This window comes from Squalius cephalus (genome assembly GCF_949319135.1).
Source record: "Squalius cephalus genome assembly, chromosome: 20".
NCBI classification, from domain to species: Eukaryota; Metazoa; Chordata; class Actinopteri; order Cypriniformes; family Leuciscidae; genus Squalius; species Squalius cephalus.
In genome coordinates this window covers 16,180,198-16,249,282 of record NC_137141.1, presented here as the reverse complement: position 1 = coordinate 16,249,282, position 69,085 = coordinate 16,180,198, and the positions used below count along the sequence as shown (strand labels likewise).

Here is a 69,085-nt window from a genome sequence, read left to right as displayed (position 1 = left end):
CAGGCGAGTGGGCTCTCGCCCCGTGGGTTACAATAGTACCTAGACTTGTAGCATAACCTAGACAGTACAAACGAAAAGTATTTGTGTTGTGTACACAGAGTTTACTACTGTTACACTTAAAGTATACTTAAAAGTATACTTTTAAACACTAAAAAGTGGGCCAATGTATCTCTAAATAAAGGTTCCAAAAGGGTGTTTTCTCAGTGATGCCATAGAAGAACCATTTTGGGTTCCATAAAGAACCTTTCAGCAATCGGTTCTTAAAACAACAATTTCTTATAGTGTGAAGAACAAATTAATAAAGAAAAAAAAGTGAAGAACTTTGCACAACACTTGCACATAGTTTTTCAGGTAGCTTTGCAAGCAGGTTTCTTCAATTATTATTATTATAATAAATGAATAAAAGATTTTCTAAGTTCTGTAAAAGAACGCTTTTAGGTACAAGTTTTTCAGTTCCAAACATTTTTGTATATGTAGCTCTTAGAAAATAAGATATAAAAAAGAAAAATATGATTATTTTGATTATTATTATTATTATTATTATTATTTCCCGTCAATGGTGGCAGTTCATTCTTTTTGTAAAAGTTTTGCAGTTCTGAACGTACAGGATATGTATAATATAATTAAATCATGACTAATATTCAAATTCATATTAAATTGCTGAAATAAAGCAAAAATGTATTTTACACAATATATATTTAAACATAAAAAATACATTTTGGAACTGATACAAGGCTAAAAACTTTTAGATTAATTGGTCTGGACATTATACAGTACCAATTTATCAGAAGTACATCTACTTGAGTTCTTGAGGTAACCTATGAAATCTCTGTTTTTTATTTGATAGCATTATATTAAATAAAGCAAAAAACTAGTGTAAAGGAACAGTTGCAGATAATCAATGCTGACATCATTGGTCTATCTGTTATTCGTTTCATTTGTGCCTGTGGAAGAATGAACCTGAGCGTAACACATGAGCTGAAATCCCCAACTGATAAAACCTAAATTAAACTCAGCTGTGAACAGACCAGCAGGGTCATGGCTAAAATACAGATGCCATTTCAAACACATCCACAGAAGAAAGAAATCACAATAACTCTCAAGCTTCTCCAATCGGATATTGTGTTGCTATGCTAAAACTTCTTCATAAATATGAGTCTTAAGTCCCGTTCACACCATATTAGCACTAACACCAATGCACGATAATGTTCTGTTTATTATAATTGTGCACCGCAATTTTATCGTCTAGCGCTTAAAATTTTTGAGCTCTTTAAAGCAAGATGGTTTGTAATTGGCTATCAATGTTTTTTTTATTTTTCATCAGCTGGAAAAAAAAATCATTTTTGAAAGTGGCGATATTGTTTCTCTGTGCCGTTATTGTTATAGTCGTGGTGTGGACTCTGCTATTCTCTTACATTTAGAACGATTTTAAAACAATATCTTTATCATTTTCATTATAGTTATCATACGTGGTGTGAACCGGCCTTGTTAATCAAGGGTCACTAATATATATAGTTAAATCACATGATTAATAAGAATGTTAACAATATAGCTTTCTAAAGGCTTTACAGACATCCTTGATTTAATCCGGCAATCTGGAAGCATGTAGACGTTTCACATGCACTTAATAGCCATATACAGTAAGCCTGTTTTTGTGGGGATTTTTATACATACAGTACAAGCACAAATATACATGTACACTGCTCTTTTGTGAGGGACAGAGACCTGGTTGCCAGTATAGATTGCTCATAGGCATTTGTGGCTCCCCTGCAGGATGCACTGAGGAAATCTGGGATTCTTGTTGGTCAGGAAGAGTAAACATGGCATAAACCACCAGGCCAGTGGCTGTGCCTGTGTTGTCTGTACACATAAAGTAGCTCCTCTTTCATGAGCTAGCTAACGTAACACAAACTCTGACTTAAAGCTAATGGCTTTGGAAAAGAAAGAAGGGATATGTCTCCTAGGCAGGTGGGAGCCCAAATTAAGGAAGACCTAATTGTGAAAGGTCACTCAGGAGTTTAAAATGATTAATTATCATTATGCAATATAATTCTAAAGTGCATTATAACACCACATAGCCTATCTAAGCATTAAACATTAGGACAATAAATATTTATGAGTTTGCAGCTTGCATTGGATGTTCGTCATGACATACTATGACATACAACGAATCTTGAAGCAATTAACTGCACTGCTTTCCCTTTACTCACTTTCCCTCGATGGTCTACACATCTGCTGGTGATTCCTCATCTTTTCCAAGGACTTCAATGTGGTCTACATATGTTTGGCCGTGTTTCCTTGTCCATTTAGCCCCAGTTCCCTCTGAATTAGTAATGTGCTTTATGCCACCATGCAGATGTCCACCAGCAGGCAGTTCTCTCAAATCATATTTGGATCGACCCTTTTCAAAGCTAATTGGTGATGAATTAGCAATGACGCACCATTGCTCAGACTCTCCTCACATCAGATGTTAAATGTGGCTTGTGTTCCTGTCTTTCTAATGCTCTGTGTCACAATTTTGGAGGTCTGATGTTTCACTACAAATGCAGACTTTTTATGCAGCGACATTCAATGGAAGTAACAGAGCAAAGCTTGCAGGCACATGCCATTCATTTTATCTGTAGTTGGCGACTCAGAGCGGCCATGGAACCTTCCCAACATGCTGGGGAATAAATTATATCAGTTCTGGGAAGTTGCTGTAATGCAAACAAACAGCAATGTGCTAATGGCTAGAATTTCACACCCAGCAAACCAGTGTAGTGTATAAGTTTATGAGTGTTGATTACGTAATAATGGCTGGTAATTTTCTGCCCAACAGATGTGTATTTTGCATCATTTTGTTTGAGTTATATGTAAGAATATTAATGACTCGATTTTTTATCTGAACTGTCACAGAATGGAACCACAGTATTGTAGGATATCAAAGGCAGCGAAGAATACATTTATGCTACCTTCAAAAATAGATCGAACAGATGAAGGGATCTAAGGAAACAGGAAGTGAAGCTAACATTGGATTTGACATGACTTTATAGCGTATTCTTACCTTGGAAAGCATCCTCCGAAGACAGCATTTTTAAGCTTTCAGATGCAGTCCTCGTCTTCAACAGTCTTTGAATCATGACTCAACTGATTCGTTCGCAAACCAATTCATTTAGGAACAATACTACTGTGTGTTGCTAGGTGATGCGCGATGGTTCTGTTGCTGCTTTGTTTGGAATAATCCTTGGCGGGATGAAATTTCATTTGACAAAGGCAAAATGTAAGTTAATCATTAATATATTATACTGTATATATTTAGTGCATTTCTATGTGTCCCTATATGTAGCTCCTTAGTGTATTTACCGCTGTTAAGCGAATATTTAATATGAAATTCCACATAGGGCCATACCAATATAATGGACCTTTTTGCCTACGAAATTTGGCTAATTTGACCGCACCTTATGTCTATGGGATTTCACCTTTTATATCGTCCACTATGCGCTGATACGAGCGCTGATGCGAGCAGGTGCGCAGAGGTATGGAAATACAAGTGTTTATATAAAATTGCCTAGTCTATATTTACAGTTTCAGAATTGGCCATAATTATTGGCAACCCTAGAATTTTTTATGAGTAAAATATCTCTGAGGTATATTCCTATTGATATTTAAATTTTTTAGCACACCAGGGTGACTATGAACATGAAATTGTCTAGCTGTGACTTCTTGTTTCACAGGAATATAAATATGAGGAAACACAAAGGCCAAATTCCCTTAAAGGGTTAGTTCGCCCATTTAAGACATGAAGTTGTATGCAATCCTTACCAGCACTACAGTGCATACACACTGACCCACTCTGTGGTCACCTCCCTGGGCAGAGTTCTGGCCGCTGGAAGTTTTTCAAGAAAGTATTCCCGGTTAGTTTCCGGGGCCTCAAAACTGTGCGTTTTTACGTGAAAAAATTATATGCGTTTCAAAGCTTGATTAATTTACATCACAAAAAACACGCCAGACAAAATTCATACCTCAGTTTTTAATCGGCACTATTTTCTTTCCATTTCTATCAATCCGCGCTGCTGTCAACGTCAACAGTGCGCACGTTCTGATCAGCTGTTCCATAGTGTTTACACAATCGAATGACAACGACGTAAAAAGTAGAAAATTAACAATGGTGCTAACTTGTAAATTCCCAGGTTGTGACCACAAGAATGTGCCGGGATCACTGTTCAGATTCCATCGTTTTCCTGTTTCGGATATAGCTAATATGAGACAGCCGGCTGGTTGCCATCGGCTACTCTGCGGGAGCTAAAATATCCAGAATCAAGGATTTTCGTGTGTGCAGTGCTCACTTCAGCGAAGACGATTACATCCCCAACCAAGGAGGAAAAAAAACAACAACAGATTTTAAAGAGTTTTGCTGTACCAGTACCACGGGTAAGCTCTATATTTACTAACTTTATGATCCCATGTCTAAACTGTACAGTAAACAATGTCTAGACTCCAGTGGAAATCACGTGAAAAGAGGTCTAATATACAAACAGTATATAGGGATATAGGTACAATTTGCTGAGAAAACTATTTGGATGTAATGCAGACAGACCTGTAATGCAGTTGGCCTCCTCGTCAATCTATGGGTTTTGCATCTGTGGCATGAGTTCCCATTCGTGGCAGCATAGCTTCTGTTTTTGAACAAGTGCACCACCATTTGTCGTTCATCCTGGCTCTTGCTACAGCTGTGGGCCCAGCATCAACTTGGACAACTTCATCTCTGTCCTCTCGCTCTCTCTCTTCCCGTTCTATCTCCATCTGCTGAAGTTCGGCATCGGTATACTCCGGTTCATAAAGGTATCCCTTTGGCGTTGTGCTAAAATTACTTTAATCATCATCTGTTCCGTCTGACATTGTGCTAAAATTGGTTTCATCATCAGAAGTTTCGTAGTCAGACATGTTGTCAGCGAGTCGCGCTATCAACAGCTGATCGGAACGTGCGCACTGTTGACGTTGACAGCAGCGCGGATTGATAGAAATGGAAAGAAAACAGTGCCGATTAAAACTGAGGTATGAATTTTGTCTGGCGTGTTTTTTGTGATGTAAATTAATCAAGCTTTGAAACGCATATAATTTTTTCACGTAAAAACGCACAGTTTTGAGGCCCCGGAAACTAACCGGGAATACTTTCTTGAAAAACTTCCAGCGGCCAGAACTCTGCCCAGGGAGGTGACCACAGAGTGGGTCAGTGTGTATGCACTATAGTGCTGGTAAGGATTGCATACAACTTCATGTCTTAAATGGGCGAACTAACCCTTTAATCATTCATCACAATGAGTAAAACCAAAGAATATAGTTCTGATGTGCAGCAAAAGATTGTTGAGCTTCACAAAATAGAAAGCTGCTGTAAGAAAATAGCTAAAGCATTGGAAATCTATTTCCACCATCAGGGCAATAATTAAGAAGCTGCAATTAACTAAAGATGTTACGAATCTCCCAGGAAGAGGATGTGTGTCTACAGTATATCGTCCTAATGCAGAGTGAGGATGAAAGTTTGAGTCTCCAAGAATCACAGATGGAGAATTGCAGAGATTAGTTGAGTCTTGGGGTCAGAAAGCCTACAAAAAAAAAAAAAAAATTCAAATAGCCCCTACATCACCACATGTTGTTTCGGAGGGTTTCAAGAAAAACCCGCTTTTTTTTTTTGCTAGAGATGCTGAACATCTTGTTCAGATACAGGGTATCATGGATTCTAGCAAATACCAACAGATACAAAATCAAAACCTGGCAGCCTCTGCTAGAAATCTTATAATGGGCCGTGCTTGGATCTTCCATCAGCACAACTATCCAAAACAAACATCAAAATCAACACTAAAATGTGTCACTGAGCACAAAATGAAGCTTCTGCCATGACCGTCCCAGTTCCCTGACCTGAACCCTATAGAAAATAAGTGGGGTGAACTGAAGAGAAGAAGTGCCAACATGGATCTGGGAATCTGAAGGATCTGGAGAGATTCTGTATGGAGGAATGGTCTCTGATCTCTTGTCAGGCATGTTCTTCAAACGCATTATAGGAGACAACTCAACGTGTTTTGAAGAAAAGCATTTCATAATGTGATTTACTGCCCACTTTCAATTCTTTTACTTCAATGAAAGGTGAGATTTTTGAATGAAAGATAAAAAGGATAAACAATTCAGATTTGTTTTTACAGCCATCTTTGATCATATTTACCAAGGGTGCCAATAATTCTGTCCACAGCTGTAAGTCTTAGAAGATAGAAATATGAAGTTAATATAATGAAGTGATACAGAATCAAGTGATAGCATAGCACAGACTTCTCTATTTGGGAGGATCCGTTGTTAGTAAAAGGAGACTGGTGCAGTGGAGTTTATGCTGGGAGCTGTACTCATTCAGAGCAGAAGGCTTTGATCTTGGCTCATCACGGACCATTCCACCAGCACCCATATGGACTCACTTTTCTCAGGTCTGTTTTGGATCTCTCTCTCCCTTATTTATAGCCCCAAGAGTGGTTGTAAAACAAGCCCCTCTCAAATGTTGCTCTCATTCACCAATGCTCACAGTGATACTTACCACGGCCCATGATACTCAGGGACAGGAGGAACGTCACCATAAACCCAAACGTCACCTTAATTTTGCTACATTCATCACAAGTAGAATATGCACACAAAAAAAAAAAAAAAAGGTCTGTAAGCCCTAGATTTGGTCTGTTGAGGTTCAGTGACTAAATAAATCAAATTAAAGATAAGTCAAAAAATAAATCAAATTATTTTTAAGTATTAAAAAAATCTGTGGAAAACCCCCCCAGCTTAAGCACACTTCAACGGACCTGTTTCATGAGCCCCTAAACCATTTCCCCATTATGTGTTCAACAGTAATTATGCCTCCTAATGCATTAATGGTTTGCAGTACATTGAGAAGACATATGCTCGGAAATAGACTTCCTAATTATTCATAATATACGAGCAAGAGCAAAGGCCATAGTCGTACACGGAATAACCCAATTTGGTTGTCTGTCTTTAGAGCCGGGTCTTTATGTTTAAGCAATGTCCTGTGACCATTCACTCCTCTATTTATTTTTGTTTCCTCTCGTTGTGAGGGACAAAGAGCAGGCGTCCCTCTGGCCTCCTGGGGTTCTCCGGGAGGGGGGTGTTTTCTGTGCAAACAGCCCCAAATACAGGTACAGTTATCTTTGCCTGACTCCCTGCACCCAGCTCCAAGCCGCCAAGCTTTGAGCTCACTGAAGGGCTGACCTCTAATAAATATTCTGTTTTAACTCTGCAGTGAGTGTAATTTCTGCTTGTTATTTTCACTGATAGAAAAGAAACATTACCACGAGAGCTGTGGGAGATCCAGAGGGTGCCATGTTCACTTCAAAGGGCTTCAAACGACTTAATTGAAAATATTATACCTACAATAAAACATTCACTGTTTCCACCAACTCTATCTAATGGTTTATTGCTTTTTGTAAATGTTTTAAAGCATATCTGAACCAAAGTTACCCCTGGTAACTCAAGAATACAATGTCAATGGTGATCGCCACCACAATGCTAAGGTGTTGTGGGTAGGATATCATTCAGAAACTATTCTCAGATTACAAACATTACCAAAACCGCATGACGTTCGGTCCTCACACGCTCATTCTTCCGCTGATGTGGACGGAATATTGTATAGGCTAAACTCTGACAGTTTCTTGTCTTACTATAAAATGCGCCGCAAACACTGCAACTGAATCTGTGTACGAATGACTCACATTAGCCAGTTTTGTAAAATGCATCTGAGGCAGATCAGACAAAACCGCTGAGGAAATCCACTAAGTGGGCTCCCAAAGAACAGAAGGGGAGGGGAAAAGGTTACTGACCTCCGTTGTAGCACCTGACTTGGACTTGGTTCAGGTTGTGTCCTGGCTGAGGCATCCAAGCGATACTTAATATGAAGGCAATTAGATTATTAGAGCAGCAGATGGCAGTTACATAGCAAGATTGCTATTCAATGATAAGCACTGCAAAAACCCTTCAGGGCTTCAATCTTTTCTCAGCTTTGTTACTCTATACGTAACATTAAGCACAGTTCTAATAAAGACATGATACCAAGCCAGTTGTCCAATTCATTTTGCATTAGCTAGACTTAAAGCTAATGCTTCTTTTCGTCCAAAAACAAAATGTTCTTCCTCTTAATTGGTAATTGAGAAAAGGAGGCAGCGCATGTGTTCAAGGCAACCTAATCTCCAGCGGAAAATGAGAACACAAATCTACTGTTAACTCCATCATGCTCAAATTAAAAACGACTGCTGGTGTCCGTTTGCTGTGACAGCTGTCCACACTTCATGTTTTTGAGCTATTTAAAAACTTTATGAGATGTGCAGCCATTTTACACATCATTTTTGAGGTTGTTAATAAAAATAAGACAACTTGTGGCTGTAAGAAGGCTGTGGGTGGACCACAAATGAGTTCCCATTAACATTATGTTCTGTATTAAAACTTTAAAACAGTTTTAAAAAATGATACACTGCTGTTCAAAATTGGCATCGGTAAGACTTTTTAATGTTTTTAAAAGAAGTCTCTATGCTCACCAAGGCTGCATTTATTTGATTAATTAAAACAGTAATATTGTAAAGTATTATTACAATTTAAAATAACAGTTTTCTATATATTATAAGATGTAATATATTCCTGTGATGGCAAAGCTGAATTTTCAGCATCATCACATGATCATTCTAATATGCTGATTTGATGCTCAGGAAACGTTTATTATTATTATTATCAATATTGAAAATAGTTGTGTGCAATTTTTTCTTTGATGAAAAGAAAATTCAAAAGAACAGCATTCATCTGAAATATAAAGCTTTTGTAACATTATACACCGTTCAGAAGTTTGGGATCAGTAATAATTTTTCTCTTTTTTTGTGGAAAGAAATTAATACTTTTATCCAGCAAGGATGCATTAAATTGATCAAAAGAGACAGCCAATTTATAATGTTACAAAAGACTTTATTTAACTTTTTTAACTTTCTATTCATCAAAGAACTCTGAAAAACACACACAACTGTACACAACTGTTTTCAACTTATAAGAATAATGTTTCTTGAGCAGCAAATCAGCATATTTGTGACACTGAAGACTGTAGTAATGATGTTGAAAATTCAGCTTTGCCATCACAGAAATAAATTACATTTTCAAATATTTTCAAATAAAAACAGTTATTTTAAATTGTAATAATATTTCACAATATTACAGTTTTTTTTTTTTTTTTTTCAAATAAATGCAGCCTTAAAACACTTTTAAAAAACATTTTACTCAAAACATTTTTTCTCAATTTCAACAAATGAAATCTCTTCAACTAAACTCCACATAATTATTTACAGGACTGTAATTAAAACACACATGATATTATCAAAGTTACATTTATTATATCTGGTCAAAGAGTGTTTAATACAACGAAAGATGACTTTAGAAACATTATTGAAGTAGAACGGTGTGTGGTATGGCACTTTCCTTTTCACAGACCAGAAATCCAAAATAACTCAGATTTATATTGTGCATAGAATTATTTGATTATCCACTTCATAGCAATGTGTTACAAAATCAAAAGCAATAAATACTGTACAATGATAAATCTGAAGTTAAAAATGACATGCCAAAATTTTACATTAAATACAATATTCTTAAAAACTTTTACAATATCATATATTTTTTTAAATCAGTAAATTATACAAGTTTAATTCAATATACGATTATATACACATATAGTACATATATTCCATTATCGGTATTTAAATAAAGTGCCTTTCCTTTTGAAGCTCTGAAAGGTGAACTCTTACTATCAAATGTACCTAGAAAATAGTGTATTGTACGTAAACTTCAGGCAGTATTGCAAATTAGAAAAAGGTACAAAGTTTCCCTTTCCAATCGAAATACCCTCATTCATCAGTTTATTTACTGAAAATATTGTGACACAAAGCCAAAGTCAATACTCGGGCAGGTATAAGTTGTGATTTACTTGAATTACTTGTCAGAACTATCCCAGGCTCATTGGAAATACGTACCTGTAGCAACATTTCTGCAAAATGATATTGCGTTGCTTCTTGCACATTTCATTACACTTTCATGAAAGTGAATATGGCAATGTTTTATTATGCTGTATGTTTTATGAATCACAGCACAGCTGTCATTATTAATCAACAATCTGCCCCCGTAATCATAATTTGAGTTAAAAGGAATGAAGGTTGTTGGTGTTTTACAGCCTCTAGTGTTCATTTCAGCTGGAAACTACAGTGAATTATATGCATAGCTACGTTTTTTGACTTTTGCTCAAATGTAATTATACCAAATACCACAAATACCATAAAACCCATGTCTGTAATATTTAAAGTACATATACCATCACAAAGTATTTGAATGCTTCCAACGTTAGCTGGACTGAATGATGTTTTCATGGCTGCCATTTACTGTTATCTCAATGAAAATATCTTTATGGTTTTGCTCAGGTCTGACAGGGATCATAAGCGATGCTAATGTGCTTGGCTTAGTCCTACACTTGTATATCTTTTTCTGCAGAGTTTAGTTTTAGCTGCAACCTATCTGTATTTTTCAAGCGAATGCAAATACCATGATTATCTTTTTCAGAAGATAATCTTTTTCAGTTTAGAAGTTTAGAGTTATAACTAAACTTTACAGGAATGTAGATCTTGAGATGAACCAAATATGAACCATATGCAAGCTTCTGGATGAGTGCATTGGAGATAATTGATCCAATTCACAACGAAAACGGCAATTACATAATGGTTTTGAATCAAAGTCCCTTGCTTAGAATGACAACAGCATTGAAAAAGTCTTTACCTTGCAGTCTCTATCCTGGGATTTGAACTATGCACCTTTTAGTAACAGGTTCAACATCACTCTGAGCGTCTGCAACAGTAATCCATGCAAATACTGTATTCTTATTCATTTTTCTAGTAAAAAAGTATAAAGCAGATTTGATAGAACTATGCTTAAAATCACAAGGTGGGTGTGTTCATTGCTTCATGGAACAGTCATCTGTCAGTGGGAATTTAGGAATCAAATCACCAGCATTCCATGTCAAGATCTCACAAAGAGATCATGATAACACTTGTGCTGAAAAGGGCGGCTTAGGTCCTTCAAACTACATCCCTTGTAAGCCTCCAGGCTTTAATTGGGACTCAAGGATGAACAGAGACACTGAAAGAGCCATTGTATTTAAAGAGATGTTCGTTTACAACAAGTGTCACCTTCACCTCACCTTTAGAGGAAGACTTCAATCCATCAACTGAGCTCTGACAGCCCCCTACACTGGTGTCAGGCGGCTGTCTCATATTGCATTCAGTACAAAGCTGAGTTGTGTTGAAAGGCAAAAAAGAAAACAGAATGGGATCCAATTATACTTCAGATTTTAAAAAACAAGCCTCCCATTGCTGAGGGACGTCTTCTCAAAGGCAAGTTCAAAAAATGGTTTCCTAACGTTTCTCAGAATCCCCAATTCCGTTCCACGACAGTTATGTGCTAAAAGATGGGTCAAATGATCCTGCATAAATATCTGTCCAATGACACAAGGTCTGTGCATATTTGGAGTAACAATATACAAGCTCTAAAGAGTTGAATTGGTTTGCGAACGGTGTGGCTTGTGTTTGATTTGTTTGGACTGATCTCGCACGGGTTGAAGCGAGGCCAGGAGTGAGCTTCAGGCCTAAAGACAACAAAATCGGCATTCTGTTGCATTTTTGAATATCTCGAAATTCTAGCAGCTTTACTGGAATTCCTAAAATGGTGGATCAGAGTCTTTGAGGACACTGAAGGAAAACAAACATGCACCCAATGAAAATACAGTGAACTTGTTCCAGAGAATGCCATTGAAGAACTGTCGCTGAACTTTGTTTGGAGCACGTATGTAACGTCAAAGAAGAAAGAACACAGAAAACTGCATCATGGTCTTCCAATCTGGGCTTTGGACCAACATGTTCAACCAGTGTTGTTGCAGTGGAGCTGTACACAACAGTTTGTGACAGTATCTAAGCTTTAGTCTCCAGACGAATCTCTCTCTACAGTTCCATTTCAGTTTTCAGTATCAGTTAATAGTTTGACTAATGAGAGGTAGGAGGCTTTTATTGCCTTCAAGACTGGTGGAGCGTCAATACTGAACCATGGAATCAAGTGAACGCTGGTTGATTCGATTTGAAATCCAGTATTCCCTGGATCAGTACTCCCTGGCCTCTTCCAGTTCATTCATGTAGACGTCTTCCTGCGGGTTCTCGGCACACTGTAGACCGTTATTGGGAGGCCGAACCGAATGAAAGCGGCTCCAGTCTCCTTTACACAGGATCCACGGGAGCACGTCCACTTTGTAATGAAGTTCCGGGGAGAACTCTGTGCTGATGAGGTTGGGTGCTCCGGCCCCTTTGCCTCGAGTGATGAGCTTCATGTGATCGTCGTAGCAGCAGTGCTGTGCAGCCAACGTGGTGCTGTCGAAAGAGAGCATCGAGCGAACGCAGAACCTCGCAGAGGGCTTGTAGATGTCCAGTCTCTCTTTGGGACCGCTGGCATCTCGCCAGCGATAGGTCTTTTGCAACTTCCTATCGAAAATGTTGACAGCACTGTAGACCACCTCGGATGGGTAGATGCAAGGGCAGTTGGGCAATTCGGTCAGGACCTGGTGTAGGTATTTCTGGAGGAAGTCGTTCTTGCAATTAAGCCACTTCTCACAGCTGTCAACATCTATGGGGTAATTAGATGAATTTAATAAGGGTGGCAGACATCGTTTTCTTTTCCCCAATAGTATAAATATTTAAAAATCCTTAAAACATAATACATTTCCTGATTTTTTGTAGAGTTCACTAAAAAAAACAGTAGAAGTAAACAGTAGAAGTAAATCTGTTATTTTAAATATGTTAAGATACACACACACACACACACACACACACACACACACACACACACACACATATATATAATGTAATAATTGTTTTTAATATATTTGATTAAATTAAATTTATTTGTATATATTAGTAAACAGTTTATTTAATACTAATATATTAAATAAATTTGTAAAAATATCTCAACTTCCTTAAAACTACAAACATTTATTTAAGATATTAAGTCTTATATACCCAACTCTCATATACTATGCCAAACAAATTATGGCCATATTGAGATTCATGGCCTAACACGTAATGGGGGTTGTCTCTGTTTGCTGCCAAAATGTAAGATACTGTACATAAAATTTGTGCTGCAGGCAGTGGTCATGCTGAAACAAAGTTGTTATTAACATTTATGTTCCATTGTGACGAGATTAAAAAAACACTTTATTCTGTTATGTTTTTAAACGACTTTCATTATTATTACGGTTAAATGAAAAGAGCTATTACGATCAATGTTCAATGCCAAAAAATGAGAGACCAACAAAAGACTCCAAAGCAAATAGTGGGGGTTTTGGAAGAGGACTCTTTACTTTGTGGTCTCAGTAACACTCTCTGTGGAGCATTTGTGAAAAATGTGAACATCAGATCTTTTACAGTCTAACAGGGCTCCCACAGAGTTCCTCCCGATGAAGTCTCAAAGGAGCTTTTTCTACAATGATGCTGATTAAATGGGTTTTGAACAAGACATTAAGTTAAATTAAAGCTAAGACAAATCAATAATCGTTGATAAAACTAATAAAAGAGCACACTAGAAGCTTGAAAGGCAGTTTGCTGAAACTTCCATTAAGAGATTCAAGTGCAGTATAATGTTGCCTATATCTCAAAAATAAGTTGTGTAAATAGTTTTTTTTTTTTTTTTTAAAGCTTCACTGTGTAATTTTTTTAGTTGATTCTTAGCAAAAACACTTAGTTCTTTCAAAAATATATGTGCTCATTAATGTATATTTACTTCTTTCAAGTAATAAAGTATTCTCGTAAGTTTATAATCTGCCATTGAAAGTACATACGGGTGAGGGGTTCGAATGCCCGTCGCCATGTTGCCCCTCCATCTTGAAACTACATTAGCCAAGGAGGGACATACCTGTAAATTCAAGCTTTGCCTTTCGCGCTTTACACTCAGTGACAGAGACGAATGCGAGTGGGAGATTACTCGCGACTGCCGGCATTTGAAAGATTGCTGATGGAGGATCACGCCTATTTTCGAGGACATGTAGCAGAGTCGCCAAGGAAGCGAAAGAGAGAATTAAAACGTCAACGCGACAGGCAAATCAGCAAGACCAAAGTCAATACTGGAGTAACTTTTCCCAGATGGAAAGAGCTCATGAGGAGCAAAGATTTTAAAACTGACGCCGAAGTTGCCTGCTTTCTTCTCGACAGGTAATTCAGCCTATTTGTGTAAATTCGAAGTTTTATAGTTGCTTGTCTAACCATAGCATGGTTGTGCATAACGCCAGAATGACCTCTAGTATAACTTGCGTTACTTTTCCTCACGTCAATGGTGAAAAAGTATTGTTTACCTTGTAACATAAATCTGTGCTGCGACGGATCACAGGTGATAGTTTTAAAGGCGCAATTGGACGAAGTCGAACTGGAAGCCATGTTAATCTTGGAATAATACGGCCAACGTAGGAGTTAAAACGCCCTCGAAATTGAAAGGAACAGAAACTAATATTCACTGGGTAGTCATATACAATTTCACCACTAGATGGGGGAAAATATCACACAGTGTAGCTTTAATAAAAAATTAATACTGTAATGGAAATGTGGGCATGTACCATGTAAATACCACATTGAATAAATATGGTAATCATTCTGTACCATGGCACAAAACGTACTACGCTACTACCAGAATTCTGAATTGTTGAATGCCCACACCATATTGTACACAAACAAAAATTACCAACCTGTGTCAAAAAGCTCTGTGCTGTTTGCCACTTCGTGAGGAGTCAGTTCTGTCACAGGAGCTATGTCATCTATAGATGTAAGAGAGATAGAAGATATTTAAAATCAACATGAAATTTGAAACAAAACACACAATATGAGCTCAACAATCGTGTTGAAAAAACAACAACTGATTTACACTTAAAACTGGTGGTAACTTGAAAATTCAGATTTGAAGAACTGGTTAAGTAAAATTTTTAAGTTTCAAAAGTTGGAATTTGAATCAAATTAACATAACATCGGGGGTGATTTTTTTATAACTCATCCATTTTAAATGACCTTAAAGGGTTAGTTCCCCAAAAATGAAAATTCTGTCAGTAATCACTCGCCCTCATGTTGTTCCAACCCCGTATGACCTTCGTTCATCTTCGGAACACAAATTAAGATATTTTTGATTAAATCTGAGAGCTGGATGACTCCTCATAGGCTTCTAAGGCATTATAACTTGCTGGCCAAGAAAATGTATTAACGCGTCATATGCATCACACACATGACCAGCGTCGGCCAATAGTGAGCCTACGTGTGAAGTACAACACAGACGCGCTGCGCTAAAACACTACGTGAAATAACTCGAGGCCCAGAGAGAAGGAAATGAAAAGTGGAATAAAGTCGTTATTTTTGTTTGTTTTTTTGCGCACAAAAAGTATTCTCGTCGCTTTATAAACTTAAGATTGAGCCACTGTAGTCACTTGGACTATATTAACGATGTCTTTAATACATTTTCTTGGCCAGCAAGTTATAATGTCTTAGAAGCCTATGGAGGAGTCATCCAGCTCTCAGATTTAATCAAAAATATCTTAATTTGTGTTCCGAAGATGAACGAAGGTCTTACGGGGTTGGAACAACATGAGGGTGAGTAATTACTGACAGAATTTTCATTTTTGGGTGAACTAACCCTTTAAGCCTTAAAGTTGTGCATAATTAAGGGCGTGGCCACTTGAGTGACAGGTGGATTGTCACTGCTGTCACTACTAGCCGTTTGTCTGCTGTCTGTTAGCCGTCACGTCATCTCAGCTAATCCCGCCTCTTTGCCCATTTTCGGTTATCCAGGAGTGACGCACGGTGACGCGCTGCCAAGATGGCGACGGCCGGCTCCGCCTACTTTGGGCTTCAAAAATGCTCTTCAGAAACCTACGGGTGACGTCAAGGACACTACGTCCATTGTTTTATACAGTCTATGGTGCTAAGGTTATCCCCTGCTAGTAGATGTCGAAACTACACTGATTGACTGCAAAAAAGCATCTTTATCCTTTGACTGCCGGTGTATTCCAGCAAAAAATTTCACAAGCAACCCATACATTACAAATATTTCATTATAGCATAGTAGATGTTTTTTTCATCAATCAATTTATTTTTGAAGACTTTTTTTCAGGAAACTTTCTCTTATTATCTAGCTGTTATTTTTCAGCAGCTCAAAATGTTAAAATAAAGTTCTACGGTGTTTATTCAGCACTGTAGAGCCTCACTTAGTGTGTGTAAGCGAACTCATTTTGTGTATGCGCATTTGTGCACTTCAGGTTTGTGGACCGCCCTGTATCAGGGGCTTTTAAAATGAAAGCCCTCATTGAGCTGTCATTCTGAAGCCAAGTAAATGCCTGCTGCTCTCAAAGAACAGTTTCATAGTGTATACAGTACACACACAGAAGGCCAGACTGCTCCTTTTCTAACACGAGTCTGGTGCCCCTGGTGTTTGTTCGACTTCTGCACGCCTGACAGAGATGAATGAGAGGCATTAGTGGAGATTTCCATCACTATCAGCATAATTAGGAGCCGGATGGAATTAAGATCAAGACGTTTTAGGGAAGAGTATCGATAAACGGTGTGCTAACTGCTAAATGCATTGTACATTGTGGGGTTGAAAAGGCCTAAGTATAAGTGACAATATTGACAGTCTCACCAGGACAACGCTCTAAGTCACATGTCCGTGACTCTGTGGCAGTGCAGGCGTAGCCACATGAACGAATCCTCTTCTGATTCCCGTGTCCACAGGTGACACTGCATGGTGACCAGTCGCTCCATTCTTCCTCCTCATATTCTGTAGATGAAAAAATAATTGATGACCGTTTCAATAAACTGAGGCTAAGGAATTCCTCACGCAGCATGTGGGAATGTTATGCAATGCAGGTCAGACCACAAATGAGTTGGAGTAACAGTAAAGGATTTTCTTTTTTCTTTTTTTTCTTTTTTTTTACTTGTGGAAGTGAAATCTTAAAAATAATTTAGCTCAGTCCTTGTACTGAGGTTACACCTTTAAGCGTTTGAAATGTCCGACATACACACATTGACAAAGAAACAAAATCCAAAAACAGCCAAGATGGTGCATCACTCTGTTGTTTGCATAAGGAAGCTAATGATGCGCAACTAAATTAATATTGCGTATTTCTCTGTAAAATATAATCTCTCTAATGAACAAAATGTGGCCCTCCTGGCAGGCCAGGCACGCTTTTTTTTTTTTGGGTAATAAATATGTCAGAGGCAAAGTCAGCCGCTTACAGCTGTGAGAACTGAGCCAATACAAACTCTTCAGCAGGAAGGCAAGGCCTAAGAGCTTAGACGCTTTCCAACAATGCTCTCTTTCCACCACCATGCTAAAGAGATTAAAGTTTCAGAGCACTCATGGCGGTAGTGATGGAGAGAGAGAGAAGATTGAAAGAGAAATAAGTGCACTGTTTCCTCGCTAATGCATTTTGGCTGCGTTGTTGCTGGTTACCAGGTGTTGTTGCTAATTGAAGGCCCACATTCTGATGATGAAGATGTCCACTTGTACTGTCACGGCAAAAAAACAAAATACTGATGACAGATGGACTTTACTGCAAATCGTTCGAAAAACTCTCAGAGAATCATAATAAATAAAAAAATATATAATAAAAAGCTTCACTGTTGAAAAAAAACACAAAAAACATAATTGTTGAATAATTTAATTTAACTGGGTGTTTTCCCATAAAGAAATCCAAACATACTAAATTTAATTCAAATGAAGATCATTTGCTGTTTTAGAAAAAACTGAGTAAGATACATTTAATAAGATACATTTTTTTTCTCGGTTTAAGCATAAACTTTATTACATTTTATTCGATTTATGAATAATATAAGAAATATAAACTTTTCAATGGGGTGAGAGCAACAAAAATATTAAGCAGCACATTAGTAATAATAAGAAATATTTTTGAGTTCCAAATCATCATATTAGAATGATTTCTGAAGGACCATGTCATGTGACACTGAAGACTGGAGTAATGATGCTGAAAATTCAGCTTTGCCATCACAGGAATAAATTACATTTTAACATATATTAAAATAGAAAACCATTCATTTAAATTATAAAAATATTTCACTATATTAGTGTCAGAGTTATGTTCTGTTTTTCCATATTTCTTTGTGTATTTACTTTGCCTTCGTTGTCTGCTAGTTTGACCTAGTTCCCCATTGTGTTTGATTAGTCATTAAGTTCACCTGGTGTTCATCTATCTCATTAGTTCAAGTATACATACTCTCTGTTTGCATTCATTGTCCTGTCTCTTCTATGTAACGTGCTTGTGTTTTCCCTTGAGCTTCTCCTGTGTTCTCCTATGGATTATGATATTAAAGACTGTTTCCTTTTGAGCCATTCGTCTCTGTGTACTATTTACGACAGCCACTCATGACAATTAGTGTTTTTACTGTATTTTTGCTCAAATAAATGCAGCCTTGGTGAGCATACAAGACTTCTGTCAAATACATTTTTAAAAATCTTACCATTCCGAACTTTTAAAAGGTAAAGTGTATAAAAAAGTAGATTGCCTCATTTGCCTAACACTGTGTCCAAGCCAGGCATAATAAAACAACAATTGTTAAAAGCAAACTTTTCTATGTAAATTTGAGTTTCTGTTCTAATAAGCTGTGACTGCAACAAGAGTACCAGGACATTTTAATTTCTATTTAAGCAGAGTTGACATCCGTAGCCCCATCCGGTGTAAAATCCGATTGGTCTGAAACCTAGCAGCCTATCATATATGTTTTGTTATTGTGTTGTTTCACACAATGACACTGGTTTGCAATGACAAAGTGACCAGACATCATTCATTTCCAATGACAGCTGGCCAATTCTAGCAACACAAGAGTTTGAGACTGCACACATTGAATAGACATACATTTGCAATCAGAGAACTTTGTTTCAAATAAAATACCAAAGGCACTATAAGTTACTATAGTAAAACTGTGGTAAATAATTTTCATAAGGGCAGTGGAGAGGAAAAAACGACCTACAGCTATAACATTCGACCGAGCTGTTGCCGAACATGGCCTGCCTGTAATTCTGTGGCTCACCATGATTGCAGAAAAGCGCTTCATTACTGTACGCCTCTAGCGTAGACCACATCATTAATAATGAGGCTCATTTGCCCTTCTCGGTTTCCCATTCAAGCTTGTTTGTACACAACACACTCCCACTCCAAGTACACTCATTAGGTCTATTTTAGATCCACTGGGGCAACAGAGAGATGCCGTTTCGGTTTCGTACCCACATCCTCAGAGGCTCTACTGCTGACATGACCGCAGCAAGCATGCCGCAATTGCTTCTTTTTTGGCTGGGTGTTGGATTTGACCACACACCACCAATGCACTTTCCCTCTAATGATGCTGACAGAACATGGTGCAACACAACCTTAGTGGAGGATCACCCTGAAAGTCAATGACAGATGGAGTTGAAAAATGCCCTAGTGAAATAAAGATGGTAAAAGGATATATGTAGATTGTGGAGGAGTCGGACACTGCAGCAAGTTATAGTTTAATAATCCAAATAAGATCTTATCCCCCGGTTTCACAGACAAGGCTTAAGATAGTCCCAGACTAAAATGCATGTTTGAGCTGTTTTAACTGAAAGCAACTTGCAGTGACATCTCTTAAAATATGTCAGTGCCATTGTTTTGTCTCAAGATGCACACCAGTAATTTTTTTTTTTATATATATAAAAGATACATGTTTATAAAATATACTTAAATGTCCTAATTGAACTAAGGCCTAATCCTGGCTTAATCTAAGCCCTGTCTGTGAAACCAGATTTGTTTTCCCTGTCTTTAATAGTGATAATATCTTTAATATACACTTAAAACCAACACAGGTTTTGGTGCCAGAGATTAAAGAGACACTAATAAAACACCTTGTTGCTTAACTTCATCACTAAAAATAATAATAATAATAATTGTACACAACACACAACCATACAGAATTTTGGGTTGGGTGAAAAATGTTGTAATGTTTCTGGAAGTATCTTATGCTTACCAAGGCTGCATTTATTTGATAAAAAATACAGTAAAGCAGTAATTCTCACTATTAACTAGTTGCTTATTAGCATGCATATTACTAGGATATTGGCTGATTATTCGTACTTATAAAGCACATATTAATGCCTTATTCTGCATGACCAAATTCTACATCCCTTAATCCTACCCTATACCTAAACTAAACATCTACCTTACTAACTATTAATAAGCAGTAATTAGAAGTTTATTAAGGCAAAAGTCGTAGTTTATGGTTAGTTAATAGTGAGAAATGGACCCTAATCTAAAGTGTGACCTTCTATTTTTTATGTATTTCAAATGTAATTTATTCCTGTTATGGTAAAGCATCATCTTCAGCATCATTACTCCAGTCTTCAGTGTCACAAGATCCTAGATAAATCATTCCAATATGCTGATTTGCTGCTCAGATCTTATTATTATCAATTTTGAAAACTGCTGTGCTACTTAATGTAAAGTAATATATTGGTGGAAACCATGGTACTTTTTCAGGATTCTCAATGAAAAGATGTACAGTATTTACTTGAAATAGAAATCTTTCGTAACATTTTAAATGTCTTTACAATAAATCTCACTGAACCCAAACTTGTGAATGTTAGTATATCTCGTGAGTTTGCAGCTAAGCACTACCTGTTTGGAAATATTTTTTTCAATCATTAATGCTGCCACCTAAAGGCACTAAAAATGTGCAAAAAAAGCTTTATACTATATAATATTATACTTCCCAGCAGTTGATATTGTTTGCCAATTTTTAAAACGTCTCACACATAAAAGCACAGTGACTGAATGCTTCAACAATATACTCAGGCAATGAATATAACTTTGGAGTGAAAAAAAGGAACTTTTCATTCCAAGGCCTGAGAACTGCCACAAATTCTTGGGCGAACTCAAAGGTCTAGACCGTGTGAATCGCAGCGACCCGCCAGTCGTGGGATGAAAACACAGCAGACGTTTTCTTTGTCAGCCCAAGCATGCTGGCCCTTCTTACAATCTGCTGTCTAATTGAACACAAATATTGGTTGTTTAGCCAGTGAAGAGGCCCTATATGCGTCGGGACCCAGGTTTCAAACAGCTACATTTTCCAAGCACTGGTGTCAACTTCAAAGACGACACACAAAGCTGATGCTCAAGCCCACTGTCACTAACGTGAACCAGACGTAGCGTTTAGTTTCCTCCTGCAATCCCTTATTCAATACTTTCATTGTGTAATCTTTTCTTCACCGCAAAAAGGTTCAGAGCACTTGATGATAGGTTGTGTTCAGCTTTTTAAGGATAAAAATTAAAATGGTATTTCAGCACTACGGTTTGCCCCGTATGTGAACATTTTGAGGTAATGATCTGCCTAACCGACAAAGAAGCAGTTGAGTGGCCAGATAACATGCGTACCACAACTAATATTGTGATAATGTATTAGGACACAAAGCACTGGGTCGCCTTTCACTGTTTACCGCTGATAGGCATCGAGAGAAAGTCTCTAGAAGTGGCGACAGGAATGACATGTTTATGTAGCAGTTCTTGAGCACAACCCTCAAAGCATAAATCATAATGTCAAGACTTAAAGAGGAGGCTGGGGCCCGCATTACTGAGGAAATCAGCTAGGCATACGTTCCAAGAAGCCCCAGCATAAGCGCTGATACTTCCGATAACAAGGCTGAAGAAAAACAAAAACTCAAAAACTCATGGTTTCTGATTACACAGTTGGAAAAACATGAAAAGAGATTTATTAGGGTCAATTATTAAGATTTTTCATCATTTTTGCACAGCAACGGGGATGTGCGTCCAAACTCTCTCTGGCAACAACCTCCTGTGCTTACCGTAATTGTCCATGGAGTCCCAGCCCTTCCATCGTCTGTTCCAGTCTGTACCCACACCACTCAAAAGGGAATCTTCTCCCTCGTAGCTGAGGTCCCCCTCGTTTTCCTCCAGACTGCCTTGCCCGGGACCTTCTTGACTGGAGTCATGGTATTCCCAGAACAGTGGCCAGAATAGCTTTTTATGGCCCAACCACTCTTCTGAGCTCAAAGACCAGTCATTCCTGCTCTCCTTGGCCAGATCCATCTCAATCTCCATCTGTGGGTTGTCCACAACCTCAATGGTAACCTATTGGAGAGATAAAAGTTAAATGTTGATCTGCAAAAAAATGGATATGAGAAAATTGCTCTACAAAACCCAGCTTAAGGGGGTCAAGCTCATTTTTGGAACCAGGTCCAGCTCGACCAGGTCCAGTGTCAGATCAACAAATAACCTTCCATAAGTTCTAAGTCTTCCTTTATATCCTGTTTTTTTTTCTCCAGGTGAACTATTGTCATAGTGGAGAAACATTTAAGTTAGCAAGTTAGTTCAATTCAATATACAATACACACTGCCCGGCCAAAAAAAGTCGCTGTTTGGATTTAAATAGGAAAATGCTTAAGATTTGATCATTATTGCAGTGATTATGTTTCTAGCATGTTATATGTTTGGCGACAGTTCTTCTAACCCTAATCGATGGAGTGTGTAGCTTTTAATTTCTTAAACAAGCATGTAGGAAGACACATCATGGCCATATTCCAGGATGACAATGTCAAGATTCATCAGGCTCAAATTGTGGAAGAATGATGAAGGGAGCATGAAGAATCATTATCACATATGAATTGGGACCTCTTAGTCCAGATATTCATTGAAAGTCTTTGGGATGTGCTGGAGTAGACTTTACAGAGGGCTTGACTCTTGCATTGTCAATACAAGATTCTGACCAATTATTGATGCACCTCTTGATGGAAATAAATGTTGTAATGTTATTTTCATATTTTTTTGGTCAGGATCTTGTATTGACAATGCAAGAGTCGAGCACTCTGTAAAGTCTACTCCATCACATCCCAAAGAGAAGATATTAATTTTGTTCCAGTATCCTTTAATTAATAATTGTATACCTGAATGATAGGATATTTGGTTTAATGGCACAGACATCTAAAGGTAACTCTATCGCTCCCTTGAGTACTGTTAAGTATGTTCAAAATATTTCAAAGTTTTCCCTTTTTTCCTGTTTGTTTATTTTGAAGGATGTTTTGAGGTGACATATTTGTTCTCTGCATGCTTGGGCTCGTAGTGCCCGAGCCAGGCAGACCAGGAAAACGATAGCAAGTGTTCCAGCAGGCCAAGACAAAGGACTGGTTGTTTATTTCCCCTACAGCGTAACAATCTGATGGCTGCAGCAGCTGTTTATAAAGGCATGGAGCAGTTTAGAGCGGGTGATTACGCTACTGTAACTGCCCTGTTTACAACAGTCGGCCTCCACCTCCTCCTTGAACTAATCATGACTGTATTCTACTCTCATACTTCCAAAAAACACAACAAAAGGACAAAAAGATCCAAGGTTTAGATCGTTGGAGGTCCATTAAACTGGAAATTTAAGTTCAATGACAACAAAAATGACATGTTTTACTCTAAAACTGCAAGAAAATTAAAGCCCTAAAACTAAACAAGTTGTGTTCCAAAATTGAGGTTGATATCTCAAAAAAGTTAGCTTTCAGTGAGATTTTGATTGGCCGCAGTACCAAAAGTTTTCACTAGATGAAATTCGTCGCCCATTCATTTCCAATGCGGTAATTTTTGACCGCAAGAACCGCAAGTGTGACTATTTTTTTCAGGACCATTTAATCTTTTCGAATCATGCTCATGACTTTTTTTGTGTTCACATAACAAGTGCCGAAACCTTTACCAAGTTCAGTATCATTCCAATGAAGTAAAAAAAAAAAAAAACCTAAACGTATTAATAATTTTTTTCGGTCAAAAGTGACCGAAGAGCAAAAGGAATCTCCACTGCATTACTTTATCAAGTTCTTATCAAATTTGTTACCACTATGAATGGGGAGTCATTGAGAAATTAGTTTTAAAAAAGATGATAACATGAGAGATCATTTCTCAAAACGTAAGAAAGTGTTCAGTACTTTGGAGACCATTGCATACTGATGTATTAAAAGCAAAATGTTCACATATATTTACATTGGCTGCCGCCATATTAAAGACACATAAAAACAAAATAGCTTTTTCTAAAAAAGTAGAGAAGATGGACCCGTCCCACTTGGAAGACTCTGGAATTTTCCCTATTATAAAAGTCAATTTGCTTACCAGGGATCTCCTGTGTATTTTTTCCCTGAAGTCTAACTTCGTTTCCTCTCAAGTCCACTTACACACATAAACTTCATAACAGTCCTAAAAATATAAAAATCCCTTCTTTACCGGTGTTGTAAAAGCATTTAAAGATTGGGATCTGCTCTTGGAGGGAGCATTAAAAGTGGCTGTTAAAATAATACTATGGCCTTTCACCTTTTGGATTTTCTTTTTGGTACACTGTGCAGAAGTTTGAGCGGAATAGCTGAAATGAGCTACACCGGTATAAAGGTCTCGCTTGGGGTAATTTAAGAGGCCTCTCCGGTTTAGGAGCAGCTGTGACATGACCAGCAACAGCGCAGAAACCTGAAGTCCCTACTGCAATCACAGCAGCAATAACAGTGAAACAATGAGTGCATAGGTTAATTACATACACCACAAACTGTTGCCAAGTAAAATCAATCCATTACCCAACTCATTATACAATGATTTAGTTCACTCTAAGGAATGAAATGACAAGGTTTTGGGAACGGTGAGATGTTAAACATATCTGGAATAACAAACTACCGCCATAATATTAACAACTGTCTTTAAAAGAACTAATGCCAAAATTATAGACGTACAACAAAAGAAACCCAAGACCCCCAGGACACGAAATGACTGATTCAGTTCATTTACCTCATTTTCTTGTGGTCCAACAGTCTGTAAACACTGTATTTTTTCTTTAAAAGCATGTATACACAGGAAGAAACTTGACTCTGAGGCAATCAAAATGACAATAAGGTGTGATTGGGCCTGTTCTTACTTGAATGTTGGGGTTTTGGGAGCCCAGGTCTGCGTTGGCAAGGTCGGGAAAGTTCTTCAGGTCTAAAATGAAGGGTTCATCTTCCTGTGGAGCAGGTTTGGGAAGGACTCCCTCTGAGCGAATCTGCGACCATCTCCTCTTATGACGTTGAGGCGAAGGCGGCTCACTCCTAAGTTGGTTCCGCCGCTGAATGTCCTGTAGCGATTGTCTGACATCTTTGGAGCCCCCGTGACCTCTGACCTGGGAAGAGCACACATAGTATCCTATTAAAATAACATCTGGTGATCGGACAAGCTTTATTTAGATGAAGGCACATCATTTCTTTACATATAAAGCCCCCAGAAAGGCCCAAAGATAAATGCTTCTTAGAAATTTCGTCATGCACGTAAAGATGGTTAGAGGATCTGTTTTAGTTCAACACCATATCAAATCTATACAGCTGTGACCTTATAGCCCATATGAAAAAGATGTCTGAGCTTCAAATAAACCCATCTGGAGTGAAATGTCTAACACATGACAGCATATCAGGTGGATTTTGGAACGAGAATAGTAGAAATCATGGAAATAATTTAAGACCCTTCTTCTGCTTTAATGATCCAGGAAAAGCCTGTTTCCCAGACCTTTGGAAGACTCCTTCAGTCTCTTTTAGGGTTTTCGTATACAAGAGCACTCTTCGAGTTCTTTGATTTCCATGCTGCATATCTGTCAATCGATGCTCCATTGGGTTACCATTAGTAACATCACAAAACAGACAGCAGAGAAACATCAACAAGCAAGAGGAATTGCACGCTTGCTCATTCTTTCTCACAAGTCTGAGACAGTCATGGCTCACTCTCTTGACAGCTGTTTGACATTACGGGTAATGCTGCGCTCAGTGGATGGAGAGGGACTGTGAATTCCTGGACGAAGACTCAGTAGTCGGGACAGTGCATGCAGGTAAATGATTACACATTAAGGGATATATATCTCTTTCATCTGGTTTACTTTAATATGGAGACATAAAGTCTGTGGCGGTACAAAAGAAGTCTTCCCAGTTGTCCTCAAACCATGAGAGTCCTCCAATGCACTTTGCTGCTTGTTACTAATCATATCAACCTAAAGTCTCAAGCCTCAAGAATGAGGCAGGTGATTTTCAAATATATGAAATTTTCTATAATATGCTATTTTCAAATAGCCATAAAGTGCTTAAACTCTTATTTGATTTATAATGTATTTAAATATTACATTAATATAATTATCTAAATATCTATAATGATTTATCACTGTTTTTTCAAGCTGCATCAGTTCCTGTAATGTCCTAATTATTATTCATAAAGTGAAATACGAATATGAAATCATAAATCAACTAATTATTATTCATAAATTAAGCATGGACTCAAAATTGCCCTCTACTTACTGTATTAATAAATGTAAAATGATCAAATAATAACTAAGTGTATATAATGAATTATCTGTGATTTCTATGTTGCTTAACTGATTACATTTATATGTTGAAGAAAATGGTTTGGATGAGTGAACAGAATTTATTGAACAGAATATAGAACTATTGGTCATGGATCATTAAAAGTAAGATACAAAATTATTGCTAATATTATTTTTTCCCACCCACACATCCTGCAACTGAGTTGTGTAGGATAAGATCAGGGACATTTAAGTGTTATAAGTAAATGGGGTCAATGTTCATGTTGTCTTTAACTGCATGCATTCTCCAACATGCAATAAGCACCAGATGAAACTCAGTTTAGACTTTACATTTTGGGTCATGCTGCGCTTCAAAGACTTTTTGTGGAGGCCCTGTCAATAAGCAACCACAGACTTAAAAAAGAACAGCAACATACACACGCATAACTCAGAAAGCAAGAGACACATATGTCCTCATCATGACCACATCATACTGCAAGCCTTCTCTTTCAAATCTCCATCTCAAATCCTCACAGATTCAGAAGATGAGTCTTCTTAGTGTGTTATCCCTGCTCTTCCTCATCTACAGACTTGGTTTGATGGCCCCAATGTTCCCTTCTGATGCATCAGAGGAGAGAGGTGGGGAGTTGGGGTCTGTCTGATCAAAGCCTCTCTCTACTGATCATGCGTGGCCTGCCTTGTCTCACTTCACTGCCTGTGTCTCTCCCACACGCAAAACAGATGTCCTCTGCCCCTAGACGATAAACTCCACCCTGGCGCTCTACTGAAGTTCATCATCACAGGAGGTGGGGAGGAAAGGAAGCTCTTTTAATTGTTTTTACACAATTATTGACATACAAGCGACAAACGTTTCTATCTAAATTCAGTATTTTATGATTTGATTGAGATTTGTTCTGCACATATTTATTTCACAGATTATGTTAGATAAATTGGAATATTGATAAAGTGGTCAAAATGCTTCAATAATAAAAATAAAATGTGCGACAATACTTTAAAATCTAGTCGAGAAAGCTTTGTATGCATTTAATGTTGTCATTGTCTTGTGCGTGGGAGTGGTTACTCTTCCTGTTTGAAACAGCAAACACACACAGCCTGAGTCGTGATGTCGGATGCAAACAAATGGCTCCTACTACGGAAATGTTCTTTTCAAATGAGTTTCTTTTCAAAATTCACTTCAAGAACTAAGCTTCCTCCCAGTTCATGAACTTTTGCATGATTCTATGCCATTTTGTAGTATAAATAGTGTGAATAGTGTGTTGAAAATTAAAAAAGGCAACATGCTCTTCAAATACCCAGATGATGCATGTGTGGAAGTGTGGAATGTTGGAAATTTCACTCACTCAACTGTTCAGTTTCAGACTCCAATGTTGGAAGACAATACCTTCTAAAATTCATGTACTAAACGGTTGAGGATAGTGCATAGTGTATTCAGTAGGGGTGTAGCGGTACATGTATTTGTCCTGAACCGTCACGGTACGGACGTCACATTTCGGTGCATAAAGTCAGACTACGAATACAGTCAGTCACAGGCGATCCACACTCCAATCCAGAAGGGGACGCGCGCAGCAATGTAATGCTGTTTGCTAACCGCCACAACAGGAAAAAGAGCAGAAAAAGAAAAGACGTTCTATGCACCAACCCAAAACAAGGGGTGCGTCCCAATTTGCGTACTTATGCTCTTTTCTATTACATTTTTAAGTATAAAAAGTGCGAGTAGTGTATTCACACTGAAAATTACAAAAAGAAAAAGTGCCATTTAAAATTGTTTTGCATGTGACAGGCTGATATTAATAATGATATATCATATATACTGATATATGTAACTGCAGGGGCGTCTGACTCAATTTTTTTTGGTTGGCACGTTTGCATCAATGGACGACAAAAAAAAAACAGTTAGTATGTTCATCTGCATGAATATTCCATAGCCAGGAATCTATTGTTTCTATTTAAATCTCGTTTGTGCAGAATATTCACGTCTGACGTAAAGGGCATTTAAAAGACAGCAATACGGCTCACTAGGATTTTAGCAGAGTAAATGTGTCAGCTAAATGAACCTCTAGGAAGTGCACAGTTGGAGTGCAGTTGGGAACTACTGTCCATTTTTTACAGTTGAGTTAAAAACCAATGGGATGTTACCATCCACAAAGTTTTCTCTGCCTGCCTGTAGTGAGTCCAATGAAGGATCTCAAGTGTTTCCTCACTTTGTGAGCCTTCCAGAGATCTTTCATACCTTTCCCTTCAATCATTCTATAATCAAACCTCTGAGAAAAAGTCACGCCAAGATAAGCTCCTCACTCAGCGTCGCCATTTGTATTAGTCTCTTTCTTCACATGGGTGAAACTGCTTACCCACCAGCTGAGACGAAAGGGATGGCTAAGATTTCACATGAGTGCTACAGGTTAATACGAGAAAAGGAACTTTAAAGAATACTTTCCTCAGCTCACAACAACTGACTTGAACAGAAGTCCCTGAAGGCAGAATTCCTGATTCTTCACAAAGTGGGCCAACAGAAACAGAGGAGGCAAGACAGCAAGGCCACTCGCGAGCAGAGTGACATGGTAAGGATGGAATCCTGCCCAGATCCTGGCAGAGACCATCCTTGTCCTCATGCCTTTATGTTGTTCTTTCTCTATATTTTTTTCTTCCAGCATACCGCCATGTTACAATCTGATTCTCTTGGCATGCCTCGACAGCATCAGTGTACCATGTGTTATCTCCTCTCACAAACAGTTATTGTGTTTTATGGGACGTGCCATCTGGACGGGCGCTGAGACCTAAAAGAATAAACGAATACGCCCCTGCCAAAATAAATACCACACACACATGGTCTCGGGCTGCTTTGAGCTGAATATGCTGGAGCCGAGGTGCCACTACAACAAGGGCAGGGCATCAGGGCACTGAAGCTGGAGAGGCAACAGAGTCCCAAAGCACATGAAACATTTAGAGTCTGATTTCCCCAACACCCTCACAAAGCATTACCTCTGACCGCCTAGAAAGAGAGCAAATGGGACGCATTAGTGACGGAAAACTGAGCGGCTTGTTCATAATTCAATAAAATGGATGGATTTGATTATGCTCTTCCAAAAAAAGAGAAGTAAAAGCACGTTTTTCTTTGAGTCAAGGATTAATCACATTGTCAAAAGTCCTTAGTCCTTGACGACATGTCATGCAGTTAAAACTATGGAAGCTCATTTCTGCCTCAGTGTGAAAAAATAAAAAGGTAACTGTGGCACTAATTCATTTCTCATTAATTCTTGATTTCTTAAGTTGCCAATTTATATCTCAAAATTGCAACTTTACATCTCATATTGCATCTTTTTTGATCATAATTGCGACTTTATAGGTCACAATTGGAACTTGTTCTTTTTTATTGCAACTTTTTTCTCATAATTGCGACTTCATGTCTCCCATTTGTAAGTTAATTACTTGTAATCGCAACTTTCTCGCAGTTTAGACTGCATGTCTTACAATTTCAACTTTATGCTTATACGATTGTGGTTTTATTTCTTGTTTCTTTATTTCTCACATTTACCTGGATCGTTTTTTTTTTACAATGGTGGAAATAGGATTCCATACAAACCCCCTTTGTGTGCATCAAGTGAAACTCAAGGATATAATGCCCTGATGGATATATCCCACACAGATCCATGTCTGGCTTCTCTCAGATGCCTTGTGTCAAAAACTGTTCATTAATGTCATCTATCCTGCAGAAATCACATTCCATGTGGAGAATTCCTGTTGACACTCAATTACCAGCTGGTACTAAATGTACCAGCGGTACTGTACGCATTGATATCAACTCTATTAATGTTATAAATAAAATAAAAATAAGTGAATTGGATACATATCTGCTCTTTTACGAGCTTCAGATGTTTATAATCAGATCTCGGTGCTGCACAACATGTTTTGTAGGGCCAAGATCGAAAAAATAGTTGTACTCAGCAACATGCAGGCACGTTATTAAATCTATTTCTACATTCAAGCTGATGTGTGTGTTCTGGTGGTTTTTGTGAAATATTATCTGGTGTTTCTTCATTAAATTCTGAATATAGCTTTCACAGCATCTAAACCAGGGCATTCGCTATATACTTTCAAACAGATTACGGTTTACAGTTTCAGCTTAACCTCAATTAGAGCACTGGACATTTGAGAGGTTTCTGCGCCCGAGTCATCCAGCACAATGCTAAGAAACGGCAACATGAACTTCAGAGCGGGGCTCAAGAATTTGGCGCCATTTGTGGAATTGGTGTCTGCTTGGGTCGAGGAGAGGAACAGCCCAGTGATTATTGGGCTTATCAATTATAGCACCAAGGCCGCTGAACTCCTACCCGGCCCTGTGGAATTTTATAAGACGTTGGCGTATTGGATTCCAGCTGGCTGTTTTGATTAGTAAGTGTCCATTTTTGTGTAAAGCAAAGACTTCCTGTTGCGCAGGGGAAACAATGGCCCTCCCATGTCTGCCTGAACCCCGGTGGCTACTTTAATAAAAACATCTTTCCCAGTTGGCTTAAAAGGTGGGGGAGACATGATGTTTTCAGACAGTGCACAAAGACAGTCTTGTATCACCCGAGTATCGCCGCATACTGTTCTGCTTTCTGTCAGATCTTCGCACCCTTGAGCAAGATGTGTTCTTAACCCCCCGCTCAGGTTGTGCGTAGTGAGTCGAGTATCTGCTATATTGATCGATTCACATGCACATGCAAGAGGGGCCTTAGTTTTACATCTAGGATAGTGGACTTATGTTCAAAATTCTTTTCAGAGGGGAAATGACTATTAAAAGGCAGCCTGGGGTGGGTTTGCATTTCCTCTCTGCGTTAACACTCCATAAAGCTGATCCATGAAAAAAAGTCACAGCATAACCCAGGATTCAGTGTGACCTCACTTTGCTGCTGAAGGAGAAATTAATGAATTAAATACCAAAAACAACCTGTGGTTTATCATTTAACAGATGGGGAAAATTAACCACCCAGCCATTCCAGGCATTAATCACACATTAACTATGGAAACTGTATTTTCAGTGTGGTTTGACCTCAAATAAACTTTATTCTGGTTCTTTCTGGAAATATGATATGATATGATGTAATAAAAAGATTCATACCTGTTTGACACCTGATGCTCTATGAAAACTCCTTTAAATGCATTGAGTTTTGAAGCATATTGGAAGAGACAGAGGCTAGTTGTCACAGCAAATATCAAATCACTTTTCTGGCCTATATTGCAATTCATAAATGTATCCTTTTAAACAGACAACTTGTGACAATGTTTCATGACCAGACATTTATGACAGCCACCCTTGTCTTGAGAACATACTTTCAGTTAAAATATATAGAAACATCCATGTTTAATTGGATGGTATAGTTACTGTAATATACAATTATTGGTTGAAAGACCTAATCAGGTGACAAAAGATTTCACAGACAGTTATTGTGATTTTATTTGATTTTCAGAACATCTCTGACCAAGATGTCCATATAATCTGGAACATTAAGGCCTGGTTCCACAAACAGGGTTTAGATTAAGCCAGGATTATGCCTTAGTTCAATTAGGACATTTAAGTAGCTTTTATAAACTTGCTTAAAAACATTACTGGTGTGCATCTTGAGACAGTGACAAAACAGTGGCACTGACATATTTAAAGATATGTCAGTGCAAGTTGCTTTCAGTTAAACCAGCTCAAACACGGGACTAGACTTAAGCCTTGTCCGAAACCAGGGGTAATAATTATTCCATGTGACTGCAGATCTAGTTTTAGATCTAAAACCATCATATGTTGAAAAAGATTTGAATGTCACTCAAGTTAATTTGATCTTCTGTAACTTCAGTATAGCTTTTTTTTTAAATGTACAATAAGTGCTAATGGGATCAAAAACCATCCAAACAAATTTGATCCTGGATCTAAACTGAAAATAATAGACTATATATATATTTAAATATATATAAAATTTGTAAGTTGTGATATGAGATAAAGCAATTAATTTATATATGGATCAACTCTGCTATTTCTGTAAAATGAAATGTTAAAAAAAAAATCTTAAAAACTTGACTAATAACAACAACAACAAAAATAATAATTGTAAGTGTCAGTCATAGAAACCATACCTCTATAGATGTACCACTCTTGCTCTTGATGTGATTTGCTGTGCGTCTTTTTGCAGGGAACCCCTTTGCCAACAGAAGACAAAGTGTCAAAAAAACTGCCCACCGTAGAGCTTGGCTTCGAATCAGCATGACTTCGTAAAAATAATAAGAAAGAGTTTTTACAATGTTTTGCGACTATGCCACACTTTTGATATGTTACTATGAACTGCACTCAATCCTCTTCAGTTCCAAGGTGCATTTGTGTCTCTTTCCATCCCTCATATAAAACCAATCCATTTAAAACGTCAGAAGGACATTAAACATGCTCAGCAGATTCTCAATGAGCAACAGAACAGCCTTCAAGAGTCATGTCCGCGTGTCCCTCAGATCCTCTGACTCTGAGAGGTTCTTGGTTTCCAAACGCATTTCAGCAGTTCCCAAACTTCAACATTCCTCTCGGAGTTCTTCGGATTATCTTCCATGTGTAGTGAGTTCGCCTCTATCCAGTGTATATGTATGAGTATGAAGAACAGTCTTCTTTAAGTGTGATTCTGCGGTGGATAGCTCCTTAATCACGCGTCTCGCGGAGCGCACTGAACAACTGAAGCTCCAAGGCGCAAAGAACATCAATCCTCGCTACCCGTGAATGCAGGTCTATGATGCTCTATGGTGCACACAGAAGTCTACACCTCATGCAGGTACTGTGGTAAAGGACCGTCAGTAATTCACTGGCTGGATGAGACATTCATCTACCTCCGCTTGTGTGACGTCTCTGGAGGAGGGGTTCATATAACCCCACTGTGACTGACTGACTGACTGAATGAATGACTGAAGCTGCGTGGGGTATAAAATCCTCATGAGGCCCAGAGAAGAAAAATGTTTTGGTGTAGCCTATCTAAGACATCATGTTTGGTTCATATTATAATTCAAAAGTTCAAAAGTTTGTGGTCAGTATAAGATTTAAAAAAATTTTTTTTTGAACATTCTTTTGACTATAAGTAACTTCCAAATTGCAACTGCATGTCAACTAACTCTCATTAGAGTATTGATGGTCTGCTTAATGTCTGCTAATTCTTTATTGTGATGGTCCTCCAACATACATGCTATACTGACTAAGTAAACTACGTCAACTTATTCTAACCCGACCAGTCTACTAATACTCTACTAACACTCTAATGAGAGTTAAGTATGTAGATGCAGCATACTTATAGTCAAATGAATGCAAAGGGACCAAAATGTGTTAAAGGGACTCAAAATAACGTAAAATCAAATCAAATCACTGTAAAAAAAAAAGAAAGAATTTGCTGCCTTAAATTAAGTACAGTTAACTTGGATGTTTAAGCCATTTCAACTAAAATTTCATTAAGCTGACTTTAAAAATTGAATTGAATCTTCAAAAAGTTGAAAATCGCTTAACTTATTTTGACGAGTTAAAGCAATTGTTGTCATAACTTATTGATCAGAAGATTGTTTTTTACAGTTAGGGTGCATTAAATTGATCACAATTGAGAGTAAAGAGTTTTATTCAGCAAGAGTGCATGAAACTGATCAAAAACGACAGTGGATAACGTTACAAAATATTTCGGTTTTAAATAAATGCTACTCTAAATTCTACTCATGAAAAATATATCAGTTACCACCACACAAATATTATGCAGGACAACTGTTTTCAACACTGATAATAACAAGAAGTGTTTCTTGAGCATCAAATCTGTAGCATACATTAGAATAATTTCTGAAGGATCATGTGACACTGAAGACTGGAGTAATAATGCTGAAAATACATTACATTTTAAAATAGTTATTCTAAATGCATTTTTGTGATCAAATCGATGTATCCTTGCTGAGCATAAGAGACTTTCAAAAATGTTCGTACAAACCACAAACTTTTGAACGGTAGCATATGTATATATATTTTCTATTATAATATATATAAATTAAATATAATTATAAAGCATACATTTATTAAAAGTTGTATTTCAAATTTTTTATAATTTTTGCAAATATAATATAAATTATAAAACTCCTGTCTCAATATTATGTAACTTTTTTGTGAGTTGTGTAAATCAAAGTAAAGCTGAGTTGTGTAAAACCATCAATTCCAATAATCTTACAGTATGTTTTCTCTAATGTGGTCTTGTGGTCATTTATATGAAGACCTCAGAGCTAATAATTCAAAACTATCACACTTGTAATCTAGTAGCCACTGGATTACCGATATAATTTAATTCTGAAGCGAGTCAGGAAATGTCAAAAATTGCAAAGTGAGAAAAAGAAACAAAAGACCTTAACAATACATTTAGTCATTGTAATTTAATTTCCTTAGTAAAACAACTCCTGAACTGATGAAGCCCACAGTGTACTTTGATTCAAAAGTAGGTCTTAAAAACAGTATGTACTACAGGCAGCAAAATCCAAATTGTAGCCTATTAGAACACATACATTGAATTACTTTCTTAAATGCCAGTGTTTATAATATCAAGAAAAAAAATGATTGTTCCCATCCTTTGCTTTTTTAAACATCTCTCAATGTAAAAAAAAGAAAAAGAAAAAAAGTTTATGATAAAAAGAAATATCCCTGGATTTTGATGTCAAAAGGCTTGTGCTAAACATGGGAGAACATACGAACTCACAAGACCAAAGCAACAGAAGCCACAAAACAGAACATAGAGTGTACAGTTCAGCACCTTTAAAGCTTCATAAACCAGCCGATTCGGTGATTACATCCCACATGCTTTGCTGGGAACAACAAAATGATATAAAAATACTCATCAGTAGTATGTGCACTGAGAGCATGCACATCAAGCATGTGCAAATGAGAGGCATCTGGAGCTGCCGTTGATGATTAAAGTACACTTCTACAACAATAAAAGATATGAAGCACGAATAATAAATAAATATGTACATTAGAGAAACACATACAACATAAACTGAAAAGTGTTAAGACTTTGGAAATCACAAGACGATGAACTTCAGTCAATGCTGAGGGAAGCTTATAAAACTAGAGTAAACTCTCTTGATAGAGAGCAATATTATTCATGGCATCCTACCGCACAACTTGTGCTGCAACTTTGGCGATAATGCATATAATCAGCATCCAAGTTTCCTCAGAGGTGAAAATTTGATAAATATGCAGGTTTCTACCTAATCTTCCCTCAGACATAACCAACATCGCCCTCCGCGATTTGTATCTTGATGAAAAAATAAATATCCCGGTAACACAAGAAAAACGATAGCCAGATTGAAGCAAGACACTGGAGCTGGCCGCAAGTCAAAATCTGTGGAAAAAACAACATCTCGAGAGCCAGGTTGTGGAGCTTTTGGAGTTTGATTAAGGTAACCCAGTGAATGTACTGACAATGCAATAAGAAGAACCTGTAATTCCTTTCATAGGTCAAGATCCTCGGAATTATGGGTTCGCTGCCTGTCTGTTCTCACTTACTTGGAGGGGAAAAAATGGTCTGAATGGTTTTTGTACACACAAATGGGTTTGAGGGCTGCAGTGACATATGGCTTCAGTGTGGCTGGCCTGAAAAATCGAAGTATTTATTTCTCTAAACGAATGCCACAATGAGTTAAAAACAGACACAAAACCTCACATCAAAATGATACTGAGGTGCATTTCTTTTTCTGAAAGCATCAGTGTGTGTTGTAGTTGTTCAGAGTTTTAAAATAAAGATGATATACCTAAGTTTAAAAAAGGTTATATTTATTAAGTGGTTCAATGCCTCCTTTCGAAGAGCAGAAGATGAGCAGTGCACATTTGGTTCAGATAGGAAGCATGTCACTCTTCGTTCTCCTCGTATGTGGTCTCGTCAAAGGGCCGGTCCAATGAGGGGAGAACTTTGTGCCGTGAATACTTCAGCTGCAGCAGATCTCCTACTTCACTGATCACATCCAGCGCCTGAAAACAATCAACATGCCCCATTACTTTCATGGTTACACGTGTAAGTCATAACATGCTAATGCTGAGAAACGGCTGCCACCTACCATGCAGTGCTTTAAAAGTTTGTTATAATATAGTCGTGGAGATGCTAGTTGCATTATTTCTAGTTCAAGTTACTATGAAACATCATAAAAGGCAATTTTTAAGGAAACCTGTTCATTTTCAAAGAAATATAAGACAATAGGGCGGATCAACATTTTCTATATTCACGGTACATTCACAATGATTAACTGTGAAACTACACTGTGAAACTAAAATGATATTAAAGTGCTTTTTAGACTAATTTGTCTTGTTAAACAAATATGAGAGCATTTTACACATTAATAGGGTCTCTAATTTAAACTTCTGTTGCAAAAACCGCATTAGGTGGGTTTGATTCAGGATAAACTTTCAATGAACTGATTCAAAACTTTGATTCAATGATTCGTTTGCATCTTCAAAAATGTTTATAAAAGCCTCTGCTTGACATGTGTCACATATTGCCAATGTTGGGGAAAGTTACTTTTAAAAGTAATGCATTACAATTTTGTGTTACTCCCTAAAAAGTAACTTATTGTGTTAGTTACTTTTTATGGAAAGTAACGCGTTACGTTATTTTTGCGTTACTTTTCTCATCTGGGCCGGGCTTGTTTGTTTTTTAATAGCAAAATAACAATGGCAAATGTAAAGGCCCTTTCACACCAAAAGTGTGAATTCAAAAATGAATAAGCCTCAAGCTGAAGGAAATGTAAATTCACGTCTGTACAGTAGAGGGCGCAGCTCAAACAAACCTTTCAGCTGTCCTGCCATTCTGGATTACAGAAGAATAAGATGCAGGAGAAGAAAGGTCAACACTCTTACTTTAGCAATAAAAACACAAATATGAGGTTTATCTAAAGTCATTTTTGCTTAGTATGGTTGAACTGGATCATCGAAGGTAGGCAGCAAAGACATTAGGTAATAAAGTATATTTGTGTAATTTAACATTTAATTATTACAGGTTTGCGTAATATTCTGAGTTTGCATTTCAGTGTTTTTACATGTTCATGTTAGCCTAGAACATGTTCACATTAGCCTAGAACTACAATAACCATCATGTTCACACAACACCTCTGCACCTTACTCCCGATTTCTCTCAACATCCATCCATCAAGTCATCAACATGTGAGACGAATGACCACGACCGATGGTGAGGTTCCATTCATGTAGAAGGGAGGAAATTGAACCGTCACCAATCTGATGAACCAATGTTCGACGTAGGCGACCGGGTGGACTTCTCCAACCATTAGGAGCGTGTCTTTCAGTACGGCAGGCAACAGCGCAGACTAAGTAATCTGATTATGTACCTCGCGTTACCCCAACACTGTATATTACAGCAAAATTGTTGATACACTTATTTTTGGTGGATATTAATAAAACAAATGAATAACTAATATTTCAATTTTTTAATTGAAATATTCTTCTGTGTTCATTTAATCAAAAACTGTGTACATATTTTTAATCTAGATTACTAATTTTATTTGAGTTTTTACAATACTTTAATACTTAAAATACTTAAGCCAAAAATGTCTGTTTGCTTGAAATATTGGTTCCTCTAATAAAAGAAAAGTAGAAAATATAATATCAAAGAATAAAGGACAAATACATAAATCAAGATATATACTAAATATCACCAAAAAATGTTTTATCACAATTTTTCCATTAAAAATGCCCATCCCTAAAACCTTCAAACTGTTGTTATGCACTTCATACAATCTTAGTTATTCAGCAATGGAAGAAATGCAAGAAAACATGTCAGAAGGACACTTAAAAATGTGTTGACGTGATAACCGGTCACATCAAAGTACACAGTGTTTTCTTAAGCACGGGGAAGGGGGCCGACGGCCTGTGTGCTTTTCACCATAGTTAAATCAAAGTGTCCTTGGGGAGGCAGATTAAGATGCTCTTTGATCTCCTGCCAGTGCAGACCCCTGTGGCAGGCGCTGCTTATGTAAACGGCCTCAGTCGAGACCTGCATTAATTTATAGCACAGGACAGTTTGAGGAGGAGCCTGGAATTCTTTCGACAGTGATTATTTTCAAACATAAAGGGTGTATCAAGTTTGAGATACTACATTTCAGAAGATTGATGGACAGGGGTTTGAACTTGACATACAGAGTCTACAGACTCTTCTGGTCTAATTCCTGTTGAAAGTCATCCTTTCATCCATCTTTTTTGAAATGCAAAGCACATTTCAACCAAACTCACCATAGGGGGCTCTGTACTTCGACTTTAACATCAGTATGTCATCAAAAGCTCATCGTTTTTTTCCATTAAGTCAACATATTCCATTGTAAACACCAAAATTTATGGCATGAGAAACAAAGGCCAGTAAAAAAAAAATGGTACAATGCTGCTTTGAAGTAAACTAAATTATTGGATGTATTCACTGTGGCGAGAAAATGAGTAGTTACCCGGTCCAGCATTTCCTTGGAGTGGGCCGCAGAGATACAGAAGCGGGCTCTGGACTCTATGATCGGCGTGGCTGGGAAGCCCACCACCACTACTCCAATGTTTCTCTTCAACATCTCCCGACCAAACGCCCTGGGAACACACACACACGGCCTCATCAATTTTCAAGAAGTTCTTTCCAAACTAAGCTTTCCCCTGTTTTTGTTCTATTATGAGGAACTATTATGAATCGATTACGAGTGTAATACGTATACATTTGGACAGTTATAGACCTGAAATCTCGAAATTTGTCATCAATAATATTACTTTAAAAGAGATAGTTCACCCACAAATTTCTGTCATTAATTACTCATTCTCACGTCATTTTAAACCAGTAGACTGTTAAAAAAATCTATTTTTGGAAATGCAAATAGAGCTAAAATAAAAGATAAATATCAGATGAAAAATATAAATAAATAAAAAATAAATGAGAAAATTTGCCTCGGAAACCTACTGAAATAAATAAAGTTGAAGTACTAAAATGACTAAAACTGAAATAAAAATTAAAGCTAAATAGAAATACATAATAAAACTGACAAAAGCACATTACAAAATTACTAAAACAAACTAAAATTTAAATGAAAGTATAAAAATAAAAGCCAACTCAAAATATTAATAAATACTATAATAGTATATAAAATAACATTGAAACTCAAAGGATGAATGCCTAAAAGGATGAACACCATACACTAGAGAAGTCTTTGGAAGACTGAGGAACAGACTGAAATTCAAATAATTGACTTTTAATAATACTTCACTTTTGGCTTGTTCATCACTCAAAGCTATCATGAGGCTTTAAAAGACTTGGAATACAGTGCATACGTTTTATAAGTTGTATAGTATATTTTATGACCTTTTTAAAAGCTATGCAATATGTACTGGCAGTTGGAAATTATTAAAAATTTCTCCTTTTGGGTTCCTTTGAAGAAAATACCAACATATGGGTTTGGAACGACATGAGTGTGAAGAATTGTTTTGTGAACTATTATTTTAATAGTATGTTTATACTGAGAGATTGGAGAAAGACTGAGAGGAAAAGACTAACCCGATTTTGGCGGGCATGTAGAGCATCATGGGTACCACAGGTGAGTCATTGTTGCCATAGATGATGAATCCCATCTCCCGCAGTCTCCTACGGAAATAGACTGTGTTTTCAGCCAACCGCTGGATACGAGAACGGCCTGAAATCAAGAAACGCACCCAAAACATAGAGAAAAAAAGCAAGTGAGATTCTGTCATCTGGCACTCCACATCTTTTTCCACAGCCTTTCATGCGATCAGACAATTAAAATTCACCAAGCCACACAACTCATTACTTCAGATACTAGGAAAGTCGACCACCTGAGCTATAAACTTTATACTTAAGCCTCCACGATCTTTAGATCTGAATTAAATATTATACACTCTATATTTAAAACCTGCTGATTTTATACCACTTTTTAACTTTCCCCCGCGATATCAAGGCACATGCTCTTTGCACACAGAAAAAGTATCAGATGTTTACTATCTATGTTTCCAAAGTGATTTTTTATCACAGTTCAGATCCATCAAAACTTGATGTATAATGCCAGAGAGATTTAAATCAGCTAGCTAAACAGGTTACAAGAGTCTGCAATGCGTGATCGGTGCGGAAGAACACAGTAATGAGAATTATCCTGCAAACAATCTTCCGCAATGGTTCCAATAATCCTGACGAAAAGAGGAAAATTAGCGTCTTGATTTTTCAACAGCTCCCACTTCAAGTGGGACGTATGTTCCCTGGGGGAGGATTGCTTAGTGATCCACATCAATGGAGCTCTTAAAACACTTAGTCCATCGCAGTGTTCTGAGAGCCATGCTAAAAAGGTCTTACGTTTCTGAAAGCCTTGGTTCTGCTTCGTCAAACATTCCACGCGTGCTAAAAGCTTGAACAGAGGAATTTCCTGCTCTCTGACAATGTCTCACCCCAGTTTCATCCTGATTCCTGACGCCAAAAATCTAGCAATTGTCATTCTTGCCGTGCCTGTAGAGTGACACAACTACAAGGTTGCTGTTATGACTTAACATTCTGTCTGGCCTTGTAAAATTCTGCTTTTTAGTGGGTTTGCAAAACAAGGGTCATAAAGGAAAACAACGGTTGAACAATTGGGCCCGGTCTATAATATGACAGGGCTATTGAGGTTCTATCTGATGAGCCCTTGTTAAAGGAGACTTGACTGACTGTGAAACTGGACTCCTTCCTCAATCCCCCAATGTAAATTGGCCAGTGACAGATAAAGCAAGGTTCCACGAGTCATGACCGGGTCAGACACTCTGTGGTAAGGAAATTAAGCCTGGCCAATAGTGTTAAACACACTGGAAGCCCAATTGAGAGTAAGAGTTTAAACAGAAAGGATGTGTTAAACCAATCAAAAGTTGCAGTAAATACATTTATAAAGTCAACAGATTTCAAATAATGCTGTTTTTTTATTTTCTGTTCATAAAAATCCAAAAAAGTACCACAGTTTCTACAAAAAATATTAAGCAGCACAACTGTTTTTAACACTGATAATAAGGAATGTTAAGAAATACATATTAGAATGATTTCTGAAGGTTCATGTTGACAGAATTTTCATTTTGAAGTGAACTAATCCTTAAAGATATTTAAAAAATGTAATCAAATATTCAAAACGAAACAAAATAAAACTATTTTAAATGAAATTTATATTTTTTGTGTAAGTAGTAAGAAGTAGCTGAATCAGGAGCCTGATGAGAATAAAATCAACCGAGGTTGGAGACATAACAATCAGGAAGACAAGAGTTAAATCGTGGCTATTATGTTTGACAGCCCTAACAATTGAGGATCCTGTGGATGTTCTAATGAATGGCTAAAGAGAATTGATCGGCTACGCAAACAGCTCAGGTGAACAACTCTATGAAAATGAGCATCTGAAAGCAATAGCCATTAATGGAAGTTCAAGCTGCCCAACATTGGTCCATTGAGATAGCAAGCAAGGACCATAGGGCGTTGGGGGAGGGCGAGTGCACCGAGGTGGAGCACGAGTCTCCAAAGTAAATCTTTCTGGGGTACCTTTTCAACAGCTAGTTTCACAACGCACACCCCCGCTAACTTCTTCCAGACCAAGAGCTGGAGGATCTGAAGCGAAAGAGGCAGCGAAAGGGACCAAAAGAGCTTCCAGATGTGGGGACTGTTTCCCTTTTTTGAAACGCCAGTTCCTTCTCACTTCCTTTTCATCTGAAGGGAGGAGATAAGTAAAAGCACCAGTATGGAGTTGAGAGGCGGCTGACGTGCCGAAAGCCTCCTCGCCCCTTACGAGGACCTCTCAGGAGAAGGGCAACAGGAAACACAGCAGATCCTTCCAGGCTCAAATCTGTGGCCTCAATCATTCATAGGTCTATGATGGTGCTCACTAGCTAGCAGCTGTCCCCGATCCTGATGTTGCCATCCAAGTCAGCGGAAAGTGAATGGGGATTTTACACCCGTTTACAGGTTGATTCTTTTCACAGCCATCCACATTCACTCAAGTTATTATATTTATAAAATACTATTATTTGCTTTAGATGCAGGATTTCAATTACATGTTGTCGATTTAAAAGCTAAATTTAACGTCCAACAACAAATTGTCTACATTCTTGTACCTTTCTTTCTGCTGCACTGCGTTTGATGCGCAATTGCTGCCAAGGATGTGCCTTTTTGCAAAAATGAAATTGAATTTTTAACATCTGCAGGGGAAAACCCCCTCTCAAGTACATTCATCAGCACACGCACCTGACAGAGCAACTGCCTCTATTTTTCAAATGTGTTTTTCCACAGAAATGCATTTTTCGCTACTTTAAAGAGACAATACACTTGGTATACTTAGTACAAAAGAACCATGTTTTTTCTTCGTGTAAAGAACATTTTAATACTCTAAAGAACCCTTTTCCACTAGAAAGAAACGTTCCATGGATGTTAAAGGTTCTTTGTGGACTCATCGATACCAATAAACCTTTATTTGTAAGAGTGTACTGACAGAATTTATGTGTGTGCCGTGCAAAGTCCCTATAATAAATTGATAATGAAGTCAATTATTTGCATTATTCAATTAGATGTTGGAGGTTGGATGCTGGTAGGTCTGTTGGTCTGAAATACTTCCACAACAATGGAAGTGTCAAAGAAACAGAAGCACTTATAACATCTGGAATAACAATCCATTACCCTGCTCTAAGGGGGGTGTGGGTAAACACATTCTTACACCTAAAACATGTGTATCTGCCCTCTCTCGCAGAGCAAGTCAACACCTCAAGACAAAGGTGAATGTCCAGTGTTTGTCGAGTCTGCCTGTGTGGCTTAACAAGTAATCAGGCTTAACAATGAGATCAGGTATGCCAGTCAACACACACCACGGCAAGATAAAAATGCCATCTTAGGTAACTACTGTGATTTACGAGGCAGAATCGTCCGAATTCTCTCTTTGAGCTCATTTTCTCCTGAGAACAAACAAGGAAATGCATATTTCTCAACTGCATATGTTTGTGTGGGGACGCCAGGAGTTTTGGATGGTTTGAAAGCCAGATCTGATCGAAAGAAAATTGGATTTCCCCTCGGGCCAGGGACACGTCGGACTGTGAAACCACTAGACTGTGAAAGCATCTGCATCTGTATTCAGAAACAATAAATTAATTGAAAATTTAGGCCAGCCCAGGACAAACTGCCTCATTAAAAAGCAAAAAAAAAAAGTTTTTAATTACCTTGTTTTCTAGTAAAAATATTTAAAAATCGTTAAAACAAGATCAAATTATTTGAGAAGCAACGATGCATAAGATTTTAAGACTTGTTTTCATTATCTTGAAAATAAGTGGTTTTTTTCACTTACTGCACTGACATTCACTTGTTTTTAAAAATGTTTATACTTAAAAACAAGTGGAAGAAAAATCAATTAGATAAAATACAATTACATTAAGATTTAGACAGCATATCTTTTATTTTCAAAGTCTTGATATTGTACACAGTGTTGCTTCACAGCTAAACTGATCTTCTTTTAAAGATTATTAGATATTTTAACCGGAAAATAAGACAATACTCCTTGAGAATAGGATTTTTGCATTGTGCATGGAGGAAAGGACAAATGCAAATGAATAACTAGAACAAATGAACAGCAACTCTATATAACAGTCATCCTGATGATGAAATCACCACATTGACTAAAATCAGAGTGAACAGAGAACCTCCAAGTATGACATCCAAAACAAACTGGGCACATGAATTAAGTAGGTGTCAAATTGTCTTCAAGAACTATTGAAACTATTTAATATTGCATAAGCTATAAAACTGTGATTGGAATCTTTGTTTTATTAGTAAAAGTGGAATTAAATGGCATGTTATGAAAGAATATAAATTGGCAGCCTGGCAGTAAATGAGTGCTGGAGGCAATTTGTTCACACTGAAGTCACTTGTCAGATCAATACAGCGCTGCAGGCTTCAAATCAAACATGACTGCCACTGACTTATGGGTAAAACAGAACAGAACAAGTGCGGCAGGAGTGGGCCACAGAATGAAAGGGCCATAGAAAGAGGGAACGAAAAGGTTTCAGTTCCCATGAGGATACACAGGATGTCTCCCAGTTGACCTTTGCTTGATTAGTTTTCTTTGTGCATCAACCCCCAACAAACACTCTGATTGTTTGGGTCTCCCTTTGTTCTCACTCTGGCATGCTCCAATATCAGTTAATCTACAATAAATGTCATCGGTTAATCGGTAACCTGTTATTACTGTGTGCACCTAAAAAGCCCCAATTGAATTCAAATAATGTTGCAAAGCAATTCTTTGAACTTCTGGATAAATCCTGAATTTATGAATAGAAGGGTGTATAAAGAATGTAAAAAGAATGATTGGTTTTCTGTTCCAAGTGATAAAAAAGATCTCCAAAAATGAATACCACTAAAATAAATAACACATATAAATAATTATGTAAAGAAAACACCTTACTAATGCCAGAAAGAGCAGGACAATCTCATAAATCAACAGTCTAGAGTTTATCCCATCAATGTGGGATGCTGGTGAAAGTCAGGAGGTCCATCAGGAGGTGAATGAGAAGAGAAAAGACACTGTGGGCCAGCATGATATTCTCAAGAGACATCTTCAAGGATGATGGGAACAATAAGTCTTTGCGGGGAGAAGAAAATAGCCCTCAGCTAAGCAAAGTTACTCATATTAGTCATATTGAGCACTTCACCTGGGCCCGAGCCTGTTTGTTGTCGCTGCCGACGTTGATTGAGTGACAGAGGAAAAGAGGCAGTTTGGTGGGTCTAACCATAGGGCCAGATCACACTAGTTACATGGGTAATTGTTAACACATTTCTGAGGTTTAAACTTTGAGCTAAATATTTTACCTGGACGGAGTTTGTGTACAGCTGTTGAACTAATCAGTCTCATTTTATGAGCGCTGGGAAATTGTATGAAGAAAAATCTCAGATCGACAGATCTCCCTCCCCTCCTCGTCTCACTTCAAAGTGATCCTCGAGAAACACTTATTTCAATTTCTGGGCCAAGTTTATCCAGAGCGCACAGAGCAAACAAACCTAAAGATTGTATTTTCACAGTGAAATAAAACAGTCGATAAAGCAAAGACAAGAACAATGGAGTTGACAACGTAAAGGGATGCTTTTCAGTCAATGATGTGCAGATGTACTATATATGAGAACAGGAAATTACATAAGGAAGAGGACAGGGTATGTGTTTACTAAACGACTGATTGCTAGACCAAAAAAAAAAAAAAAAAAAAGGATATTGGTGATTGAAGGCTGGGCTGATTTTGCTAAGCCTATAACACCTTCATCTTGTGAACAGAACAAATGACTCATGATCTGTAGTAGTGATACAACATTCATGGGATGTCATATCTGGCATTTTGATTTGTATCTGTGCCACATGAATTAACTGTTGTAATATGCAAGTTATAGCAATGCACATAAGTAAAAAAATAAAAAAAATTCTACCAGGTAAATAAATGTACACATGTACACAGATCCATAGTACATCCATGCAAGCTGGTTATCTATTTTTGGGTCAATCCTGCCACCTTGTGGTGCACCCAACAACACGGTTGACAAATATTATATACAGAACTTCAAAAGATGACCCAAAAATGAAAAGTCTGTCATTATATACTTAATCCAATGTCCAAACCTGTGTGACTGTATTTTTTTTTTTTTTAAACTTAAATTTCAGTCTGTTTCTCACATAAAGCTATCTTCATGTGGACCACTTTTATGTAACTTTAATGCTGTTTCTCCTTTTTAAAGCTAGAAAGCTTTAAATCACATTTATTAATATTAATATGGTAAAAAGAGGCCATTATTGTACTAAAAATTTCTACCTTAGTGTTCCATGGAAGAAATAAAATCATATGGGTTTGGAATGGCATCAGGGTGAGTAAATAATGACAGTATTTATTTTTGGATGCCTCAGATTCTTAAAAGAAAGCATGACCAAAGTTAAGAAAAATTTGTAAATCTCACCTATTGTCATTCCATCCTCTCCCATAATGCACTTCATAGAAGTGATGATTTGCTCCAAGACAGGAGGCGACATGGAGGTGGCGTAAATTGCACTGTGAGAGTGAGCTCGTAGGTAGTCTATCAAATCCTAAAGGATGAAAAGACGTTTCTGTCAGGGTGTGGCTGTAATGAGGCGCATGACAAATGAGTAGAAAATGAAAATAGTCTTTAATAATAAATTCAACAAGGAACACACAGGCGAATCACAGGAATAAACTAACAGAACCACAATATACATAGACGACACCGAACAAAGACCTGAGGGAAACTAAGGACTTAAATATGTGCAGGGCTAATCAACGGAATAAAGAACAGGTGTGTAACTAATAAGTAACCAGAGTAACCAATTAGGGACACAAGCGGACAGATCAAAACTAAGGGCCCATTTACCCAACACCATTTTTAATTAAAAATGGAAAACTTTTTATGCGTTTTGGCCGTTAATTTACTTGACAACAGAGTTTTTGGGGCATGAAAATTTAATTTTTGAAAGCGATAACGTAATCGTCTCCATGTAAACTACAAAAACGCAAATTTGTGAAAACGGTGATGTCATGCGCATGTGTATTACATGTTCAGTCTATAGGTGCATAGTGTTTCTTTACAAAGTGACATCGCCAACTACTGCCCTGGCAGTATAATACAGTGTTTTTAGACGTTTTCGTGGATCCGTGTGAACGGGGATCATTTTGACGACGTTGTCGTCTGTACAAGAAACATTTTTAGTACATCATTGACGTGTAAACATACCCAAAAATATAATGAAACCAAACAACCCTTACAAGTTTCAAAATGCCTAAATATTTTGTAGGCTTTGTATATACTGTAAGTTAACTGTAACTGTGAGGTTTACAAAAGAAGCCACAATCTTCTGAACGGTAGTGTATATATGCTAAACCTTTTTAATATATAAAATACAAAGAGAGTATATATACAAGTTGTTGTTTGGGCTTCTGCTATTGGTCAGAAATTGCTTGCAATTATAAATTGCCACTTGAACTTCATACCTTCCTCCCTCCTATGTATCCACCAGATGCACCGAAGCTCTTTGTGAAGGTGCCCATCATGATGTCTACATCTTTGGGGTCCAGTCCAAAATACTCCACCACCCCTCGACCACTCGGTCCTAATGCCCCAATACTATGAGCCTCATCCAGGTAGAGGTACGCCTTGTACTTCTTTTTCAGGGCTATAACTTCTGGCAGTCGTATGATGGAGCCCTCCATACTAAGTAAAGGACCGGTTAGAGTAGATTAAACTTTGAAATGTGTGGCAATTCATTCGATGGTTAAACTGTAAAAAGCGCAGTATATAGTGTACATGTGATAACATGTTCCATACCTGAGAAAACCACAGGAGAACAGAATTGCACATTTTGATGAATGAGATGAATTCCAAGAAAGTGAGAGTGTTTAATCACCTGTAGATGCCCTCAACAAGAATGAGGATTTTCTTCCAGGGCCGATGTGTTCTGGGCTGGCCATGAACGATAGCATCTCTGAGCAACTTCTCAAGGCTCTGCATATCTGGTGCGAAACAAATAAAATAAGCAGTTAATAGTTGCAATTTAATGATTAACACACTACAGTTTGTCTGTAAGATTTTTTTTACTGTTTTTGAAAGTAGTATCTTATGCTCAACCAGGCTGCATTTATTTGATACAGTACAAACAGTAATGTTGCAAAATACTATTACAATTTAAAATAACTTTTCTTTTTTTAATACATTTCAAAATGTAATTAATTATTATGATAAGAAGCTGAATTTTTAGCATCATTACTCCAGTCTTCAGTCACATGATCCTTCAGAAATCATTCTAATATGCTGATTTGATGCTCAAGAAATATTTCTTATTATTATCAATGTTAAACACAGTTGTGCTGCTTAAAGGAGAACTCCGGTCAATTTTAACATTGAGCTCATTTTTTTTGTACATTTGGAGTGCTGTCAATACAGAGAACAACGACAAAAATCGGTGTTGCCTATCATATCATTTTTATTCATATCTTTCACATCTACTGCAGTCAGATTGACCCGCGTTCACTCCGAAGGAATCACTCACATGACCTGTGCACTTGTAATGACACATCAAGGATGTTAAGAGGCTAAAAGCAGGTTTAAATATTGCCCCATTGAAGTCAACAGGGTGCAAATTTTAAAAAGAGGATAACACAGTGTAGGCAACACCGTTTTTTGTCGTTGTTCTCTGTACTGACAGCACTCCAAATGTACAAAAAAATGAGGTCAATGTTAAAATTGACCGGAGTTCTCCTTTAATATTTTTGTAGAAATTGATACCCTTTTCAGGATTCTTTGATGAATTTCTAACAATGTTAGTCTTTATTGCCATTTTTGATCAATTTAACTGTGTGTGTGTGTGTGTGTGTGTGTATACATACATGCCTGATAAAAATGTTAATATTAAAGAAAAATGTTAGACGGACTTATGGCTTATATATATATATATATATATACACACACACACACTCACCTAAAGGATTATTAGGAACACCATACTAATACTGTGTTTGACCCCCTTTCGCCTTCAGAACTGCCTTAATTCTACGTGGCATTGATTCAACAAGGTGCTGAAAGCATTCTTTAGAAATGTTGGCCCATATTGATAGGATAGCATCTTGCAGTTGATGGAGATTTGTGGGATGCACATCCAGGGCACGAAGCTCCCGTTCCACCACATCCCAAAGATGCTCTATTGGGTTGAGATCTGGTGACTGTGGGGGCCATTTTAGTACAGTGAACTCATTGTCATGTTCAAGAAACCAATTTGAAATGATTCGAGCTTTGTGACATGGTGCATTATTCTGCTGGAAGTAGCCATCAGAGGATGGGTACATGGTGGTCATAAAGGGATGGACATGGTCAGAAACAATGCTCAGGTAGGCCGAGGCATTTAAACGATGCCCAATTGGCACTAAGGGGCCTAAAGTGTGCCAAGAAAACATCCCCCACACCATTACACCACCACCACCAGCCTGCACAGTGGTAACAAGGCATGATGGATCCATGTTCTCATTCTGTTTACGCCAAATTCTGACTCTACCATCTGAATGTCTCAACAGAAATCGAGACTCATCAGACCAGGCAACATTTTTCCAGTCTTCAACTGTCCAATTTTGGTGAGCTCGTGCAAATTGTAGCCTCTTTTTCCTATTTGTAGTGGGGATGAGTGGTACCCGGTGGGGTCTTCTGCTGTTGTAGCCCATCCGCCTCAAGGTTGTGCGTGTTGTGGCTTCACAAATGCTTTGCTGCATACCTCGGTTGTAACGAGTGGTTATTTCAGTCCAAGTTGCTCTTCTATCAGCTTGAATCAGTCGGCCCATTCTCCTCTGACCTCTAGCATCAACAAGGCATTTTCGCCCACAGGACTGCCGCATACTGGATGTTTTTCCCTTTTCACACCATTCTTTGTAAACCCTAGAAATGGTTGTGCGTGAAAATCCCAGTAACTGAGCAGATTGTGAAATACTCAGACCGGCCCGTCTGGCACCAACAACCATGCCACGCTCAAAATTGCTTAAATCACCTTTCTTTCCCATTCTGACATCAGTTTGGAGTTCAGGAGATTGTCTTGACCAGGACCACACCCCTAAATGCATTGAAGCAACTGCCATGTGATTGGTTGATTAGATAATTGCATTAATGAGTAATTGAACAGGTGTGCCTAATAATCCTTTAGGTGAGTGTATATACACACACACACACACACACACACACACACACGTGCGTGCGTGCGTGTGTGTGTGTAAATGTACAATAACAAATAAAGATTAAATGGCAGGATATTGGTGACATAAGCAACTGATAGAGTGAGTTTCATTCATTGGTCATTTGAGAACTATGTGGTTTTCTGGGGCCATAGTGTATTAAAATGTTGCCCATGTCCTTGGTCATAATTTAAGAAACTACAGCACATAGATTCATAACAAACTGTCAGTGAGAGAACTGCTCTGAGCACTTTAGTAATAAGTGATCAGAGTGCTGCTGAAGGGTTTCACGGATCATTACATACACACCTCAAGTTACTTTATCAGTTTAGAAGCTCATTTCTTAATCACTGACAGACAGTTATCTGTCCAAATTGCCTATTTAAATGATTTATTTAAAATAACACAGCTAAACTGCGATTGAGAGCTGACCTTTCCAGTGATAACATTTGTATTCATAGTGTTTGACTGGACATTAACCAAATTGGCATTCAGAAAGAATTCCGAAAACCATCCAGACTACAAATAAGGAACGTCATTAAACTTTAAGACCTTCAAGATTTGAACATGGGTCAAGGTCTGTTAATCTTCCACTCAAGCAGATGCAGCGTCGTGGGTCGGGGTTTGTGTGCATTGGAGCTCCACCAAAAGTTAATTCTTTACCTTGTGCTGTTAACAGCTGTGAAAACTGAGTGAGGGTGTGTGTGTGTGTGTATAGATATCGTAAGATAAGAGATGTGCCTGTGAGTGTAAACTCACTATTGTGCTTAAAGACCCGGATGGTGGAGCCGGACAGCCGGGCTCCCAGTACCAGAGAGGCATGGTTCAACTCGTCACTTAGAATCAGACATCCCTAAAAACAAGATAAACTGTGTTAGGTCACTGTAAGAAAATGGTCATTGAGTAGATACTTACTTTGTAGTAATATTATATAAATACTGTATAATATATATATATATATATATATATATATATATATATATATTTATTCCTGTGATGTAAAGCTGAATTTTCAGCATCTATACTTCAGTCTTCACATGATCACATGATCCTTCAGAAATCATTCTAATATGCTGATTTGATACTCAAGAAACATTTCTTATTATTGTTGAAAACAGTTGTGCTGCTTGATTTGTTGAAACCTTGACACATCATTTTCATGATTCTTTGATGAATAGAAAGTTCAAAAGATCAACAGTTGTACCATTGTTTTTACTGTCACTTTTGGTCAATTTAATGCATCCTTGCTGAATGAAAGTATTAATTTCATTCCAAAAATATATATATTTTGAACTATGGTGTATATATCAAATTTTTCCACCTAGCACACATGACGATGTTTACCTTCTGCTCCTCCCTTTCTCTGGCTATGTGGTATTTTTCTATTTTCCCCTCCCTCATGAAATCATGAAATCTGCTGCTCATGAAACATTTCTTATTTTTATCAATGTTAAACAGTTAATTTTTTTGTGGAAACCGTGATAATTTTTTTTTCAAATTCAGAATTATTTGATGAATGGTAAATTCAAAAGAACAGCATTTATTTGAAATAGAAATCTTTTGTAACAATGCGAGTCTTTACAAATCACTTTTGCTCAATAAAAGCTAATTTCTTTCAAAATTACTGACCACAAATTTTTGAACAGTAGTGTATATAAAAATATCTTTTTTGATTAAATTATTTTTTAAATTAGCTTTAGAAATGTCTTTAGACACTTTTTAAGATGTGACAAAGTCTTTAAAAACTATTTCTGTTGCTTCTTCTGTCTTGTTGTTTCAGTGACATGTTGAAATTGTTGAATGGCGTTTCAGTGCTAAATCACTAGACCTCTCCTGGCCTGTAACAGGAAGTGAGGTTGGGAAATCTCTCTGGTTCACTTGCAGCGAAGCACGTTTCCTGTGGTCATTTTGTGCCTTATCAAGTGCATTCCATTGTGTGAGCTACACAAACTTGTTTGAGTTGGAACCGTTGGTCTATCTGTACTATTTCAGTGATCTCCTCCCACTGCACTAGTGATAAAACGTTACATACACAATTAAACCAACAAAGGAAAACATTCACACTAGAAGTGCATGTATCATCTAAACAAGCACTGACAGGTCAAGATGGGATCCGCCTGTGCTGACACTCCTACAATTTTTAGGAGTTGCCTTGATAGATGATCACAGCAAGAGATACTGTAGGAAGAGAGGAGTTGGCAAACCGGAAAATAGAGAGTGAGGAAACTAAACAGTCTAGAGCTTCAAACCTTGCCGGCTATCGCAGGAATGTTCATAGAATTGGTTGCAAAGCCCATGGCGAAAGCCATAGCCGACTCCACTCCCAGGAATGACGCCACTAGTTTCTCCAACTCTTCATGCCTGTCGAGGTTGCCTATGAAAATCACACAAATAAATCAGCTAATGCAAGCAAACACTCATTTATTATAAACAGTAGCTAGAGAACAAACACCTGTGTATATTTTGAAAGCAAAGTCATCCTAGTAAGCTCCTACATAACACTATATAATAACGAACTAGATTCAAAATTCAACCTATTTTCTAAATATGTGATAATGATCTCTCTGGGAACAATTCTTCCATGTATGTTTCATTTTTTTTTTTTTTTTTTATTGACCTTGTAATTTCTTTATCAAAATGTCAAAACTGGATCTTACAGTGAAAACTACAGACTTTCTCTCTGTTGATGTATGCAGAACTTTAATCATTTGGCGACTGCAAGCTCGCATTTAGTCATCCTGCCTCAATCCGGTGAACAGAACCTTTTTTCGATAACCCGTTATTATTAGACGTACGCCACAATACAGAAGAAAAGATTGGTCGCTACTTCAGTTTCATTGCGACTTTAACTTTATTAAGAACATTTTAAAGGGGACCTATTATGCCCTTTTTTACAAGATTTAATATTAGTCTCAGGTATCCCCATAAAGTGTCTGTGAAGTTTCAGCTCAAAATACCCTACAGATCATTTATTATACCATGTTGAAAAGGCCAATTTTTGGATGGGGAAAAAAAGTGCCGTTTTTGTGTCTTTTTTAAATGCAAATGAGCTGCTGCTCCCCACCCCATTTCCAGAATATGGCTGAGCCTTTACAGCTCTGATTCAGATAACTACATTAAATATTTTTCACATATTTTACATTATTACAGCACCTCTCTCCCCAGTCTGGCTCGAACATGCAGATTTCGATGAAGCCACTTCTTCTAAAATACAAAATGTGCTGTGATTGGTTAGCTGGCCCATTGTTTTGCGATTGGCACTGCTTCGCGAATGTTTGGGAAATGTCACGCCCCTCCATAACTGCGAGTTCTTCTCTAGTGTAAATATTAAAGATGGCGTCAATTTCAAACCAATTCAAGCCCGATTCAGACCCTGACAATGTTAACAAAAGGGAGGACTGTGCTGAACAGATTTCACAGGACGTTTCAGAGTGGTATGTTTTTTGTCATTTTTTTTCATACATTATAGATACGATATTATCCACCATTTAATCATATTTGTTAGAAAATATGGTATTACAAACAGTAATCGATCACAAAACCATGCCTAATTTTCCTATGGAGCGGTGAACAATCTTACAAAAGCAAAAGCTTACAAAAGCAACAGAAAACAATCTGTTCTCCATAAAATGTGCAGCGCACAGATAAACACAGTTGGGGTTATGTTCAGGAACAGTGTTTAAAATAAATTAACCACTCTAAGTTCGTAAGCCTTAGAAAAGTTCAAACAAATGAGTTCTGTCTCTTTGACATAGCGACAACACCGTCTTCTCTAATGAAGCTCAACCAGACCTCGTCCCCTATTTTTGTGTATTCTGTGGGTGGAGATTATTTAAATGAGTAACATTACGACTTCATAAGATCTGGAAAAATCGTGTTGTAGTCAAAATGAGTTGTTTCGTTGTAGTTCTGTTAAATAAAATATCTCCCTTTGGAGTGGACTTTTGAGCGTTGTAACCTTGCAGATCTTTTTTATGCTCAAACAGCAACATTACACACTAACTCAAGTTGAAAAAGTGGAGATGCATAATAGGACCCCTTTAAGAAATCAGGAGAATCAATATGACTGTCGACGAAAATACTGGTGTTCAGCCGTATATGTATGAACCGGAGTAGGACACTGATGAAGGAGAGACTCCAGAAGCAACAACTTTGAGAATGAACCAGGAAGTTTCCGAATGGTTATTTGAGCAATATATATGGTTATTAGAGTTTTTTCAGCCATTTTGTAGCGATGGATGAGCAACACACACACACACACACAAACACACAAACATGTTGAACATGTTGCAACATGTTCACTTATTAATAGTTGTACAGGTGCTCATGTGGGAAATGTGACAGGATGCCTACCGAACAAGAAAATACATGCTGCATGGAGATAGAAGAGGTATTATTTTAATTATAGTTGTAATTTCTGTAAACAAATTTAATTTATGAAATAATATTGTCTAACACAGTTTAATATAATGAAGGTTAGAAGATGGATAAAAACACCTTGAAGTGAAGTGATAAGCACGGCACTGAACTTAAAATACTTTTTTTACATTTACATTTAATCATTTAGCAGACGCTTTTATCCAAAGTGACTTACAAATGAGGAGAGCAATAGAAGCAGTTAAACTAACAATAGGACAACAATATGTAAGTGCTATGACTTTTTCTTTTTTAAAATAGAAATAGAAGAGAATAGAAGAGAAAAGAAATTGTTAGTATTAATTGATCAAGTGTTGCCGAAAAAGATGCGTCTTCAGCCGTTTCTTGAAAATGGAATGAAAATGTATGTTTTTTTAAACATAAAGATATTCTGTTTTAAACATTTTTTAAACAAATTTATATTCTGTATAAATGGCCCCTTAGTCCTCCAGTGTGTTTTGGGTGGATTTTAGGTGGTTGCTTACTGGCCAAAGTCAAACAAATTATAAGCACATTTTTTTCTGTGTAATCTACGCAATTTGAGCTTTCATTAATGTCAGTAAAGCAATGGTATGTCATGATGTGTCTGTTTAATGCTTAAGGGTTGTGTGCAAGCACCAATAAAAAATGCCCAGTAAGGGCATTTATGTCCCTATATTTCCTAAAAAGTAACCAACGAGCACTCACCCATTTCCTGTCTGGTGCTGGCCACGCCCACCCCAAATTTCACCGTCACATCTCCAGCAGCTGTGGCACAGGAGCCTGTGTTCTCTGCAAAGCCCAGATAATTATACGAGCCCAGGTTTATCACATTCTTCACCACTCGCCCAGTGTATCTGAAAGAGCAAATACAATTGCGTTAAGATTTCTTTTGAGCAAACGCTAGTCCTTGACAACCCTAGACTGGATTGTAAGTTTCATTTAACCTCAGTCACCTCATATTTCAGGTTATACTTTAAAAGTAGCCTTACTTTCGAAAGTTTATTGTACTTGGGCTTGTAAGTGACCTTGATATCAGCATCATTAGATTAATACAGCTCTCATCTTGGGAGGTAAAACAGTCAAGATGTGTTTTTTGTGTGTGTGTGTGTGTGTGTGTGTGTGTTCAGGTTCAAGACAGCCTCCTTACTCAAAGGTCCAGTTGTAATCATTGGAACTCCGCTCAACAAGGTCAAACTTGGCCCCAGGAACACCGCAAATGGGCCTGTTCCAGCTGTCCCGAATCCTCATGTATAAATTCCTTGTGTAGAAATTCTCAAAGTCTTGATAAAGTGGAACAAAGTCCTTGGGGAGGGAGGTAACAGGAACAGTTATTTACTTGACATTTTTGTTTCACCAACAGAAAACAACCTTCCATACATTTTAGTGACTAAGTTGTCATGTATTCAATATTTTAGGAAGAACAACATCCATTAAAAGCACGTTAGCAAAACAAAGCGCAACCTTTCAGTGCCCTAAAGTACTTTACAGTAACGGTAAACTGCACAATATCCTTCCTCTGACAAAATGACCTCTTCCTCTCAAACTTACACCAATAAATGACCAATAAATTAAGTAAAAAAAAAAAAAATTTGTCACAGTAAATCACTCTCAAAATATTTTCTGGCATATATTTATTCAATTGAAAATTAATATTTTAAAATGCAAAAATCCAGTGATGGCAAAGCTGAATTTTGACTCCAGTCTTCAGTGTCACATGATCCTTCAGAAATCATTCTGATATGATTTAGGCTACTGCTCAATAAACATTTATTATGTTTTTACTGTCACTTGTGACTTTTGATCAATTTAATGCATCTATGCTTAATGAAAGTATTAATTTCTTTAAAAAAATATAAATATCTTATAAATTTCTTTATATAAATATATTCTAGTGCATATATTTACTTTTTCCCACCAAGCACACATGACAATGTTTACCTTCTGCTCCTCCCTTTCTCTGGCTATGTGGCATTTTTCTATTTTCCACTCCCTCATGAAATCCCGCAGATATCCAAAGATCGTGAGGATGCCGTAGCCCATGTACGTGAGCACAGCAACCAGCATGGGAGTTTCCTCGAAGGACTCGATGAACGGCCTGCTGTAAAGTTCTCCATTGCACGCAGCATGGTAAACCTGTAAAGCAAAACCCATCAAAACACTGTAGTCATGGTACCATCACATTATAGTTACTGATTACAAGTTGTGTAAATTGCCTGTGCAATGCAAACGTTTGCAGAACAACGGATCCCTTTTGATTCATTTAACAGTTTAGTACAGAAACAGCGGCATGCATTTGTAAGATTGCAAGCTTTATTAATGGAAAATTTGCAAAAGTCAGATTAACTTAAGTTTCAAAATTTGGTCTCCCATTGTCAAGAACTCTGTTACTCATGGTGACCAAATGATCACATACAAGTTTTGGACCAAACAGTTCCTTCAAAACCCTGTGATTTGCAGGCACATGTGACTAGTCATGCCCCACTAACAAATACCACGGAGTCTAGCAACAGTGACATCCACGTGAGCCGCCGCCTGCTCCAAGACAGCAGCACAACTTTGTATTCAACCGCAAGGCTGAAAGTGGCGTCCAGGAAAAAGTGAGCGATAACAGACTTACAAAAGTTAGATCTGTGTGATATACCTTTACAAAGGCTGTTGCTGAAACATTACAGTCAAAAGACTTTATAAGACAGTTTTAGTTGGCTAAACAAGGGAGATGTGACAATAACAAAGTAGGGAATATCTTGGAATAGATTAAGCTGACCGATCTCCCACTCAAAACACTTATAGGAGGCACATGACGGAAATTCCTAGAGCTTTAACTTGAATCATGAGATGCTTCCAAACACTGGTATGACACCAAGATCCTGACTTGCCTTCCTCAGTGCATTTGGCTATTTAGCTATTAGATCCATTGATTGATTTATTATCAATAAACTTAAATGAAACACAAAATATAGATGTAAATAATTATAAAAAATAAGATTTGCATATTAATATTTAAATGTATATGTGTAATATATGCATGTTACTAAAACCCACAATATATTTAATGCAAGGACTAGCCTAATCAAATATAGAAGCAGGATTTTATTACCTATATAGGTCTTTTTGATAAATCTATTTTCTATAAACCTTTATGAAACATAAAACTACATACACATTATAATTCTAAAGTATATAACTAAAACCTACAGACACATTTTTATCCAGGGAATAATTCTCTGGTTTATATTTAAAAGTCCCTGAAGTTTTAGGTACAAAAAAGACATCCATATCTTGGCTTGTCTCTCTCAGTGCATTTGACTTACAAATGCAAAGACAGCATGAGGTTGCATTTTAACTTTCTGGTTCAACAGTTTTCACTTCTGGCAGTAATATGACATAGATCATCATGTTTCAGATGTTAAGATGCCCAGGGCTCGTAAAAAAGCTATTATGAGGAGAAAGTCTACATCTCATCTGGCTGTCAAACTTTACTTTTCCACATGTGATCATGTCATAAACAGTGAAACTGCACGCCATGCACTAACTGAACACTACCAAGGAAGCCACGGTATTGAGAAGAGCTGTTGTGTTGCCATGCATCATCATTATCAGCAACAAAATGCACTTGTAGACATGAAATATTAGACATGCATGATTCGAAGCTCTCGATGCATGATGTGGCCTCACCTTCTCCTGCTTTTGATACTGATGATGGTGATGATGGTTCTTCACCATGCCATTTCTTCCTGGTTTCACACCATTCGCTGCATGACAATCCTCTTTTTTATTCCCCGCGCTCTCAGTCATACTTATCCAAGACTAAACACATACGATCAAATGCATGAAAACGGGAGATGGAAATGTGTCGGTGATCAGGGAGACGCGCGTCCCCGCTACGCTACCCCGAGACCCACAAGAGGGAAACCTGAAATTCCAGCCTCCGCATACCGGAAATCAACACCCCGTTAGTCGCGCCAGCCAATCAGAACGCGGAGTTGAGATATTGGGCGTGGTTTGTATTGCAAAGGGCGTGTCCCTTCAGGAATGAACTCGAGTAACCTCTGTGTGTTTCACCTGTGTGTCCCTGCATAACTCAAATACTTGTATGATGCTTGCGGTTGCTGATGAAATCAGATCAACTATAAAAATGTGAACAATCTTATATATTATGTTTGGGCTCGGCAAACACGCGCAGGAGGAAGCAAAATGACAAGATTAAGACGTACAGTTAGTTCCAACGAATCGTATCCATTTCCCTAGTGAAATGCATTTCCTCTTTTCAGATTTACAAATATTCCACAATATGAGTTCCATTAAAGTGAATAGATGAACACCAGGTATGCTTTTTTTATATTTTATACTGTGTATTTTATCAACAATATTAGCTATTAGATCCATTTAAGACTTTAAGACTATAAAATATAGATTTATATACATGTGGCCTGCAATAATTTGAATACAAATTATGATAATAAATTATAATGTACATGACTAAAACCATAAGATGAATCCAATAGAAGTTAGCCTATGTGTATAGGGGAGACTGTTGCTAGCTGTCACACTTTTTACTCCAGTGAAGGTTTATTTTCTTATTACGTTATTTTCTCTGTATATGTTCAAATCTGGGAAACATTTAAATTGTTATTTACCAAGGAGAAAAAGTACAGTTAACTGAGCACATTTGATGAGACATTATGAGACGATTTAATTGTCATGGTGCAATCTGCCATTATTATAGGCTTTTTAGCTAAATGTCAAATGTCAACAACAAAAAAATATGAACAATACAATTAATGAAACAGCAACCATGTTACAGATAAGATGCACACATTTATTTTATTGTGTTTTCTTGTTTAACCATAGATAGATAGATAGATAGATAGATAGATAGATAGATAGATAGATAGATAGATCAACAATATAGTGCAACATAAAAACAAAATAGAGACATTTTACATTGTATTTATTTATTTATCTAGCAGACAGTTTAAACCAAGGCAAAAATCCAGACTGGAGTAAACGCTGTGGGCCTGTTGGTGTCTCTCTTACATCACCGGTCACACAGTTTATCAAGGAATTATGGGATTTTGCCCGAATAAGCGCATTGCACATCAGACTACACCTTGTGTCTTCTGCTGCGAGAAAAGCTTTTGAACGCCCTTTCTCAACCACAGTTAAGACATAAACAATTCTTTACATTTATAAGCCCAAGAAGGACCTTCCCTCGGTTTTCCACACAATTACATCATTGTCGCCTTGAAAATGCTTGAGTCTTGAAAGGCCTGGAAATAAATAAACATATAAATGAATGAATAAAAACACAAAACCTCATGCTGCCCAAGCAAGATAAGACTGTACTGTTCATTTAGCACACATTAAACAATAGCTGCCACTTTCTGTTTCTGTTCAAAAACAAGATTGTAAAAGACATTAACCCCCTGCATGAGAGTGATACATATGCTATGATATGAAGAGTGAAATATCAGATGAAAAATGTGTGCGCATGTTCAGTAAAGCCTCAGGGGTAGTCTAACTGGATCATGGACTGGAGTCATTACTCTGCGATAAAACATCTGTGAGATTCAATGAACAGCAGGCAGGGCTGTTATCACCATTGACATTGAGCGGGACATTGCCTCAAATATTCACATTAGTGTTAACAGATGTACATATATGTTATATTACATTGGTGCCCCTAATCCTGAATGTAAAGTTACATCCTTTACAACCATTTGCATAAACAAAGTTATAGGGCCTATTTTATCTGTTTTAAACCATAATAAATGTGTGTGTGTGTATATATATATATATATATATATATATATATATATATATATATATATATATATATATATATATATATATACATATGCGTTTATTTTATCAAAAATACAGAAAAAAAACAGTAATATTGTGAAATATTATTACAACTTAAAATAATAGTTTTCTATTTGAATATACTTTAAAAAATAATTTATTCCTGTGATGCAAAGCTGAATTTTCAGCATCATTACTCCAGTCTTCAGTGTCACATGTGACATCCAGTCTATCACATGATCCTTTAGAAATCATTCTAATATTCTGATTTATTATGAGTGTTGGAAACAGTTCTGCTGCCTAATATATTTGATGAATAAAAGGTTAAAAAGAACTGCATTTATTCAAAATAATAAAATATTTTCTAATAATATAAATCTTCTTTACTATCACTTTTTATCAATTTAACACATCCTTGCTTAATAAAAGTATTGATTTATTAAAAAAAAAGAAAGAAAAAAATTACTGACCAGTAGTGTATATTGTTGTTACAAAAGATTTCTATTTTTAAAAAATTTGCTTCTTTTTTTTTATTTTTTTTTTTACTTTTTATTCATCAAAGTATCCTAAAAAAAGTATCACAGGTAATGAAAAAATATTAAGCAGCAGAACTGTTTCCAACTTTAATAATGAATCATCATATTAGAATGATTTCTAAAGGATCATGTGATAGACTGGAGTAATGATCCTGAAAATTCAGCTTTGCATCACAGAAATAAATGATAATTTAAAGTATAATAAATTGAAAACCAATTATTTTAAATTGTAATAATATATCACAATATTAAAAAAATGTCTGCATTTTTGATCAAATAAATGCAGGCTGAGCAGAAGAAACTTCTTTCAAAAACATTAAAAATAGTAATGTTTCCAAACTTTTGACCTGTACTATATATATATATATATATATATATATATATATATATATATATATATATATATATATATATATATATATATATTAAATCATACACTTAAAAAAATTTCTAACCCTCCCAAATCAAAAATTTCAAGTGACCGATAACATCTAAATTTTTCAATTGGCCCAAATGAAATTCTGTAAATTCTAAAATTCAATTTACAGATTTTCACTTGGGCCAATTGAAATTTACAGAATTTCACTTGGGCCAATTGAAAAATTTAGATGTTATCGGTCACTTGAAATTTTTGATTTGGGAGGGTTAGAAATTTTTTACAGTGTAGATAACAGATGAAACAGCAATGACATGGAAATCAGGAGAAACATTGTGTCATGAACATGCAAGTTAGAAGGCTTTTCAGTCCACAAATCACCAGCATTCACCATGGATTTCATGTAGTAACTCTAACTGTAACCATGATCTAATGGCATAAATAGTCGTATGTTTTTACATTATTCATTTCAGAGTTCGTACAACCTTTTGAGAGTGAAATTCAAGCACTTTAAGCACTTTCAAGTGCTTCACACTTTTTCCAGCACTTAATATTATCCAATTTAAATGTTATTTTTAATGTGATGTAGCCTGGGTTTCCCCATGCTGCCTTGAGCGCAGCGCGATTTTATTCACGCTGCTAGGCAGCCTGGACACCATGGACCAGATTTTCCCCTCAAAAAGGGGACCAATCACAGAACGGGGAGGGAGCAGCAAGACGATGACGATGTCTATGCCACACACCGAAGCAGTTTGTTTATATCTATGGATCCAACATGGCATCAGACGCGAAGTTACCTTTCGATGCAGCCTTAGTAGTTTAGAACGCAAGTTTATTTCGTCTTCTTCCTCGTCGAATTTCTGTCGCTCTACATACGTCATCTGGTATAATTGAAACGATTGGCTATGAGCTACGTACAGGCGCATTTGATAGACATTCGTAGCGCCCAATAAACGGCTCTGGGCATTCGTAAACCACGCCTCAAATACGAGAAAATGAACATGTGGTTCCCAGACCACGTCTCAATGAGAAGAGGTCTGATGTTAGCCAGGCTAAATGTGATGACCAAAAACATTATTTGTTCATCCTTCAAAGATTGTCCCCGTTTGTAAAATTAAAAGTTTCAAGATGTAGGAAAACAAATGTTTTACCAATATAACCAGTAGATGGCAGCAGAGGAGCACATATTGGCTTATTAGCCTTTCCACTCCCTGATACGTTTTAATTTACAGACAATTTGAGACATTATAAAATCACTATTATAAAACTCTAAAATTTTTGAACTATAGTATGAAGTAGGAAAAGTCACAAAGTCTCATGGAAAACAAACTTTTCTTCAAATTGCGGCTGAATTATACAGAAAGAAGGCAAAGAGCGCTCATTTTATATGAGTAGAATATATAAAATTTTCACTATGAAAATTAGGTTTTTGCAAATTACGGTTTTTAATAAAAGCTCAAGGTCAGTGCTTTACAGTGAAATGTGCATTTCTAAGAAATAAATGTAATATTATTAGTTATTGCACTTATGAATGCGCTACCAAATCACCACCATTTATAGAATTCTCTTAGATGATAATCTGTAAAAAAAAAAATAGACCCAGTTAATAGAATAAAAAGTTAATAGACCCAATATCTCACAATGGGATGTTAAATATCTAAAATGCAAATTTATTTCTTAATCGTAACTTTTTGTAAAGTAACGAATCGAACATGTTTTTAGAAAGAAAGAAAGAAAGAAAGAAAGAAAGAAAGAAAGAAAGAAAGAAAGAAAGAAAGAAAGAAAGAAAGAAAGAAAGAAAGAAAGAATTCACACACACACACACACAAAAAATGATTTTAGGGGAAAAAGATCCAGTGCATAAAGAGAATTGTTTTTGTTACCCAGAAGCTGCCAAACCAGCATTCTACAAATCACTTCTATACAAATACTCTGTTATGTTCTTATGTTTCAGCACACTATCTTGACTCTCCCCTTCCAGGCAGACTAGGAATTTTTTTCAGCTCCACCAACAAATCTCTGCCAGAAACATCATACACACGCCCTTTATCTCCGCTCTCCCGTCTTTTCCACAGAAGCCGCTCTGTGTTTAATTAAGAAAAAAGAAACAATAAGGGAAAGAAGTGTAGGAAAGCATTTGCCCCTAGCCTTTAAGAGCTCTAAATGCTTGTTTCCCCCCCACTTCATCTTCTTGCTGCATTGACTTTTCACACACTGATCCTAGACTGTGGTTTATATAACCGTTTGGGTAGAATGTCACTCAAGGAGATTGGTGTCAGCGCTGATAACGTACCAAAGTGATCGGAGACCGAGATCTCGCCACCTAATTATGGAGCCTCTTGCCCGACGTGCATCTGGAAGGGAGTGATAAGAGGAATGCCGCTGATGGGAATAAAGCGTTTCTGAGGAGGGGGGTTGCAAAGGCAGGCAGGGGTACCACAGCGTCCTGCGCTCCCTCTATATATCTCTCCGCCTGCTTAGATTCATGTTTGCTACTGGCTCCAAATGCATTGGAGTTGGAAAGTGAGTGGGAGAGAGAAAAGGAGGTTAGGGGAGAGAGGGAAACTGAGTAAAGGTAGCCATTTTCTTAAGTCGCAGAGCAGATGAGGAGATCAAAATGGGATGTGTTTACAGTATATGAACAACTTCAGGTTTATCAGCTGTCACAACCCATAAGAACTCATCAAAGCAGCTGTGGTGGACTGAGCTACTGAGGTCACCCTTCAACAGGCTCATCTCATGTACGGTGGCCCAGTAGTCTAGTGCACAACACAACGATATTTAAAAAGCAAACATAAGTTCACAACACAACGAAATTAATCCACAACACAACGGAAATGAGCCACAACACAACGGAAAATGTACAACACAACGGAAATAAGCCACAGCACAACGGAAAATGTACAACACAACGAAATTAAGCAGCAACACAACGGAAATGCTCCCAACCACTAGAGGGCTTTCTGAGCGCGGTAAAGTTAGTTTTCCTTGCCATTATTCTACAGTATAGACCTTATGCGCCAGAGAAACAAGGGCGCCGCCATCTTTAGAATATTGTCTTTTAACTTCCGTTTTTGCGGTCGCTCTGTATATTTCTATGGCGCTGCTGTCCAGGAGTAATTAGCTTTTGAAGTGGATTTACTTAATGTAAAGTTAACGAAAGTTATCATGAGGGCTGTAATGTTTAAAGCAGATGACTTAACAAATCTCAGTCGACCGGGAAGATTTTAAAACGAGCCGTTCATTAATAAACACGCAGAATCGCAGTGAAAATACAGACCGGAAGTCAAAAGACAACGAGCGCAGCGCTGAAAAGGGGCGGGGCTACATAAGGTCTATAGAGTCGGCAGTCTTAATATATCAATACCACGATTAGTTTTAACAGTATGTGACCATTATAACACACCGATGATCACGCTACATTTCTGACACTGTCAGAAAATTCTTCTAGAAAATTCGTCTTTGACGAATCTCTCACTGTACGACGTAGGACCACCGTTTAGGAGCCACGACGATAGAAATCGCCATTTTTCATGTGGGACAGCCCAAAATCGTACAATGTGTACAGGGCATTAGAAGAAAGTATTCTTTACCTTTAAAGGGTTCAGTCAGGAGCTTCATATGAGCATTCCTATATAATCTTTTAGAGGTTCCCATCATTTGATGGTTTTATTGATTTAGTTTTAATTCATTTAGTTTTAACTCATTTTTTGATCAAATTTTGTGAATTAAACAGCTCATAAACATAACTAGAAAAAACCTGTTAAACGTAAAAGTACTATGCAATAATTTAAGACATTTCTCCTTATATAAATTTGAGGGTTCTATCATTGTAAAAAGTGAATAGTTGGATCAACTTAAAAAAATTACTTCAATTGGTAACACCTAAAGAAATTAAGTTTTCTCAACTTAAATTATCACGTTTTTCATGATAAAACATGATAATTTAAGTTGAGAAAACTTAATTTCTTTAGGTGTTACCAATTGAAGTAATTTTTTTAAGTTGATCCAACTATTCACTTTTTACAGAGTGCAGGCTCATTTTGTGTATGAGGAATATGTTCTTGGGACTGTTAAATGTGTTAGAATAGACATCAATGTCCCCACACTGCCAAAAAAAATTGTTCTGGCCAAAATATATTTCAAATTAATGCTAAAAATATGCCTGTGGTGAACAGGGCAGGGCCGGGAACGGAGCGAGGCCGGTGGCTCGATTGTTAGTCGATTGCCCCAGGCCTGGGACATTTATGTTGTGTTTTACTATGTTTATGTGGCAGTCGTCCTTAAGGGGCTGCCACTTTACTTTCGTTTTATTGTCCATATTAAAATGCCATAAACAGTAAGGCTTAAGACATTTTTTTAAATTAAAAATATAAAACCATTTAATATAAATCTTCAATTAGGTAAATGTCAGGTAAATTAGGTAAATAAGAATAACAGAATAATAGCAGCACACTACTTCTCAACAAGCTGCACAATTTGAGGTATGATTCATGTCTGTAGCAGACATAGGGCAGGGCAAGTAATGCACCTTATATTTAATGCTTTGGATTAAGGGTTTGTTTAAATCCCTAATCTTAAGTATGAGCAATTGTAATAGTGATGTTTGATTTGGAAAGTACAACTAATAATCAGGCCCCTAGATGATGGCTGTTGATTTATGTTGTGTGTAGTTACACACCCCTGTTACATAAATATGGAGATAGGCTGTTCCAAACGATGATGTCGAATGCCAGAAACATGTCATGTGGATGATGAGTATTCCGAACACGTGGAAAACCCCCGTTATCAGCCCCCTCACTGCTGCTCTCTGGGATAACACACGTGACACCAGAAAAAAAAGGACTACATTACAAACCACGTTCCGAAACCTATTACACCAAACGGAGAATTCACTGAACTGAATAGGCAGAAATGAAGGATCGTCAACAGTCGAGCTCATCCAATTGGACTCTCATCTCTCCCAACCTCCAGATCCTTCTTTTCTTGTTACAGGAAGAAAGAGCTGAAATAGCTTTTCCCAGCACAACATTGGAAATCCTGCTGAACTACTGGAAGTGTTTTGGATTCCCCAATACATACTTTCCAGCTTTCATTTCCTCTGGCTTTCCTGTTTGCTTTAGAACATTTGGAAGGGAACTTTTCTCTTCCTGGCAACCTTTATCAGATGATGACACACAGGGCCTTGGGAAAACAAATGCAGATGACTGTGAGCCTCTGGACTGCAAAAATAGTTAGTGTTTTTGTTTTGTTAAATTACAAGATTACAGTATTTTTATTTAAATTAAACATTCAGACAAAGAAAAGTTACAGCATTTAAAAAAAAAAAAAAAAAAACTTCAAAATAACACATTTTTGTGAAGTTTATCCTTAAGGACATATAATTTTATAATATTGGTTAAGAATTTTTCATTATTCATAATTCAAAATGAGCCTTTTCCAGTAAATTTATCTTATTTTCAGGACAGGAAAACAAGACAACATTGATTTATAAGAAAAATATCATTTTTGAAGTATGCCCAAGTTTTATTCATTTTAAGGGGTTGAATGATGTTTAGGCTGAAATGTAGGCTAGGAGGAAACATTTCCATTAGAGCTGAGAATTAGAATCTTTAAAGGTTTTTTTTTTTTTTTCATTCTTTAACAGCGTTCTCTTACTTTCAGATTCTGAAACATGCGTGTCAGCATGTTTTGCTTAAACTACATGTTCTCAAGGCACAATAAAGCACAGACGTCCAATGAGAGCACCTGTTTAGATTTAGATTTAGCTTTAAATGTCCTTTAGGGGGCGCTAATGGACCACAGCACTCAGCACAGACAAAACGGACAAAATCAGTGCAGTGCAGTCAGCATGGGTGGAAATTATATATAAAATGCAAATGTGTAAAGATCATCGTCTTGCCATTTATAAAATTAAATGCATTTTGCACATGTGAGTTCAAAACATATGGAAACTGCAAATGAGAGGATTTGCTGTAAATCCACACAAGTTTGAACTCTTTTTTCACAACATCTAAAAGTCTTATTAAAAGAGATTTACCAGCCAATGAAGCAAAAAGTACTGTATAAAGTTCAAATTTTGTCAAGTAACCTTGAAAATGTGTTTCATGTGATAATATCTAAATTAATTGGTTTTATTGAAGTGCAAAATATTATTCAGTATGACTCAATCAACAAAAACATTTTGTAAAGCCAAAAAATCTTATCTTCAACATCATAAAATAGATGCATATTTTTCATAACATATATATCATAGGAGCTAAACACACCTTTTCTTCTTTATTTTAGAGCCTTTTATCAAAAGAGCTGTCGCGTGTTACGACCTAAAAAAATTATGTGAAAGGTTACGTAGTCACATCAAAGCCAACGCTGCCATCCACGCTGCATTCAGCGAGCATCTATAATGTTCCTGGCGCACTACATTACTCTCTGCATCTAACCTGGACCCAATTACAGGGGCCCTGGAACAATTTCACAGAGCTTGTGTGGCTACTCAGCAGATCGAGTTGCCATGGGAGCCAGTGTGATTGAAAAAGAAAAATTACAGGCTGCCAAAAGGGAAAGAGAGAGACAGAGACAGAGAAAATAAAGAGCATTTTGCTCTCCACAACATGCAAGATATTAGATCAAATATTAGATCAAAATAAAAGTAGTACTGTACATGGCCAAAAAATCCAATTCCTAAGACTCACAATGATTTTCAGACACAGACATGCGAAATTCAGAAAAAACTTAAGTTGTTATAGAAGATTCAATTCATTTTTTAAGTCAGTTTAATGTAATTTAAGTTGAAATGACTTAAACATCTAAGTTGACTGTACTTAAAAATGTAAGGCAGCAACTTTTTACAGTGACTATAAATAGTTTTTTGTGCAAAATCTAGTTTATATTATTTATATCGATAGAGACAATCTTTTATTTGACATTTTTCTAACCTTCACCTTTTGAACATGTACCATTTACCATGTTTTTTGGACATTAACCACTGTAGTACTATGGTATTTTGGAAGTGCATTGGAGTACCATAAATACCGTGGTCCATGAATTTCAATCCAACTGTATTTTTTAAAGTACCATATTACCATGTGATACTATGGTTAAAAAACATGTTAATACCGTAGAACTTTTTGGACATATTTTTACTATGTAAATATCGTAGAACATGAATTTCCAAGTAGATGCGCTCTTAAAAACAAAGGTTCTTTTTTGGCATCAATGGTTCCAAGAAGAACCTTTAACATCCATATAAACATTCCATTACACAAAAGGTTCTAAAAAGGTTCTTTTGATTTTTTAAATGATTTTCACTAAGAAAAATTGTTCTTTTAAGAACTGTGAAAACCTTATTTTGAAACCCTTATTTTTAAGAGTGTACTTATACCATAGTACTTTTATAGTCCAAAAATGATAGTTGTGCCATGCCATGGTACTTTTTTGTAAGTGACAGTAATCTATGACACTGAATGATTACCATATTCTGAAATAATGATTAGCATGTATTACTATATTCATGTTCTGTACTATAGTACTCCAAGATTCTGAGGATTATTATGGAAAATCAAGTGAAAATTCTGACTTGAATCTGAGCGAACTGAAATTTTGAGGTTGGTTAAGATCACTGTGCTTGAACGTTAATAGAATGTAGTACATTTGACTAACGCAAGCTTTGATGTTAATGGGTACCTTTGCACTGAGAGCAACAGCAGGCAAATACTACACATAAAACCACACACACACACACACACACACACACACACACACACACACACACACACACACACAC

General features: G+C 37.0%; 2 protein-coding genes across 2 annotated transcripts; both read right to left on the bottom strand.

The window, feature by feature from the left end:
- Positions 1–9,243: 9,243 nt before the first annotated feature.
- Positions 9,244–33,282, bottom strand: ism2a (isthmin 2a). Its single transcript, XM_079852854.1, has 6 exons — positions 32,550–33,282; positions 25,029–25,268; positions 21,946–22,231; positions 16,753–16,890; positions 14,819–14,887; positions 9,244–12,711 (listed from the first exon to the last, which is right to left on the bottom strand). The coding sequence occupies exons 1-6, from the start codon at positions 32,676–32,678 to the stop codon at positions 12,194–12,196; spliced, it is 1,380 nt and encodes a 459-aa protein (XP_079708980.1). The 5' UTR covers positions 32,679–33,282; the 3' UTR covers positions 9,244–12,193.
- Positions 33,283–36,130: 2,848 nt separating this feature from the next.
- On the bottom strand, positions 36,131–58,544 carry sptlc2a (serine palmitoyltransferase, long chain base subunit 2a). Its single transcript, XM_079854382.1, has 12 exons — positions 58,261–58,544; positions 56,524–56,718; positions 55,733–55,887; positions 55,291–55,439; positions 52,437–52,561; positions 50,947–51,040; positions 47,883–47,988; positions 47,470–47,689; positions 46,424–46,550; positions 39,989–40,124; positions 38,907–39,036; positions 36,131–36,432 (listed from the first exon to the last, which is right to left on the bottom strand). The coding sequence occupies exons 1-12, from the start codon at positions 58,378–58,380 to the stop codon at positions 36,313–36,315; spliced, it is 1,677 nt and encodes a 558-aa protein (XP_079710508.1). The 5' UTR covers positions 58,381–58,544; the 3' UTR covers positions 36,131–36,312.
- Between the last annotated feature and the right edge of the window lie 10,541 nt (positions 58,545–69,085).

Excerpts from the sequence above, each read along its gene's own strand:
- ism2a (XM_079852854.1), bottom strand. The coding sequence starts at position 32,678 with ATGCTGATTCGAAGCCAAGCTCTACGGTGGGCAGTTTTTTTGACACTT. Across the intron at positions 16,891-21,945 it reads GGACTCCATGGACAATTACG|AATATGAGGAGGAAGAATGG; the intron begins GTAAGCACAGGA and ends TTTCATCTACAG. Across the intron at positions 12,712-14,818 it reads CACAGAGCTTTTTGACACAG|ATGTTGACAGCTGTGAGAAG; the intron begins GTTGGTAATTTT and ends ATTACCCCATAG.
- sptlc2a (XM_079854382.1), bottom strand. The coding sequence starts at position 58,380 with ATGACTGAGAGCGCGGGGAATAAAAAAGAGGATTGTCATGCAGCGAAT. Across the intron at positions 55,440-55,732 it reads GATTACAACTGGACCTTTGA|ATACACTGGGCGAGTGGTGA; the intron begins GTAAGGAGGCTG and ends TTGCTCTTTCAG. Across the intron at positions 39,037-39,988 it reads TACATGCCCGCCAAAATCGG|GGCGTTTGGTCGGGAGATGT; the intron begins GTTAGTCTTTTC and ends GTGTGTTCCCAG.